Source organism: Triticum urartu, chromosome 4A (genome assembly GCF_056163025.1).
Source record: "Triticum urartu cultivar PI428250 chromosome 4A, HENAU_Tu73, whole genome shotgun sequence".
NCBI classification, from domain to species: domain Eukaryota; kingdom Viridiplantae; phylum Streptophyta; class Magnoliopsida; order Poales; family Poaceae; genus Triticum; species Triticum urartu.
The window spans coordinates 273,953,279-274,025,367 of NC_141876.1; the positions used below are offsets into that span (position 1 = coordinate 273,953,279).

General features: G+C 45.4%; 2 protein-coding genes across 3 annotated transcripts; one reads left to right on the plus strand and one right to left on the minus strand.

Annotated features, from left to right (window-relative positions):
* Positions 1 to 26,127: 26,127 nt before the first annotated feature.
* On the minus strand, positions 26,128 to 52,360 carry CRL (crumpled leaf). Of its 2 annotated transcripts, XM_048714782.2 has the most exons (9): positions 52,077 to 52,360; positions 51,894 to 51,943; positions 50,621 to 50,681; positions 50,483 to 50,518; positions 49,676 to 49,726; positions 39,302 to 39,394; positions 26,904 to 27,008; positions 26,645 to 26,737; positions 26,128 to 26,562 (listed from the first exon to the last, which is right to left on the minus strand). In XM_048714782.2, the coding sequence occupies exons 1-9, from the start codon at positions 52,254 to 52,256 to the stop codon at positions 26,422 to 26,424; spliced, it is 810 nt and encodes a 269-aa protein (XP_048570739.1). In that variant the 5' UTR covers positions 52,257 to 52,360; the 3' UTR covers positions 26,128 to 26,421. The 2 variants fall into 2 exon arrangements, with proteins under 2 accessions (XP_048570739.1, XP_048570740.1); XM_048714783.2 differs by lacking the exon at positions 39,302 to 39,394.
* On the plus strand, positions 34,509 to 39,295 carry LOC147975572 (uncharacterized). Its single transcript, XM_087518265.1, has 4 exons — positions 34,509 to 36,430; positions 37,312 to 37,731; positions 37,842 to 37,960; positions 38,064 to 39,295. Exons 1-4 carry the CDS (start codon positions 34,990 to 34,992, stop codon positions 38,622 to 38,624), a joined length of 2,541 nt encoding a protein of 846 aa, XP_087374391.1. The 5' UTR covers positions 34,509 to 34,989; the 3' UTR covers positions 38,625 to 39,295.
* Positions 52,361 to 72,089: the final 19,729 nt, after the last annotated feature.

Here is a 72,089-nt window from a genome sequence, read left to right on the forward strand (position 1 = left end):
GGCCAGGTGCAAGAGGGAGACGGCTCGCTCGGCGGAGGGCTGTTTCACGATGTGTAGGTAGTCGTCGTTGTTGTTGTTGTAGAGGTGCGTTAGGTGCAGCCGGTGGTGGTGGTGGAAGACGCGCGAGCAATTCATTAAACCTGTCATCGAGCTTTGTTTCGAACGTCTTCTCCATGTCATCTATCTTCTCCATGGCCTCTTCAAATCTGTTTAGCACATCCTGCACCTGTCCATTCATCATTTGCTGAAATTTATCATGCAACTCCTGATTCGTCATGTTCTCCCAGTCAGTCTCGTCGGCTTGTGATCCTGCCATGGTTAGCAACAATAGAAAACACACAAGAATATGATCCTACAGAATACTAACAAGAGGTGGTGGTGGCGGGTGTCACAAATCCGTCAAGCAGATCTCAAATTCTTACCAGTTCTTACCCAGCAGCAGGCGGTGATCGGCAACCGTTGTAGTCAAAACTCTCAAAAGCTTGGATAGAGCGATTGCCAGGGAGAGTCAAACGCACGACGTAGAGGTATGTGGAGCTGGGAAGGCTTATAGTATGGTAGCAAAAAGGGTCAGCAATAATCAATTCAGAGATGCAAAGTTGAATAAACGCTCAACGACGGTACTGTGCTGGTCCTAGGCTAGACCGTGCTAGAGACGCGAGCCTAGAACACTAACAAAATCACGGCGCTGCACGTAAATAAGGGAAAAGCACACTCTGGAACTTTTTTTTTTCGCTTTTTTTTTTGCGCTCCTTTTTTTTTGCGCTCCTCTTTTTTTTTTGCGCTCCTTTTTTTTTTGCGAAAAATTACTATAACGGCGAGTGTCTCAAAACTCTTCCCTCGTCAAACTGATAGTATGGGCACGAAAAAAAATTTTCCACTTTTTTTTTTGGAAATCAGGGCAGCGACGACGAAAAAGTGCGACAAAAAATCACTATGATGGCACGTGGCTCAAAAGACTCAGAAAAGCCTAAAAATAGGATAGGGAAAAAAAAATTTTGCCCGAGAAAATTTTGGCCTAAAAACTGCCCGGGGGTCTCCAGACTTTTTTTTTTTCCGAGACCTACGCAGGCAAGGAAACACGAATCGGAATTGAGATTGACCTCAAGAACAAACCTAATATGAGAAGAACTCGGATTGGTGGTGGATATATGGTTGTGGTATATGGCAGCGGTGGTGGTATATGGTAGCGGCGGTGGTATATGAATACAGATTGGTGGTGGTATATGGATACGGATTGGTGGTGGTATATGGATATGGATTCAAAGCGGTGGCGGATAAGCAAAAGTGGTAGATGGGCGATGATGATGGTGCGGCGGCGGCGTGACAACTTATGACCAGAACTCGAAACTCTAAAAGACTAGACTCTAAGACCAGCAACTTGACACGACGATGCAACCGCAAATTCAACAAAGCAAAAACCCTAAAAAGATTATGCAAAGGCTCAGATTGGTTCGGATATGATGAACTAACCCTAATTTTTTTTTGTGGCTTTTTCGTGGACTGTAGGTATGAAGAACAGACTCAATCTAATCTACGAAAAACTGTAAAATCTCACCGAGCAACCTGAAAATCTGATACCACTTGATAGAGGCAAAGGTGTCCCGATGTTTCGATGAGATGGTGGCTATCGTTTTCTGTGGGAGTCGACCTTGACGATCCGACTACGAACGTGCGAGACGTCGCGCCTTAGCAATCGCTAAACCAACTTCCGAGGGGTTATTGACCACGCCGGAGCACGATCAACCTGACCACGAGGGCCTGTTTCCTGCGAGCAAACGAAGAACAAGCAAGAAGCTGAGATTGCAATCTGGATATTGCGAATATAAGATGAAAGCTTTATTGATCAAGGTGGGGTTCTGTGACGTCTTGGTCTGGTCGTTGGACACAAACGAAGTACGCGAAGTTGCAGCTATGGCGAACTTTTAATCTAAACAAAACCCAAGTCTAAACGACGCCCTAAGGGCTGTATATATGGAGGAAGAGAGGGGAATTTCGTGGCCCTTGAGGGTGGGGTCCGAAACCAACCCTAACTCTTGTTTCCCCACACATACGGACTCTAAAAATAGCCTATACTTAAGTATTTCGAAATTACATGGGCCTGGCCCATTAATAAGGTGACGCAGCACCTAGAATAGCCTATGGACGAATATTATGAAGTGGCATCTTGTATATTTCGTCCATGGCTTCATGCACTCCTTATGGCGGCTTCAAAGTCCTGAAATCATCACTTGTAACTCCGTTCTTGATCCCCTTGCGCATGCCATCAACTTCATGCGTGTTCTTGCTCCAATGTTCATCCTTCTCCAAGCTAGGCCCTTCATTTGAAAGCAAAACAAATGTATCCAATTTAGGCAGCATCATAATCTCATGAACATTAGAATCATTACCAAGAAACGAAAGTACCTGGTAATTTAATTGGCGTGCGCGAGCTCTAGTAATTGGTCCAGTATATGTAACAGTAGGGGCTGTGGGTGTAACAATGGTATTGATGTCCTCATCAAAACTAAACTAATTGCATGATGTGCAGCCGGGAATGGCATGGTACAGTACCATGTTACACCTCCAGTCCCTCACGAGTCTTATTGTGGTGGTCTTTGTCTTGGATTACAAAGCTTGGCTTGGGATTCTGCTACTGCTCTAATTCGGTGAGGATTCTAATGGGAGACAATATTTGAAAATAGAACTTTCCCCAAGTAACTCCAACGGTTATATTAACAGACTATCAAAGTAACGCCATAGAGGCATACTTGATGTGTGGCAGAGGTAAGGTTCTATTAGTGTTGTTTTGATCTCTAGCCTCATAGTCTGCACCTCTCCAAGAATGAAATTAATTCATGTCGTCTTATATTCTTCAGAAAAGCACACTTGCATAAAAACAATGTAATTACCCTTTTAGATGAGAAAAATAATACAAAAAGGGTAATATCCCTTTTAGATGATTGTCAGGTTTATTTTACTTTGCTATGCTTCCACTCTTTCTGCAACTGCATCATGTGTGGTTTCTATAGCTCCACTTCTACAACCTATGATTGTTTTGACATATTGATAGGATCCTTAACAGAACACCTACACTTCTCATTAACATTGCAGCAGCCAGGGTCTTCGGGTCATTCTTCTCAGCGATCATTTCATCTACTTAAATTCCGTAGGTTCGTTCATAAGTGGATTTTACCCTAAGAAATAGTAAGTTGCGAAGTTCATTAATTAAGAAGTCTTGCGCAATAGTGCAGTGAACAAGAAGCTTGCATTTTATTTATTTGATGGTTATTAGGCTAAGTCGAAGCACTAGCGGGATTTATGAACATCAGGTCACCTTTTAAAGGGTCTCTAAAAGAAGTGGTTAAGGATCTACAATTGTGTCGTGGTAAAATTTGCTGATGTTGGTGTTTCTTTTCAAGATAATATGGTTGTTTACCTATTTGGTCCATGTTTTTCCTACTAAAATTAGTTTTCTATTCCACATGGATAATTTGAATTAGTGAGAAGTGCACATGATTGCAGGTTGCAATTTGCTAATTATGATGGAGCAAATGAGGTCTCATGCCCACAACTGTACGTACTAAGTCGAAGGTGGAGCGCTGTGTGCAGCCGATCACACTGGACACTGGTACTCATGACCACGTTAACCAACAGGGTCAATGACAAGGATGCCTCCGATGCAGTAGGTCATGACGCATTTCACAGTGTTTCTTCTACACATGGTAACATGAATCTTCACTTTATTGGTGCATGGGTCCAGTAGTAGTGAGGAATTGGGGTTGGAAACCAATAGACAAACATACGGCAACAATGGTTGATGAAAACAACGACCTTGTAACTTCAGGTATGAGACTAAGATGGTTCATAATTTTTTGCCTAATTGTAGTTTATGGCACTGTTTTCTTTCTTATGTTCACGTGTACAAGCAACTTCACAACAATATTTATATGAGTGGTTTGTTTTATATTCTTTGATTTGCAAAATGCTAAGGAGCGAATGGGCGGGGCATTGAACCAAAAAAAAACATAGTGATCAAATAATTCTTTTGGTCATACTCACTGGTCTCTTGCTATCTTAAAAACATAGTGATCAAATAATTCTTAAGATTATCTTGTCTCTTGTCAAATAATTAAACCTTGTTGAATGATAGCATGGTATGAAGAACAAAACGAAGAACATATTTTGTAATTGAACTTTAATTTTTTTTATTCGTACCATGTCAATTTCCTGTTCAAAAATATCAAATATGCAAGTGGTGCTAGGGTTTGAATGCTGGATGGAACAATGCCAAGATCCTAGGTTATTACTACAACCCACATGCAAGCAAGTAGACATGGCACTGGCCACATGGCCTGATTAGCGGTTAACCACATGTATTATCCCTACTGATACACATAATATACTTATCGATCATATTTGTGTAAATAGATTCTTGATTAGTTGGTTAATATATAAATAGATTCTTAATTGGTCAATCAATTCCTATGATATGACAGATGCAAAGAAAATTACTTGCATGGAATTTATATTGTCGCAGTGGTCTTGCAATCAAAAATATATATTTCTTTTACCAAGTATTGAATCGCCTTCTCTATGAACAAATGTTAGCAACTTGTAGTTTTGTTCACACTATTTTCTTTTTTGTTTTTTGGCATGGAAGCTTGGGACACAAGATTGCGATCACAAGCATGCGGTTTGCCCTTGTGTGAGTTGTCAACTGTGATGACCTTGTGGTGTCTAGAGGTTATCCTTGCTCGATTTGGACATCAGTGGTTTTCGCAGCATCACATTGAAAACATCGGCGATGATGATCCAGTGAACTAAGCTACATCGGGTTGGGTTGGGTGTGTGGTATGTTCACCCTGATCTCATGCTATTTTAATATATTTTATCTTGACAAAAAATTGGCCAACTCCTTGGCGATTATCTTCCCATATTATACATGAGCTTTAGAAATTTAATTCTTAGGATATTTGCTCTTGATCTCTTCTCTACTCCTAATTGAGCAGTTCGCATGTTGTTCGTTCATTTGCTCGCACCCCCTTGAACAACCTCCCCGCTCCCACTGATTTTTATCGATCGAACCCCACCTCTTGTTTCCCTCACCGGTTTTCTTTTCCAATCAAAACCGGTTGAAACGAACCAGCGCCCTTACCTCTCTCCAGAACCCTCTCTCCCTATCTTGGCTATTTAGGGTTTTTGTTCTTTCTCCCTGTCCGATCCCTAGCCGCTCCGGTTCGATGGCCCCTTCCCAACATCCTCGACCTGATCCGGGAGGCCGACAAGAAGGACGACGCGGAGGACGCGCAGGGGCGCACGCAATGCACTTTGTGGCCCAAGAACCCTCATGTGAATGGCATTGGCTCGATTCCACACCGCCGCCAAGAAGCCTCACGCGACGACTGGCGGGGAAGAACAAGGATTCGTATAAGGAGGGGAGGATGCGGTGAAGAAGGTGTGCTAGACCTGGGCGCCATCCACACCTCCCTCATCGGTGGCATCTACAAGATCCTTAGTAAGGATGACGGCATCTCCTTCCACCTCATCACCACAACCATCCCCGAGGCCCAGATCCCAGCAGTAGGCACCCCCTCACCGCCCCTTCTTTTCTTCCTGCACCCAACGCCACATCTTGGTGGCCACGACACCATGTTGGCTGCTCTGCCTCAGCCCGGACCTATGGTCATTGCGGTGGTGATGCACAACTTGGCGAATTATGGGAAGGGCCGACGGTTGAGGTTTTTAGGGAGGGTGCTCCATCATGGAAGGCGAGGGATGATGTGCATCAGCCAACAAGGAGGCGCAGCTGTGTGACGGAGTGGAGAAGACGACATGCTCTGGTCCTCCTCCAAGCCTGCTGGCGTGTTGTCGATTTGTTGCTTTTCCATGATCTTATTTCCCTCGTGTGTCCTCCTGGGCACATGCAGTTCATGATTTGGTCGACGGAAGTAGTCTAGGGTTTGACAAATTCTCTTCAAAAATGGTTCCCTCGTAAGATCAGATTAGTCCCCCACCCTGTGGTTTTGGTTGGATTTCTTGAATTTAGTCAACTCGCCTTTGCTTGTGACCCTCTTCTCCATCGCTCTTTTTGTAACGACAAGATGAGAAGTTGGAATTCCTTTGGGTATAGTATCCCAGCATCTTAAGGAGCAACTAATAATCTCAATGAAGATGACATTGGAGAGATTGGTTCTAATTCTTTATCACTTATGATGAGATCATTTGGGCATGTCTAAGTGTCGAGGACCAGATGGTGGCATCAGCAGCGGTGTCTTCCTGGCTCGTGCCCCTGCCCACATCATTGTCTTTGAGACTTGGTATTCAGTCACATGACAGAGTTTTTCATAACTGATTACATATTTAGAACTTGGTCACTTGATACATGTCTGATTGATGAACTTGGTATTGGCGACCTTTCACATCTTCAGGTTCTGGAAGTTAGATTGGCCTGGACTGGATGTGCATACTCTCCATCACCAGAGATCCTTGAGGTCACTCGTGCAGGACTCTTGATCTATGATTTTCTGATTTGATCATATGTTGTGTGTTGCAGGTCCTTGAGTTTGGGTATGGCAACTCGCGACACGAAGTGGAGCTTCTGCGGTAGGGTGTCGCCATCACCTGCATCGACCTCTCGTTGGTTGCCTTCAAGAGTGTGTGTGACCAGCCATTAAGCTTGTTTTGATGCCTTTTGATATTCTAAGCAAGTCTTAGCCTTTCCAGGTTCATCAACACAGCTCACATTAGTAGTCAATATGATTCAGATGCATAATAATACGTCTTTGTTTCCCTTTTGTTGTGGATACCACATCTTAACAAAAAGAGTTCTTTATACCTTGTAACTAGGTACAATTAATATTTATCTAGCTACAATTAATCATGCAGAAAATTGTAAAAAAAACTATTAATCATGTAGTCAATCCTTAAATATTCCTCTTGCTATATCTCTATCTTGTCGTCTTTAAGATAGAAATAGATGCACACTGGTTGATACAGTATCCTACTCTGAATTTGACAGATATGGAGCAGGAAAAGGTGTATGTCTGATACAGATAACCAAGGATGCCAAGGTCTATAGTATCCGACTCTGCTATGGAGAAATTTTTTTTGAGGGTCTGCTATGGAGAATAATTAACAGGTATACTGTTATGACCGGTTTAGCTTATAACCGGAGGAGGTCCACCGGGCAGTAGTTAGGGGCATGGCCCACAAGTTATATTAGGTTAATTATTATGCAAGCTATCTAGGTTATAAATATAGGCTGTAAGACTCTTTTCGGAATCAAGCAATAAATATATTTCTTATCCCTATTGCCCGGCTCCCAGAAGAGCCGGAACCCTAGCCGCGCCAGCCCTAGCCGCCGCCGCCCTTCTCCTTCCTCGCGACGGCGCCAACTCGCCGGCGCACGCGCCCTCACCCCCAACCTCCGCTGTTCTGCCTTTATAACCTAAGGAGTAGAGCCGGTAGGAACCCTAGTCCTACCAATTAGGAAATCAGAGACCAAGTTACGACCATGTCGCGGCCACCACCACCGCCGGCGCAATCCAGCGGCTCCACCGCGTGATAGAGGCAAAGGTGTCCCGATGTTTCGATGAGAAGGTGGCTATCATTTTCTGTGGGAGTCGACCTTGACGATCCGACTACGAACGTGCGAGACGTCGCGCCTAAGCAATCGCTAAACCAACTTCCGAGGGTTATTGACCACGCCGGAGCACGATCAACCTGACCACGAGGGCATATTTCCTGCGAGCAAACGAAGAACAAGCAAGAAACTAAGATTGCAATCTGGATATTGCGGATATAAGAGGAAACTTTATTAATGAAGGTGGGGTTCTATGACGTCTTGGTCTGGTCGTTGGACACAAACGAAGTACGCGAAGTTGCAGCTATGGCGAACTTTTAATCTAAACAAAACCCAAAGTCTAAACGACGCCCTAAGGGCTGTATATATGGAGGAGAGAGGGGGAATTTCGTGGCCCTTGGTGGAGGGGTCCAAAACCAACCCTAACTCTTGTTTCCCCACACATACGGACTCTAAAAACAGCCTATACTTAAGTACTTCAAAAATACATGGGCCTGGCCCAATAATAAGGTGACGCAGCACCTAAAATAGGCTCTGGACGAAATTTATGAAGTGGCATCTTGTATATTTCGTCCCATGCTTCATGCACTCATTATGGTGGCTTCAGAGTCCTGGAATCATCACTTGTAACTCCGTTCTTGTTCCCCTTGCGCATGCCATCATCTCCATGCTTGAACTTGCTCCAAGGTTCATCTTTCTTGTCCAAGCTAGGCCCTTCATTTGTAAGCAAAACAAATGTATCCAATTTAGGCAGCATCATATTCTCATGAACATTAGAATCGTTACCAAGAAACGAAAGTACCTGATAATTCAATAGGTGTGCGCGAGCTCTAGTAATTGGTCCAGTATGTATAGCAGCAGGGGCTGTGGGTGTAACAATGGTATTGATGTCCTCATCATCCTCCCCTTCTTGAAATGAAGTTGTCCTCGACGAAAGTTCATCGTCCTCACCCAAATAAGGCTTCAAATCTGCAATGTTAAAAGGGGACTAACCCCAAAATCTGCAGGCAGCTCAAGTTTATATGCATTATCATTTATTTTCTCTAACACCTTAAAAGGACCATCAGCACGTGGCATTAGCTTTGATTTGCGCAAATTAGGAAATCTATCCTTACGCAAATGTAACCAAACAAGATCTCCAGGTGCAAACACAACATGTTTTCTACCCTTATCTCCAGCAAGTTTATATTTAGCATTCATATGCTCAATGTTTTCCTTAGTTAACTCATGCATTTTTAAAATCAATTCAGCACGTTCTTTAGCATCAAAATTAACCTTCTCCGAAGATGGAAGAGGCAACAAATCAATAGGTGCACGAGGTAGGAAACCATACACAATTTCAAAAGGGCACATCTTAGTAGTAGAATGCAATGAACGATTATAAGCAAATTCAATATGAGGCAAGCATTCTTCCCACATTTTCTTGTTATTATTCAAAACAGCCCTAAGCATAGTAGACAATGTTCTATTGACTACTTGAGTTTGTCCATCAGTTTGGGGGTGACATGTAGTACTAAAAAGCAGTTTAGTCCCCAACTTAGCCCATAAACATCTCCAGAAGTGGCTAAGAAATTTAGTATCACGATCTGAAACAATAGTATTTGGCACACCATGCAAGCGAATAATTTCACGAAAGAACAAATCGGCAACATTAACAGCATCATCGCTTTTATGACATGGTATAAAGTGTGTCATTTTCGAGAACCTATCCACGACAACAAATATGCTATCCCTCCCCTTCTTTGTTCGAGGTAAACCAAAAACAAAGTCCATAGATATATCCTCCCAAGGAACACTAGGTACAGGCAAAGGCATATATAAACCATGAGGATTGAGTCGTGACTTAGCATTTTGACATGTAGTGCAGCGAGCAACAAAACGCTCAACATCCCGTCTCATCTTTGGCCAAAAGAAATGTGTAGCAAGTATATCCTCCGTCTTCTTGACGCCAAAGTGTCCCATTAATCCTCCTCCATGCGCCTCCTGCATTAACAAAAGACGAACGGAGCTAGCTGGAATGCATAGCTTGTTAGCACGAAACACAAATCCATCATTAAGAACGAACTTGTTCCAAGTTCTCCCTTCCTTACAATTCTGCAATACATCTTTAAATTCAGCATCATGAACATATTGATCTTTGATGGTCTCCAAACCAAATATTTTAAAGTCAAGTTGTGAAAGCATAGTATAACGACGAGACAAGGCATCAACAATAACATTTTCTTTACCCTTCTTGTGTCTAATGACATAAGGGAAAGTCTCAATGAATTCAACCCATTTAGCATGTCTATAGTTCAGTTTTGCTTGACTTTTAATGTGTTTCAAAGATTCATGATCAGAATGTATAACAAATTCCTTGGGCCATAAATAATGTTGCCATGTTTCTAAGGTCCGAACAAGAGCATATAATTCTTTATCATAAGTAGAATAGTTCAGACTAGGTCCACTCAATTTTTCAGAAAATTATGCAACAGGTTTTCCATCTTGTAATAACACACCTCCTAATCCAATTCCACTAGCATCACATTCAAGCTCAAAAGTCTTATTGAAATTAGGAAGTTGGAGTAAAGGAGCATGTGTCAACTTATCTTTCAATACCGTGAAGGCTTCTTCCTGTGTGATACCCCAAACAAAAGGCACATCCTTCTTTGTAAGCTCGTTGAGAGGTGCAGCAATGGTGCTGAAATCTCTCACAAAACGCATATATAAACCAGCGAGGCCAAGGAAACTCCTCACTTGTGTGACCGTTTTGGGCTGCGGCCAACTCTCAATAGCTTCAATCTTGGCTTTATCAACTTCAATTCCCTATGGAGTAACAACATAGCCAAGAAAAGATACTCGGTCGGTGCAAAAGGTGCACTTTCCAGGGTTACCAAACAAACATGCATCACGTAGAGCAATAAAAACAGCACGTAAATGTTCCAAATGTTCCTCCAAAGATTTGTTATAAATCAGTATATCATCAAAATAGACTACCACAAATCGTCCAATGAAAGCACGTAAAACTTCGTTCATTGGTCTCATGAAAGTACTAGGTGCATTAGTTAACCCAAAAGGCATTACTAACCACTCATATAAACCAAACTTAGTTTTAAATGCCGTTTTCCATTCATCTCCCAATTTCATACGAATTTGATGGTATCCACTACGCAAATCAACTTTGGAGAATATTGTAGAGCCACTCAATTCATCAAGCATGTCATCTAGCCTAGGAATAGGATGACGATAACGAATAGTAATATTATTAATGCCTCTACAATCAACACACATACGCGACGTACCATCCTTTTTCGGCACTAAAATGATAGGAACAGCACAAGGACTAAGGGATTCACGTATATAACCTTTGTCAAGCAGCTCCTGTACTTGACACATAATCTCCTTCATCTCCTCTGGATTGGTACAGTATGGTGCACGGTTGGGTAATGATGCACCGGGAATTTAGTCAATTTGATACTCAATCCCTCGAATAGGTGGTAATCCCGGTGGCACGTCTTGTGGAAAGACGTCAGCGAACTCCTGCAAAATGTTAGTGACAGCAGGAGGCAAAGAGGAAGGCACGTCCTCGAATGAAAATAATGCCTCTTTGCACACAAAAGCATAGCAAACAGATTTGCTAAAATCTAGATCATCAATATCAGATTTGGTGGCAAGTAAACATGCACTTTTCAATTTAATTTCAGAAGCAACACTAGATGGTTTATTATTAGGCTTCATTTGTTGCTCAAATTCTTCTGCCACAATCTGATTTTCACTCTTATTGTTCTCCTGTTTTGCTTTATTAGCTCTATTAATATCATCTTTCAAAATAGAATCAGGAGTCATAGGAAGCAAAGTAATATTTTTATCCTTATGAACAAGAGTATACTGATTGTTTCTACCATGGTGTACAGAATTTTTATCAAATTGCCATGGTCTACCAAGTAATAAGGAACATGCTTGCATAGGTACCACATCACAATCAACATAATCAGCATATGTAGCGATACTAAAATGCACACGAACAGTACGTGTTACCTTAACCTTGTCACTGTTCTTGAACCATTGGGTGTAGTAAGGATGTGGATGTGGTCTTGTGGTGAGAGATATCTTCTCCACCATCTCCATGCTAGCCAAGTTGTTGCAGCTCCCTCCATCTATGATGACGCGAACAAAACGTTCCTTCACAACTCCCTTTGTATGGAACAAATTATGCCTCTGATTTTGCTCAGCTTGTGTGACCTGCACACTCAAAACACGTTGAGCAACTAAACATTCATACCTGTCAGCATCTTCAGCAACCATGTATTGCGTCTCATGATCAGAATCCTCTCCACCGTGTTCTTCACGTGTAATAAGAGCCAAAGTCTCCTCATCATAGTCACTAGCGAACTCATACCCACCATCCTCAGTAGCAGTCATCACACGTTGAGATTGGCATTCTCTCGCAAAATGTCCTCTTCCCTTACAACGACGACAAATAATATCACTTGTAAGCCCTGTTGATGCCATGGAAGAAGAAGAGCTCTGCGCAGGTCCAGTAGGTGTGCTCTTGGCAGATAGTGGTGGTTGTGCCTGCTTTCTTGTATCACGGCTGGAGGTGGCACCTGATGGAGGTGCTGGTGGATTGGAAGTAGAGGATGCACGTGGTGTCCATGATGAAGATCGACCTGCTGAAAAGTTAGTTCGCGCCAATGCCTATCGGTCCTGCACTTCACGTTCAGCTTTACAAGAAAGATGGAATAAACGAGTGATATCAGTATAATCCTTATACTCTAGAATGGTCTGAATCTCTCTATTTAATCCACCCATAAAACATGCAAGCATAGCTTCATTCTCCTCAATAATACCACATCTAATCATGCCAGTTTGTAATTCCTGATAATATTCTTCTACAGAATTTTTTCCTTGTCTTAAACGCTGCAATTTTTTAAGTAATTCACGTTGATAATATGGTGGAACCCAACGAGTACGCATAGCAATTTTCAAAGCAGCCCAAGTAGCTGGAATAGGATATAATCTACAATGTTCAGACCACCAAACACATGCAAAACTAGTGAAAGCACAAACAGCAGCAGGAACACGTCTCTCCTCAGGATAGTGTAAACATGTAAATCGTTGTTCAGTTTCTAACTCCCAAGTAAGATATATATCAGGAACATATCTACCCTCAAATGGTGGAATATTCAATTTTAGTTTAGGAAGATGGTCATGTACCTCAGGTGGTGGTGCAGCCCTACCGTTGCGATGATATGCATGAGGATGACCTGGTGGTGGTGGTGCTGGTGGTGGCACGTAGTTCTGATTTTGGTCAACCTCATCCTCGTAATGGTCCTCCACCTCTGCAGTAGCAGCAGGAGCGGCAGAAGCATCAACAGCGGCACCAGAAGTTTGCCCAGGGTCAATGGGAATGCGTTGTGCTCGTCCCACTTGATTTGGAAAGCGGCGTTGTTGTTGTTGTTGTTGTTGTTGTTGTTGTTGTTGTTGTTGTTGTTGTTGTTGTTGTTGGAGAGGTGCGTTAGGGGCAGTCGGTGGTGGTGGTGTAAGACGCGCGAGCAATTCATTAAACTCGTTATCGAGCTTTGTTTCGAACATCTTCTCCATGCCATCTATCTTCTCCATGGCCTCGTCAAATCTGTTTAGCACATCTTGCACCTGTCCACTCATCATTTGCTGAAATTTATCATGCAACTCCTTATTCGTCAGGTTCTCCCAGTCAGTCTCGTCGGCTTGTGATCCTGCCATGGTTACCAGCAATAGAAACACACAAAAATATGATCCTACAGACTACTAACAAGAGGTGGTGGTGGATGTCACAAATCCGTCAAGCAAATCTCAGATTCTTACTAGTTCTTACCCAGCAGCAGGCGGTGATCAACAACCGTCGTAGTCAAAACTCTCAAAGCTTGGATAGAGCGATTACCAGGGAGAGTCAAACGCACGACGTAGATGTATGTGGAGCTAGGAAGGCTTATAATATGGTAGCAAAAAGGGTCAGCAATAATCAATTCAGAGATGCAATGTTGAATAAGCGCTCAACGACGGGACTGTGCTGGTCCTAGGCTAGACCGTGCTAGAGACACGAGCCTAGAACACTAACAAAATCATGGCGCTACACGTAAACAAGGGAGGAGCACTCTCTGAATTTGTTTTCTTTTTTTCACTTTTTTTGCACTTTTTTCCTCTCTTTTTTTGCTCCGCAACAATTTTTTTTGAAAAAGTCTACAAATGGTCTAAAAACTGTCTAGCCAGAATTTTCCAGACTTAGTTTTTTTTAGTTTGGAACTATTTTTCTTTTGCGGGTAGCTCGGAATCTCAGGAGTCCTATTCTGTCACGACTCGAAGTATCGCGTGATCCGGAAATAGAAAACAATGCAACAATTACTGGACTCAGACTAGGACTGGTGGCGGAGATGAATCTGGTGGAATCTCGGACTAGCGGCGGCGATGAATCTGGTGGAAATCGGACCGGTGGTGGATATATGTTGCGGGTGGACTCGGATTGGCGTGATGACGGCGGATATGTGGTGGCGAATATGGCAGCGACGATGAAGTTGGTGTGGTGGTGGTATATGGCAGCAGCGATGATGATGATGCGGTGGTGATATATGGCAGTGGCGACGTGACAACCTGTGAATAGAACTCGAAACTCTAAAGGACTAGACGCTAAGACCAGCAACTTGACATGACGATGCAACCGCAAATTCAACAAAGCAAATACAGAAAAGATTATGCAAAGGCTCAGATTAGTTCGGATAGGGTGAACTAACCCTAATTTTTTTGGCTTTTTTGTGGACTATAGGTACGAAGAATAGACTCGATCTAAACTACGAAAAACTGTAAAATCTCACCAAGCAACCTGGAAATCTAATACCACTTGATAGAGGCAAAGGTGTCCCGATGTTTCGTTGAGAAGGTGGCTATCGTTTTCTGTGGGAGTCGACCTTGACGATCCGACTACGAACGTGCGAGACGTCGCGCCTTAGCAATCGCTAAACCAACTTCCGAGGGTTATTAACCACGCCGGAGCACGATCAACCTGACCACGAGGGCCTGTTTCCTGCGAGCAAACGAAGAACAAGCAAGAAACTAAGATTGCAATCTGGATATTGCGAATATAAGAGGAAAGCTTTATTAATGAAGGTGGGGTTCTGTGACGTCTTGGTCTGGTCGTTGGACACAAACGAAGTACGCGAAGTTGCAGCTATGGCGAACTTTTAATCTAAACAAAACCCAAAGTCTAAACGACGCCCTAAGGGCTGTATATATGGAGGAGAGAGGGGGAATTTCGTGGCCCTTGGTGGAGAGGTCTGAAACCAACCTAACTCTTGTTTCCCCACACATACGGACTCTAAAAACAGCCTATACTTAAGTACTTCGAAAATACATGGGCCTGGCCCAATAATAAGGTGAGGCAGCACCTAAAATAGGCTCTGGACGAAATTTATGAAGTGGCATCTTGTATATTTCGTCTCATGCTTCATGCACTCATTATGGTGGCTTCAGAGTCCTGGAATCATCACTTGTAACTCCGTTCTTGTTCCCCTTGCTCATGCCATCATCTCCATGATTGAACTTGCTCCAAGGTTCATGTTTCTTGTCCAAGCTAGGCCCTTCATTTGTAAGCAAAACAAATGTATCCAATTTAGGCAGCATCATATTCTCATGAACATTAGAATCGTTACCAAGAAACGAAAGTACCTGATAATTCAATTGGCGTGCGCGAGCTCTTGTAATTGGTCAATTATGTATAGCAGCAGGGGCTGTGGGTGTAACAATGGTATTGATGTCCTCATCACCGCGCCGATGATGACGGCGCCTTCCCTCACCTTGCCGATGATTACGGCGCCTTCCCTCACCGCGCCGACAATATCCGCCGTCGGGACAACCGCGCTGGCGGGCCCCGTCTCCACCACCACCCCGCCCGCGCCGCCATCCCCGGGTCTTCCTGCGCCACCGCCGTCCGCCGTCTTCACACCGGAGCAGGTCACGGCCACCCTGCAGGACCTCGTCACCGCTGTCCAGAGCCTCCACCTACAGCAGCAGCAACAGTACGCGGCCGGGGCCGGGCCCTACATGCCCCTGCCGACGGTGCCCGCTGCCGCCTACGGCCACACGCCGTGGCCGCCCCAGGGCGTCTCTCCGTACGGCGCGCCCCTCTGGCCCTTGGCGCCGACGCCGTCCTCGGGCCCCTAGCCGCTACAGCAGATGCCGCAGGCGGCGACCACCGGACCGCTGCAGCCGTTCTCCGCGCCGACATGCACCAGGCAGCCCCTGCTGCCGTTTCCGGTGAGACTACGCCGGCTGCGGCCCCTCTGTGGTACTTGCAGCCACCCCCTCCCGCGGCCACCGACGCCCCCGCCCACCCCCCGCCACCGGCGCTACAACCACCGGCACCGCCCCTGCCTAGCTCGGGGGCAGCCTCGCCGACCGGCCTCCCGATTCATCAGGTCCGGTTCCCGCCCTCCCCGTCGCCACTTCCAGCGTGGGCGGCTGGGCCTTCGCCGTCGCCAGTCTACACCACGGCCCCCGAGCAGCCGACTTCGTTTCCGCAGTTCGGGGGGCCATCGGGTTCTGCTCGTCCCTACCCAGAGTACTCCGACCAGGCGCCACCCGCCTCGCTGCTCCGCACCTCCGAGCCAGCACGACACGGCGTTTCCGCCCAGGCACCGCCTCGGTTCGCCAAGATCGACTTCGCCACTTATGACGGCACGGAGGACCCCCTCAACTGGCTCAACCAGTGCGACCAGTTCTTTCATGGGCAGCGCACACTCGCTTCGGAGCGGACCTGGCTTGCCTTGTATCACCTCCGCGGCACGGCACAGACGTGGTACTACGCTCTCGAGCAGGACAAGGGTGCCATGCCTACTTGGGAGCGCTTCCGCAAGCTCTGCCTCCTCCGTTTGGGCCCCCGGTTCGCAGGAGCCGCCTGTCGGAGCTCGGTCGCCTTCCCTTCACCTCTACGGTGCAGGACTTTGCCGACCGCTTCCAGGCCTTGGCGTGCCATGCGTCGGGCGTGACGGCGTAGCAGAACGCCGGCCTCTTTGTTGGTGGCCTCCCGGATCACATTCGCGTCGACGTGGAGCTTCGCGGCCCTCAGGATCTCCAGACGACCATGTATTACGCCCGGGCCTTCGAGGCTCGCGCCCAGGCCATGCTGCTGGCTGCCCCGGCCCGAGGAGGCCGGCAGACCAGCCGCCCGCCGCCTGCACCAGGCCGGCCATCCCCGGCCACACTAGCGCCCACTACCTCGGCCACGACGTGCTCCTTTCGGCGCCTCTCTCCGACGGAGCAGATGGAGCGGCGGCGCCAGGGCCTCTGCTTTAACTGTGACGAGCCCTATACGACGACCCATGTGTGCCCTCGCCTCTTCTACTTGGAGACGGTCGACTTCATCGAGGAGGACGTTTTGGCCGATGAGGCCGCGGCCCTACCACCCCCAGCGGCGGTTGAGGGCGCACCCGCGGCTGGCCCGACGACGGCCCTCGTGATCTCTCTCCATGCGCTCGCCGGGATCTGTGACGAGCGGACCATGCTCTTGCCGGTGACGATCCACGACGAGCTCTTGGTGGCCTTGGTGGATACAGGCTCCACCCATAACTTCCTGCCCGAGGCTACCATGCATCGCTTAGCGCTTCAGCCGATGGGCGAGGAGCAACTTCGGGTCACGATGGCCAACGGCGATCGCCTCTGGTGTCATGGCCTCGCACGGGACATGCCCATCACCATCGGCGGGGAACACTTCTCCATCACCTGTTCGGGCATCGACTTGGGCTGCTTCGACTTCATCCTTGGCGTCGACTTCCTACGGACCCTCGGCCCCATTCTTTGGGACTTCGACGCACTGACGATGACCTTTTGGCGCCTGGGCCGTCGCATTCGGTGGGACGGCGTTGGGGGCACCATGCCCGCACCACCTCAGCTTCAGCTGGTTGCGGCTACCTCCGAGGACGAGCATCCGCTCTTGGAGAACCTTCTGCAGCAGCACGGCGACCTCTTCACCGAGCCACAGGGTCTTCCGCCCGCCCGGGCATATGATCACCGTATACATCTCTTGCCGGGATCCGCACCGGTGGCGGTATGTCCCTACCGCTACCCGTAGCTACAGAAGGACGAGTTGGAGAGGCAGTGTGCGCTTATGCTCGCGGCAGGCATCATCCGAATCTCCACCTCACCGTTTACCACGCCAGTGCTTCTTGTCCGCAAGTCGGACAGCACGTGGCGTTTCTGCATTGACTACCGTGCCCTTAATGCTGTTACGCTTAAGGACAAGTTCCCTATTCCGGTGGTTGATGAGCTCCTGGATGAGCTACACGGGATGCGCTTCTTCACCAAGCTCGATCTCCGGTCGGGATACCACCAGGTGCGCATGCACCCAGATGACATCGCCAAGACGGCGTTTCGGACTCACCATGGCCGCTTCGAGTTCTTGGTTATGCCCTTTGGCCTCACCAACGCCCCGGCGACCTTCCAGGCCCTGATGAACGATGTCCTCCGGCCCTACTTACGTCGGTTTGTGCTCGTTTTCTTTGATGATATTCTGATCTACAGCGCCTCTTGGGCAGAGCACCTCCAGCACGTCGCCATCGTCTTCAACGAGCTTCGGGCGCACCATCTTCATCTTAAGCGCTTGAAGTGCTCGTTCGGGACGCCTTCTGTCGCCTACCTCGGCCATGTCATCTCGGCCGACGGGGTGGCTATGGACGCCGACAAGGTGGCGGCCGTCGCAGCCTGGACGACGCCACACTCGCCGCGGGCTCTTCGCGGTTTTCTCGGCCTCGCCAGATACTACTGGAAGTTCATCTGGGAGTTCGGTCTCATTGCGTCGCCACTCACGCGGTTTCTGCGCCGCGACGCCTTCGCCTGGGACGAGGAGGCGACAGTGGCATTCCAGGCCCTCAAAGGGGCCCTCACGACAGGGCCCGTTCTTCAGATGCCTGATTTTGACCGCCCCTTCGTGGTGGACTGTGACGCCTCGGGTGCGGGGTTCGGCGCCATGCTTCATCAGGGCGATGGTCCTCTCGCCTTCTTCAGCCGGCCCATTCGCTCTGCGCCATCTTAAGCTCGCGGCGTACGAGCGGGAGCTCATTGGCTTGGTGCAGGCCGTGCGCCATTGGTGTCCCTATCTGTGGGGCCGGTCTTTCCAGATTCGCACGGACCACTACAGTCTCAAGTTCTTGCTGGACCAGAGGCTCTCGACCGTGCCGCAGCACCAGTGGATTAGCAAGCTATTTGGCTTCGACTTCTCCGTCGAGTATCGCCCGGGTCGTCTTAATACCATGGCCGACGCCTTGTCGCGCCGCGATGCCGACCTCGACTCCACCGGCGGCGCCTCCGAGGGGATGGCGTTGTGCATCCACTCTGGGGCCACCTTCGGCCTCTTCACCGAGATTCACCGGGCGACGGCGACCGCTGACGACGCGGTCCTCCTTCGGCAGCAGCTGGCTGCCGGCGACCTGGAGGAGCCTTGGTGCTTCACTGACGGCCTGATCCTCCATGGGCGCCGCGTCTTTGTTCCAGCACATGATGATCTCCGTCACCAGGTCCTGTTGCTGGCCGACTCGGTGGGTCATGAGGGTGTGCAGAAGACCCTCCATCGTCTACGCGCCGACTTCTACATTCCAGGTGACCGCGCATTGGTCCGTGACTGGGTGCACTCTTGCATGACATGCCAGCGCAACAAGACGGAGACATTATGGTCGGCTGGTCTGCTTCAGCCTTTGGACATGTCGTCTCAGGTCTGGGCAGATATCTCCATGGACTTCATCGAGGGCCTTCCCAAGGTGGGCGATAAATCAGTCATTCTCATTGTGGTTGACCGCTTCTCCAAGTATGCTCACTTCATCGCGCTGGGACATTCGTATACCACCGCGTTCGTGGCCCGTGCCTTCTTCGAGGGGATCATTCGTCTTCACGGGTTCCCCTCTTCGGTCGTCAGTGATCGGGACCTGGTGTTCACAGGCCATGTTTGGCGTGACCTCTTCAGGATGGCGGGCGTCAAGCTTCGCCTGAGCACAGCCTTCCACCCTCAGACGGACGGCCAATCAGAGGTGGTTAATAAGGTGATTGCCATGTATTTGCGTTGTGTTACAGGTGATCGCCTCGGGCTTGGGTGGACTGGCTCGCGTGGGCGGAGTACTGCTACAACACCTCCTATCACTCCGCCTGCGTGCTACACCATTTGAGGTGGTCTACGGTGGGCCGCCCCCGCCTATCTTGCCGGTGGACCCGGCGACGGCGCGGACGGAGGCCGCGGGCGAGCTTATTCGCACCCATGACGAGATGCTTGCTGAGGTCCGTCAGCGTCTCCTCCAGGCCCAGCAGCTGGCCAGGCAATACTACGACGGCCACCATCGCGAGGCAGAGTTCGCAGTGGGTGATTGGGTGTGGATGTGTCTTCTCCACCGCTCTACGCAGTCACTAGACCCACGCGCGAAGCGCAAGCTTGGCCCTCGCTACGCTGGGCCCTTTACCGTCTTGGAGCGCATTGGGCAGGTGGCCTATCGCCTTCAGCTTCCGGCCGGTGCTCGCATCCACGATGTTTTCCATGTGGGGCTGCTCAAGCCTTTTCATGGAGAGCCCCCGGCCGCTCCACCCGCGCTTCCTCTGATTGTCGACGGACGTCTTCTTCCGGAGCCGGAGAAGGTGTTGCGGGCGCAGCTCCGTCGCGGGGTGTGGTTCATTCTGATCCAGTGGGCAGGCCTTCCGGAGGAGGAGGCTACTTGGGAGCAGCGTGATGACTTCCGCCAGCACTATCCAAACTTTCAGCTCGAGGATGAGCTGTTTGCGCAGGCGGGGAGAGATGTTATGACCGGTTTAGCTTATAACCGAAGGAGGCCCACCAGGCAGTAGTTAGGGGCTTGGCCCACAAGTAATCTTAGATTAATGATTATGCAATTTATCTAGGTTATAAATATAGGTTGTAAGACTCTTTTCGGAATCAAGCAATAAAGATATTTCTTATCCCTATTGCCCGGCTCCCAGAGGAGCCGGAACCCTAGCCGCGCCAGCCCTAGCCGCCACCGCCCTTCTCCTCCTCGCGGCGGCGCCAACTCGCCGGCGCATGCGCACGCGCCCTCGCCCCCAACCTCCGCTGTTCTGCCCTTATAACCTAAGGAGTAGAGCCGGTAGGAACCCTAGTCCTACCATATACAGTATGCAGTCTGCACACGTTTTTTGTTATTTCTTTTGTATGCACATCAAAGTGCTGAAAAACTGAGCATAAATTTTTGGTTCCCGGGCTCCTTGGAGCCAGGTATTTTAGAAAAAAATCAAAAGGGATGTTTCAAAGTTTCAAACAAATTCAATTTTGTATGAAATATGGAAGTGGCCTTGTTTCTCTCACCTGCTCGTGGATGAAATATGCTCTATTTCAGGTATGTTGGCCTTGCTAAGTTCCAAGGACTCTTTTTACTTTGTTATTTTTCTGGATGGTTACGAAATACCGATATTATCAATAAGCCTTATTCTGAAACTTCCTTCAAACTGAATAGACCTTGTTACAGATAGTTTTATTTCCCTTTGTGAAGTAAAAAATGTTTACAATATTTGGATTGCAGATCAACGATGCGGAATCTAACCATTGATTTTGGAGAAAACAAGACCAGAAAATCTTGTCTATTTTGTGAGTTTTAATTTGTTTCAACATTTCCTCTTTAAAAAGAATACACAACATAACACATTTGTTAATTTTCTCTAGCAGTCATTCATGCATTCTTATAGGTTTTCTACCTTGTAGATCTTCACTATATGCTACTCCTTAATGTCGTTTATCCTCTTTGTAGTTCCCTTTACTTTCCAAACGTGTTCTTCTTGAACAATTGACCGAGGAGAGTTCAGACCAAGAATGCATGATCAAACTAAGTGATATCCCTAGCTGCAGCCTCTTTCAGATCCGACATGGTATCACCTGCTCCTTGCCACAATACGCATCCGGTATGTTCAATGTACGAGGAAGTACACATGCCAACACCATGGCAGGGCACACTTATGTCCTGCTCCAAGGATGGATGCACCACTGCTTAGTGTCATGGTGTGGCTATCTCGTTATTCTGTTCCACCTCAAGCCTTGATGAAGTGTCAACATGAGTGCTCCAGATTTTGCAGTAATCGGCGACTGAGAAATTTGATAGCAGATTGTTATGTCGGCTAACTCACATAATGTAGCAGCAATTGGCACTAATTTGGTCACATAATCAAATTATTCATTGGAATCATTCAATAATTTGGTATTTACAGTCTTGTTGACAAGTTAGAGATCAACTGACATAAAAAAGTTGTTGACCGTAATGATTATTTAACATTTCTTGAAATTATGTGAACTCCATAGCGTAAGGAGCATCCGTGTCGTTGAAAAATATTAGTTTACCTTTCAGTGAAGAGGTGAAGATGCAACCTGCAAAAGGAGTCAAACTTCATTTGACCTCACAAGTAATTAATATGCAAACATCTGTTTCCTTCAATGCAATCCTTTAACTAACTCATTTGTGGAGTTGATTATATTAACACGCCTTATGTTTACGTACATGAAATTATAAACAGGGTCATCCTCTCTGAAATAAACATAGATTTAGGATTTCTATGTCTTGATCACAGGTGATTAATATGACTGCCCGTTTGTTGTGGTGCTATTATATACATTGCTCAATTGGCACAAGGGGCATATTGGTAGGATAGTAGGGGTGGCGAAGAGGAGCGGGTCATAGCTATGTGGTGAAAATCTAAATATATGTTGAGCTTGATGCATTTAATAGCGTAAACTAATTTATTTGTTGTCTCCTCCCATGAAGCCCCCCTCCCAAAATACGGAGGGACTATAAATTTTGTACACCTCTACACATTTTTTTCCTAATATATGTTTCCTTGTAACCTATACTTTTTGGAAAAATGATGGTTTATATACATGCTTGAATATGCAGTTGGAGCTAGAAAGTATTTATTATTATTATTATTATTATTATTATTATTATTATTATTATTATTATTATTATTATTATTATTATTATTTTGCAACAGATTCCAATTAAAATTTTGAAATTGCAATCTTTTTATGCCTGGCATACCCGTGTCTCGGTCCTTGTAACTCGTGTGGTTAATCTCGATAGGGCTGACACAATATATAAATTTATTTACCTTTTCTTCATTCAAGAATTAAACTAATATTAAACTAAAACTACACAGGTTGCTTGTGTGAGATGGTTATGATTTGATTTTTTTATTATAGTTGCTCCAGTGTCGCGCGAATGAAGGTAATTAAAGACAACATTCTTGATATTATACGAGAATATCCTAAGCGCATGATCTTAACAAATTATTAGTTGAATATTGTTCACTATGTATACATCATCAACTTACATTTTCTTAACCAACTTATACATTGCAAGTGTATTGCATTTCAATTATTTATGTTTTTTGCTGACTATACATTTTCCCTATACATGCGAAATTGAACACCCAATATGTTTATATATAATACTAGCAACAACAACAACCACCACAAAGCACGGACAAATAACAAAAGTATTTTTTTTCCCAAACAAGTTGGGGTAGGCTAGAGTTGAAACCCATAAGACATCAAACCAAGTCATTATTCTGGCAGCACACACCTCTATCCATGGCTAAATCTTTGGTAATATTCCGGTCTTTCAAGTCCCTCTTCACGGACTCCTCTATGTCAATTTTGGTCTACCCCACCTATATAAACATATCCATCACAATATGCGCATCTCTGTTAGACTTAGGTGTTGGACATGTCGCTTTTTAGTTGACCAACATCCAACGCCATAACAAAAATAAACTAAAATATCCGTGGCAATGCACCGGCAATCTACTAGAGTTGGAGAAGGGTTTGACGGGAAATGAAAAGGGTGCGTAGTGAGGTGAGGTTTTTTTGTTCTGACAGTGTGTTGGAGATAACATGATGGATAGTCCAGACAACCACATTCTTACCCCAAATATGGGTTAAGATTTGGGAGAGCCCAGACTGTAAGATAGTGGGATTTTGGGAAGCTCGTTGAACGCCCAAGTTTATGTCCGAACACGATCAAACATATGAGGGAGAAATGAGCTTCAACCTTGAAAATGACCTTAATCATTTTTTGATTCATTTATACATGCTGTAGCCCGTAGTAATGCACGGGCATTCTACTAGTTCCCTTTAATAGTTGGACTAAATCAAACCAAGAATATCTATTCTCTTTAATACTCCCTCCGTCCAAAAAACTTGTCATCGAAATGGACAAAAAAGGGTGTATCTAGAACTAAAATACATCTAGATACATTCCTTTTTATTCATTTTGATGACAAGTATTTTCGGACGAAGGGAGTAGTAGGTATAGATATAGATAAAGATTCGGTTGGAATATTTGGAGTACTACTCCGGTACAGTTAGCTTTTAACCGGCCAACGTATTATATATGCTCTAGGGGTCGTAGCATTGAGGAGGAGTTTTTTTTGGTTGTTTTGGTTATGGAAGAGGAAAACCAAGTCGGGGTATCTCCCCGTAGCGAGTTTTTGTCAAGGAGTTTTAATTATTACTCTGTGTTTTTGGCAAGGGATTGGAGACACCGTCTCTAGTTTGCTGCTGATCCGTGGAGGATCGTCCACGTACTTCCTCTCTCGGGTGTGCGTGTTATTTCTGTGGTGATTGCATCTATAAGATCGCGAGCGCCACATCGTTTTTGGTGACATCGTATCGGGAATGATTAGACAAATTATCCGTGCCATCGTTTTTCTGTCGAAGCTCGCATCAGAGCTGAACACGATGACCACCACTAGTTTGAGCTGAAGCTTCAGCCTGATCACCGTCAGTGTTAGGGATGCGAAAGGCAAGTAGTTTTCTGAAGTTGGCTTGGATCTTCTCGAAGTTTGACTGAATGCAAGCAAAGTTTTTGTTGCACGTGGCTGTGAAGTCTTGGAATTCTTTGCGATCTTCCTCACAATTCTGCTGTAATGTTTTGATGTCTAGTTGCAATGTCTTCAGATCAAGATCTGCAGTGTCTTCTGAATTCATGGGCTTTGTCATCGAGGCAGTGTAAGACTGACAAACTACAGCAAGTAGTTCACCTTACCACTGCGAGCTAGCCGGGAGGGAGAAGGGAGGGATTTTACCATAGTGAACGGCAACCAGCCGATCTGCTTCAGGCTCTACCGCCGCCGAGAGATGAACCGAAGTGGTTGGGTGGGTGGGATTTGACACTGAAGGGGAAGTTCTTCAAGAAACCACACCCAGACCTCTTCTGCACCCGAGCAGTCTACCATCTCCAATTCGCCTCCGGTCACCGAGGAGCACTGGCTATTGATACCAATTGACAGGCTCCAAGCTATTCCCTCTGTTCGGAATTACTTGTCACAGAAATGGATGTATCTAGACATATTTTAGTTCTAGATACATCCATTTTCGAGACAAGTAATTCCGAACGGAGGGAATATGATCTAAGATATATTCAGAGTTGGAACTCAATTTCACATCGATTAGCTCACTTCCAGAGGAAGGATTTCTGGATCTAGGACTACAAAAGTTAGGGTTCTTCATCAGTCGGAACACGGCGGCCTTGGGGACAACCCCTTACACAAGAGATGGATCCACCGATCCCAAAATAGGGCTTTAATAGCCAAATAAAGTAGCTAAAGCAAGTAAAGTGAAATAAGGTAAAGTGTTTCTTTGCTGGAAAGGCAACAGCCACAGCGGAGGTCGCGATGACCTTGGATGGAAGATTCGCGGCCCTGGGGAGCTACCGTTGTGAATCGGTGCGAAGCCAGGACAACCACTTGATGCAGATCAAACGTCCACGGTTGCATCCGGCAATGACAATAGATGAGCTACAGGACAAGTGTTCATTTCTTCAGTTTCGCCGGTGTAGGGGCTCTTCAAATTTTGGATGTAACCATTGAAGTTATGTGTTTCCCGTTCATATCATGTTTACATGTTGCTTTCTATATCTAGATTGATTTTGATTCGAAGTGGCATGCCAGGATGTAGACATAGTTTTGCCTATCTGAAAATAGTTTGCATATGCTCCACTGAGAGTATCATCTTGTAGCTCTTACAACACAAAAGAAAAATATCAATTAACCGTTTTCCTGTTGCCATAATATCAACTAACCGCCTGATTCCATGATTATGTACAGCTTTGTTTTCCTTAATGTGTACAGTTATGGGATTTCAATCATTCTAGTCTACTCAATGGTAGATACCTTAAGTTACATGCAACGATACTCAAGAAAATCAAGCAATGGAAATCATCCTTGGTGGTGCTAGTAATGCAAAGATTCAACATTTATGTAACCTTGGGTAAATTTCGATCATTCGATGTTGCTGTGAACCTTTGTTGTATTGCAAAGATTGAACCTTTTACAAAGTCTCATGTTAAAGTTATCCTTTTGTTTTAATTAATGTGTACTGGGCATGGTTCAGTTTAATGCATGAACATTGCTGTAAGTATGAATAGTTGAGGTTCAATGTTATATTCTTGCTCATTTTGGTGTTGGTAAGGATTTCACCTCAAAATCCTAGTGCCAGTCAAACATGAAATTTGGATTTGGAATCTGGATTCAGCCAAATGAAATGTTGAAAGAGACAGAAATGAAATGAAATCAGGGGAGCCAAACGAGCTGTAAAAGATATTAATTACAGAAATTGTAGACACTATCTAACAAGCATCTCCATCTAACGAACATTAGAATTAATGCTCCGTCTGCTTACATAACTCATGTTAGCTGCAATATGACAATTGTTATATCTCACTATGTTGTCAGGCATTGCAAGTGTTCACCCACAGAATTACCATTTGTTGATGATCAGAGATACTGTCAAAATATATAAACACATGATATTCTTATGGTGTTCTCTAACAATAAAATGTATTAACAATGCTCATCTACTGGTCATCAATTGCATATGATCTTTCCATCTTCTCTAGTGACAAGGGGGCAGAGAAATTTAAAGGTGAGAACATGTCATCATAATTGGACTTGGGAGCAGGCTTAAACTCGTAAGGGCCAGCCTTGGTTCCCCAAACCTGAGCATAAGTGGGCAATGCATCAAAATAATATTCCTCTCTTTTTTCACAGGCATAGCAAGTCAAAACATAGGAAGCCTACCTGGCTCCCATAGTCGTCAAAACCCTTGTCCCAAATGTGTATTTCACCATTCTTATGAATGGACAGATCAGATGTACAATATGCTGCACCGCTCTGTCAAAAGATTAATCTTCAGATGGAATCAACATAGCTAAGCATTGCATAAGAGGACAATCCCTAGGTGTGAATTGATATAAAAATAAAAAGGGCAATTTCAAATTATTCTTGGTCAGGAAGAAGACTAGGCATGTAGATTCAGAATGGAGAATAAGTAGCTTACCCAACTGTTGGGAAAACCTCCCGGTGGGGTTGATCCTTCATATAAGCAGCGTTTTCCACGTTCACATCGTGATAAGTGTATGGTGGTCAAATGCTCTGCGATATCCTGAACACGAAATACTTGAGTGCAAGGACAGTTGTATATGCCACAAGCTAGGATCACCGTAAGAAAAAACCCCGTCAAAAGAAAAAACAAGCTGGGATGTGTGACCACATTGTCAGAACATGAGCCTGACAAACTGTCATGTTTCTTCAGTTAACTGTATCGCTTCCGAAAACGCTTCGTGGAATCGGACGGCTAGCTTCGCTCAGGTTAAACCTCACTTGACGGCGGGATCATTTAAGACAAGTTACTGTTTACTGTCATCTATGGTTAATTCTTAACCTATATAACAGCCGGGTTGTGGCTGAGCTGGGCATTGAGAATTATTCCCCTTTTATTCCGGCCATGTGGCCATGAACACATACTTCATATACGTTTCAATATAGATCTCATCCCTTGATTTGGCCAATTATCTTCCAATTTCTCCACAGAATTAGTTTAGAGTGTTCTAGCTACCCCTAGTTTGTAGGCAGACTATGTACCCCACTACCTATAGTAGAACTTGGCGTTATTATCTAAGATCTTGGACTAGATCTTGTGCTCTAGGAATTTTGGATTTAACTCTTGCTGCCATATCAGCCCTATCTCCGCCTCTAGAGCGATATCTAGCGCGGCACATCGAAATGGTTCCTTCAACACTTGTGTTGTACACATTGTAGCAGTAAGGTGTAGTTGCTCCTCCACAACCTTGTGCCGCTTCAGGTGGCTAGTTCTTGTTGTTCTCTTTGAGAATGGAGCTGCAGCAAGCAATGAAGCAATTGGAGAAGAGATGGATGCTGCCAACGAAGAAAATTCATCAAGGATGAAGAAGATGTTCGACAGGGAAGAAGAGGAGGTAATCTTGGAGCAAGACTATTGACTACCACAAAAATGTGCAGTTCAGTGTGCTTCAAGAAGGCCAATTTATGTTGAAGCTTTTGAAGGTGAAGAATATGATGATGCCCTTGAAGAACCTATTCTCTATGCATATCAGAGAGTACCCAACCCTATATATGCAAGGGATAAAGAAAAGGTGAAAGCTGAGATCCCAACTTTTAATGGAAATGTTGATATTGAAGGGTGCCTTGATTGGTTATATGAAGTGGAGACTTTCTTTGAGGTCGAGATTCCAGAAGATCGTAGAGTTTCTTTGGTCGCCTACAAGTTGAAAGGAGGAGCCAGTGCATGCTGGCATCGCCTTCAAGAAGAACACAGCCTGAGAGGAGAACGTCGTGTGAGAACTTGGCGGTGAATGAAGAGTCTTTTGAATGAGAGATTGCTGATTATGAGCAGATCATGTTTATTCAGTTTCAAAATTGCGCCCAAGCAAATAGGGCTGTTTCAGATTACATGGAGGAGTTTTTAAGGCTACAAGTGAGGCGCAACCTTGCCGAAACTAAAGATCAACAAGTTGCAAGGTATATCAATGGTCTCACTGATCCTATTCAAGATCGATTGATGATGCAGCAAATCTGATCCATTGTCAAGCACAAGCTCTAGCCTTAAAGGCCAAGAGGTTTGTGAGAAAGACAACTAAGGGCACATATCCTCCATATCCTCGTACCGAAGGCTCGTCTAGAAGTCACACTAATAGAGTGGAAGAAAAGACCGCTCCACCAAAGGCAAAACAACCCATCCCGGAGCAAACTAGACTATAAATGTGGTGAAGAGGGATACATATCCAGCGGTTGCCCACTAAGGAAATATGTTAACACAACTATCCATGATGGTGAAGACAATGAGGAATACAAATCTGAAGATGTAGAGGGATAAGAGGTTTATCAAGAAGAAGGTGAAGGGGTGGTATGTGTGATTCAGCGTCTCCTATGTTCCACACCACAACCTGACGACACAAAACGGAAGGAAATATTTGAGAGCAAATGCACTATGAATGGCAAGGTATGCAGATTAGTAACTGATAGTTGCAGCTGCGAGAATCTTATCTCACAGAATTTGGTGAACCATTTAAAGCTTGAAACTCATGATCATCTAAATCGCTACATTATTGGGTGGATCAAGGAGTGAATATAAGGATCACCAAACAATCCAACCTGCCACTTTCTTTGGGCAAGCATTTTTTTTCGAGAAAACGCAGGGGACCCACGTTTCATTCCATTGAAAAGAGAGAGTGGTTGTGATGTGGTTGACATGGGTGCCAGCCATGTTCTTCTTGGGAGACCTTGGCAATTTGATGTGGATACTTACTACACAAGTACACATAAAGGGAAGGGAAATTCATAGTGGCCTATTAGCAGAATTTCAACGGAGGTACGTGGCCTATTAGCAGAATTTCAGAGGTACGTGGCCTATTGTAAAAGGAGAAGAGCATCAGGTTGTCGAAATTCCAACGGAGGTATGTGGCCTATTAGCAGAATTTCAGAAAATACTTGGAGAGCCACAAGGCCTGCCACCAATGAGAGGATTTCAACATAGAATTGACTTAATTCCGGGAGCAAGTCTTCCTAATCTTCCACACTACCGAATGATCCCAAAAGAGCATGACATATTGAAGGAGAAAGTGGAGGAATTGCTGCAAAAAGGACACATTCAAGAAAGTATTAGCCCATGTGATGTACGAGCCCTACTCACGCCAAAGAAAGATGGATCTTGCTGCATGCGTGTGGACAGTAAAGACATCAACAAGATCACTGTAAGGTACAGGTTCCCTATTCCCTGTCCGGATGATATGTTGAATCAGCTTAGTGGAGCAAGAGTGTTCACAAAGCTAGATTTTAGAAGCGGATATCATCAAATTCGCATCAGATCCGGAGATGAATGGAAAGGTTTTTTGAATGGCTAGTCATGGCATTCAAACTCTCAAATCCACCAAGTACATTCATGCATTTGATGAACCAAGTCCTTTGGCCCTTCTTATCCCACTTTGTTGCGGTTTATTTTGATGACATCTTGATCTATAGCAAGGATGAGGATAAACACTTAGATCACATTCGGAAGGTGCCAAGAGTACTAAAGGAAAATGAGCTCTACGTCAACTTGAAGAAATGTGTTTTCCTGCAAACACAACTTCTTTCCCTAGGATTTGACATAACATGTGACGGTAATCGTGTTGATAATTTTAAGGTTGAAGCAATCTGAGAATGACCAACTCCGAAGACCATTTATGAGGTAAGCAATTTTCATGGCCTTGCAACTTTCTATAGGCGATCTGTGAAGAATTTCAGCACACTATCATGGCACCAATTACCGAGACCGAGAATGGATAACTCCAAAGACCATTTCTGAGGTAAGAAGTTTTCATGGCCTTATAACTTTCTATAGGCGATTTAAGAGGAATTTCAGCACTATCATGGCACCAATTACCAGGTGTTTGAAGAAAGGAAAGTTCCAATAGACGAAAGCGGCCGAAACTAGTTTCAATGAGATCAAGCAAAAACTCTCACAAGCTCCTGTCGTGGTGTTATCGCATTTTAATAAGACTTTTGAGTTGGAGTGTGATGCAAGTGGAGTATGCATTGGTGTTGTTCTCTCTCAAGAAGGAAGCCTATTGCTTTCTTCGGTGAGAAATTAAGCGAACCAAGGCAGAAGAGTACTTATCAGCAAGAATTGTATGTCATTTTCAGAGCTTTGAAAACTTGGGAAGTCTATTTGCCGCCTAAAGAGTTCATTGTTTACAGTGACCATCAATCCTTGAAACATTTCAGAAATCAAAAGCATGTTGAGCGCATGCTAGCAAGATGGGCAACATATTTGGAGAGGTTTAACTACCTCATCGTGCATAAATCTGGAACAACTAACCGAATGGTCGATGCGTTGAGTCGTCATGCATGCCTCTTGACTTTTTTTGAGGTTAAACATCCAGGCATGGATCAAATAAAGGAATTGTATGAGGATGGTGAAGACTTTGGCCATGTTTGGGTAAAGCACAGCACGGGCCAACCATTATGTGATGACTATTTGGTGCAAGATGGCTATCTCTTAAAAAATGATCGTTTGTGCATCCCAAGGAGTTCTCTATATGACAAACTAATTAGAGAGCTCCGTTCAAGTGTTCAAGTGATCTTAGTGGCCATGTTGGACGCGACAAGACTATCACTAACCTGAAGGCTTGTTACTTTTGGCCACAACACAAAAGAGATGCTCAAAAGTTTGTTCAACGGTGCCCCATATGTCAAAACTGCAAAGACCAAGTTCCAAGTAAAGAATATAGGGTTATACATGCTTTTGCCTGTTCCTGTTGCTCCGTGGGAGGATACCTCTATGGACTTCGTCTTGGGTTTGCCAACAATAAGACGAGGGAGTGATGTGGTGTCTGTTGTTCTGGACAGATTCTCTAAGATGGATCATCATGTGGCAAACCAATTCTTTTGAGAAGCTGTCGGACTTCATGGAGTTGCAAGATTCATCGTCTTAGACCATGATAGCAAGTTTCTTGCTGCATTTTGGCTCACTTTGTGGAAGCAATTCAACACTGAATTAAAAAATTCTAGCACTGCCCATTCACAAGCAGATGGACAAACGGAAGTGGTGAACAAGTTTTTGGGTAATCTGATCCTTTGCATTTGTGGAGACATGAAGGGACAATGGGATTTAGCTTTTTGCCGAGTTCTCCTACAACAGCTCTAAGCATAGGTCCACAGGAAGGAGTCTTTTTTCTATTGTTTACACTAAAGTTCCAACAAATACGGTGGACGTGGTGAAGCTACCATCAAGGGAAAACTCAAAATCAGCATTGCCCTTTATTGGTAATTACACTGAGTTATTTTTAAGAAATTTGTGGTGTTTTGGATGCACAAAATCAGAAATATAAACAACTTGCTGACTGCAAAAGGAGGCCGAAAACATTCCAAGTTGATGATAAGGTGATGGTCTACCTCCGAAAAGAGAGGCTGCCTTTAGGTGTTAAAGGGAAGCTTAGGCAGCGAGGGTATGGGCCCTTCTCTATTATGAGGAAGATAAATAATAATGCCTGCGTGACAGATCTTCCAAGCGACATGGGTATATCCAACACTTTCATTGTTGCGGACTTGACTCCACCCAGAAGAAGGGCTCTGAAGATAACTCAAGGTCGAGTTACAAACAATCAATGGAGAATGATGAGGAACAATAGATGAGGAAAGGAAAAATGAAGTCAGATGTCAAATCTGTTTGGCTACTTCTATATACTTCTACTCTAGTGTCTAGTCTAGTATTTCTTTTCTTTTCTTAACCCTGGCTACTGTTTTCTAGAGTCTTCTAGCTACGAGTAGCTATGAGTACAATGATGAATCTTAAGTAATGTTTTCTAGGGTGTTCTAGCTATAAGTAGAAGTGAGATGTGAAGGCTTCCCAAAGCCCTATAAATAGAGGTCCTCACCTCTAGTTTGTAAGCATACTATGTACCCCCACTACCTATAGTAGAACTTGATGTTCTTATCTAAGATCTTGGAGTAGATCTTGTGCTCTAGGAAATTTGGATTGAACTCCTGCTGCCACATTAGCCTGTTTCCGCCTCTAGAACGATATCTAGCGCAGCACATAGAAGTAGTTCCATCAACACTCGCGTTGTATACTTTGTAAGTTGTTCCTCCACAACCTTGTGCTGCTTTAGTACACCACTTTGTCGGCAGCGCAGTTCGACAACGAGATCTGGTGTGGGAGATCCAGTTGCTGGACTAGTTCTGATGTGAAATTCTCTCTCCTGAAGGCCAGATCCAGATGGGGAGGAGCAAGGTGGGAAATGATGACGGGGAACTACAAGATCTCCTGGGCATGCGATCCGAGGTCTTTGAGAACCACAAGGAAACACAGTCTGTCAGATCAGACATAACAACACTGCAAGCAGAGGTACGAGCTATAGGTGCTAAGCAAACCATAAGCTCGTGATGAAGTTGCTAGAATTTGGTTTCAGAATACAATACAAGAAAGGCGCCCTTAACAGAGTAGCTGGTGCCTTATCAAGGAAATGTTGTTCATTAATGGCAATTTCTCAAATCATTCCTGTGACGGTCACAGGAAGTGGCAGCAAGCTATACTTCAGATACAACCTTCAGACAAATATTGGAGAAACTGTTACTAAAGGACTCCAACCTTTCCTCCGAAATTCGCCAGCGATGCGAGTGCGACAACCATTGGACTGCCTTGGTCCTCCTCTTATATAGGGCCTGGGGGGACCACAATATCCTGTTACAAACCAAGCCACTATCGATCTTGGGCGACCTAGCCTGTGCAGCCCACGCGGGTCCGTTAGAGGATAGGGCAGTGGGAGTAGGTCGTGTTGACGAGTCAAACCTCTCCAACCGTACACAGCTCGCCAGGTCCAACTTGCCAGCGGGAGACAGCCGAAGAGACAAGCTACATCCAGCATGTTGATAGTAAAAAAAAATGACCTGCGCTCATGATACGCGGCAGGCTATATCACCTCGGTTCGAAGCGAACCGACTTACTGTTCAGAATCATCATAACTTATGAACCGTAGGTTGCATAGACATGCAGGCATAGCTATTAATGTGCTTGTGGCCTCGGGTCTCACGGAAAGCCCGAAGAGAAGTGACCAAGCATGTGCTTGATCTTTTGCCAACTTGTGGGCCCCTTAAACGATCGGCAGGCGAGGATCAGTTGCTCGGGGGAGGGTAGTTGATCGGGAGGATCCCGACCAACTCTACAGATTCCCTGTGATTGTCAGTGTCTTCATGCTTGGGAGGCCCCGAGTATGGTTTTCTCTCTTTCTTTAAGTATTAGACATAAAGCTAGGCCCATCTCCAGTAGGCACGGGGAACCCCGTTTCCCATGTTGCTGACAAATTCGCAATCCAATGAAATAGTTTGTCTAAGCTCAACAACAAAGAACGCTAATATGACATAATGAAACTACAAACTAGGTTGATGAACACAAATGGGAAGAGAATCTAGCAGTCCCAATTCCCATCTTGGGAAACACTACAGATTCCCTGTGATTGCCAGTCTCTTCATGCTTGGGAGGCCCCGAGTATGGTTTTCTCTCTTTCTTTAAGTATTAGACATAAAGCTAGGCCCATCTCCAGTAGGCACGGGGGACCCCGTTTCCCATGTTGCTGACAAATTCGCAATCCAATGAAATAGTTTGTCTAAGCTCAACAACAAAGAACGCTAATATGACATAATGACTCTACAACTAGGTTGATGAACACAAATTGGAAGAGAGGGTAAAGTGGGTAAAGTAGTCTCAAGAGTGCCAATGAGTATTGCAGACTATGTTTTCAAGGCGTCGCCTAGGCGTCAGAGCGCTCGGGGACGTCAAGGCGTCATCGTCGCCTTAGTTTTCTATCTAAGGCGTCCGCCTTGTGCTGTTGAGGCGTCCAAGGCATCGCCTAGGCGGATAAGGCGCCGCTTTAGTTGATTTTGGACGCCCTGGACATGCGTGGGCAGGTTGAGCGGGAACCAGCAGCTGGCGCGCGCCAGAAAGAGGAATTGGCGGGAGGGAAGAGAAATTGGGCGGGAGAGAGGGGGTAAACAGAGGCAGGAGAGAGAGGGGAACACACCCGTGACTCCAAATCAAGGGGAAAAGAGAGAGGAGCTCTCTCCTCTCACGCCGCCGGCCCAGATCCGCTCCTCCGCCGGCCTCCCCCTCTCCGGCCAAGCTCCTCCTCCGCAGGCCCTTCCCCTCTCCGGCCAAGATCCATCTCCGCCGGCCCTCCCCCTCTCCGGCCAATCTCCTCCGCCGACGGTGGCCCTCTCCCAAGGTACGGCTCCTCTCTGCCTCTCTTTTCCCCTCACCTGCCCATGTTTTCTGATGGTGCTGCTGCTGCTTGTGCCTCACTGCCTTGCCTCTAAACCCTCTGTTTAGTATATGCATGTGTAGATGTGCTGCTTGTGCCTCTGCCCTCTGCCCACTGCCCTCTATTATAGTAGTGTAAGCTGCAAGTTGTGATTAAAATAGTTGCTGATTGTCCTTGTTAGCTGATTAGAATAGTAGGTTAGTGGATCTTCTTTATACTAGCTTATTATTAGAATAGTAGCTGTTTGTCCTCTGCGGCTGTGCCCTCTATTATATTGTTAATTGTTTGCACTTTGCACTTTGCAGTCCCACAATGGCAGATGCAGGAGCTAATGGGGGTGGTGATGCTTATGATCCAATGGAAGATCCAGAACGCAGGCCACGGAGGTCAAATGATCCAGGCTGGAATTATGGGTATTGGTTGAAACCTGGCAACATCAATAATGTTGTGTGCAATCTTTGTGGCAAGATAACTAAAGGAGGGATCAAGAGACACAAAGAGCATCTTGCTGGCACTGGTGGGGATGCAACAGGTTGTCCAAAGGCTACCACACAGCTTAGGAGGGAGATGTTAGAATATTTGGAAAAGAATAGGAGAAACATAGGACAGCCAGATGATGATGATGATGTAGTAGTGGAGGTAGATGCAGCAGGGACAGTTCAAAGCTCCACTAATGCAGCAGCAGTTCAAGGCTTCGCTACAAGACCAAGTTCAGGGACAGCAGCCAAGAAGAACAAGAAAGCCTTTGCAGTAAAAATGTCAGGCAAAAAGTTTCAATCTGTTGCAACCAAGTCAATTGTTTCCATGCTTAGGAAAAAACCTGAGGATGTTGTCGATGAAAGACGCTCCGGTTGCTCTCAAAGCACCATGGAGTCCAGCACAAAAACACCGGAAGAGAGGCACTATGTGAGTATGCAGTGGGCATTGTTTTTCTATGAGTGTGGCATTCTTTTCAATGTTGCAAGCTCTAGGCAATTCCAGATTGCAATAGAAGCCTCTTGTCAATATGGCTCGGGTTACAAGCCTCCTTCTCCTCATGAGCTGCGGGAGCCATTGCTTAGGGATTGTGTCAAGGAAACAAAAAAGTTGAGGGTGACGCACGAGGTAGCATGGAAGCAATATGGCTGCACACTAATGTCAGATGGCTGGTCTGATAAAAGGGGACGCCACTTGATCAACTTCCTTGTAAACAGCCCGGCGGGCACTTACTTCTTGGAGTCGGTTGATGCATCAAGTGAATGCCAAGATGCTCGGATGATAGCAGATTTGCTAGAGAAGAGAATCGAGGATGTCGGTAAAGAGTATGTTGTCCAAGTTGTCACCGACAATGGTGCGAACTACAAGGCAGCGGGCAAGATACTAATGGAAAGGATTCCTACACTATATTGGAGTCCATGTGCATGCCATTGCTTGGACCTAATGTTGGAAGATATAGGGAAGCTAAAGGCATTTAAGAAGCCTATTGCACGGGGTAGACGAGTCACCACTTTCATCTATAGGCATGGCAGAATTCTTAGTCTAATGAGGAAGGCAACGGGTGGGCTGGATCTTGTGAGACCCGCAGCCACTCGCTTTGCCACATCCATTCTTGCTCTTAAGAGTTTGGTCAAGCACAAGCAAGCATTGAGGAGTCTATTTACATGTCAAGCATGGGTCGGAAACAAATTGGCGAAAACTGCAGCCGGTTTGAATGTGCAAGACATTGTGCTTTCAGCAGATTGGTGGCATGCAATTGAGGACTGCCTTAGAGCCAGTGATTACGAGTCGAACGACTAGTCTAGACTAGTCGCTCGACTAGTCTACGAGTCGCAGAGTGGATGTCGACTCATTTTCTCGTGTAGACTACAAATACGAGTCGAGCCGTGGATGGACTAGTCGACGACTAGTCTGGACTAGTCGACATATATGAGTCGAGCGACTCAAAAAAGAGAGCTGCCTCAGCTGGGACGAGGCGCCGCCAGCACCCACTGCCCTGCCGCCGCCGCCGCCACCCACCGCACCACCCACCGCAGGGACGGCGGATGGCGCAGCCAGGTGCGGCGGCCGGCCGGAGCTCGTGCTCAGGCGGCGGCCATGGCCGTGACCCGTAGGGGCACGCGGCCTTGAGACGGGAGAGAAGGAAGGGAGAGAGAGAGGAGAGGAAAGGAGGAGGCATGGCGGTGGTCGGCGGGCTCGCCGGCGGCAGCGGCCGGGACCGGCGGAAGGCGGCAGGAGGCGCGGGTCGCGTGCGCGCGTGCTCTCGTGCGTGATGGCGCTGGCGGCGGCGATTGGAGAGGTCGGGAGCTAGGGTTCCAGTGGCTGGGGGCTAAGTAGGCTGGCCATTTGGGCCCAAATGGGCCAGCTGGGGGGTGATGCGTGGTGCTGGGCTAGTATTTAGACAGTGGCTGGTCCCATTCCATACCCACTTGGGCCCAGAACACTGCATAGCTCAATGATTTAGACAGTGGCTGGTTTTATTGCATACTGTACTGTTAGTATATACTACATACTACCACTAGGTATTAGTAGCTGAGTACTACAGTACCATGTCGACTAGTCTAGCACTAGTCTAGACTAGTCTCGATTAGTCTATGAGTCTCTACCTCAGAACGACTCGTCGACTTGTCGACTCGTAAACCTTGCTTAGAGCTTCAGGTCCACTACTTCGAGTGCTTAGGGTAGCGGATGGTGATGAGATTCCTGCCATGCCAGAAATGACAGCATTGATGAGGTTTGCAAAGGAGAAGATCAATCAAGGTTTTCCCCACCAAAACAAGCAAGCTTTGCTCAAGAAGATCATTGACATTGTTGACAAACGTTGGGAGAATCAAATGGACCATCCATTATATGGGGCTGCTTTGTTTTTGAACCCTGGAAAATACTTCTCTATTGTTGAGAGTGGTGATGATGCCCTAATTGGTGAGCTAAGAAGTTGTTTTAATGATGTCCTTGCACGAACAGTACTTGATGTCAATACTCGCAACAAGATTGATGCACAAGCCGTTGACTATGAGGACAAGAGAGGACCCTTTGCTAATCAGATGGCAATCGATAACATGGTCGGAAAAAACCCTCGTAAGTGAACTAAAGTTAATTTCAGCAACAAGCAAGTTAATTTCAGCATGTTATTTTCTGTACAAAGTACAAACTCCTAATGCATGTGTGTGTTTATTTTACCATTTTAGTTGATTGGTGGCGTTCATATGCTGGTCGGGCAGTTGAGCTACAAAGGTTTGCAAAGCGTACTGTTAGTCTTTGTGCTTCATCATCCGGTTGTGAGAGGAATTGGAGCGCATTTGAACATGTGAGTAACTTCTTTGTCTTTATTTCATCAAGAGGAAGTTAGTTTCAGGCTTTCAGCAAGTAATCTCAGCAACTTATTTATTCACTCTATTTGCTATTTGTAGATCCATACCAAGAAAAGGAACCGGTTACAACACCGACTCTTGAATGACAATGTCTTTGTATCATACAACCGGAAGAACTTGGATAGGTTTCAAAAGAGGCGTGAGAAGATGGGTGGCAATAACTATGACCCTCTAGTCATTGAGGATTTTGATTGGGGCAATGAGTGGGTTGACCCAACAATATCTCCACCCCAAGGTGCTCGAGGGTGTCCCGATGACATTTCATGGGAGCTTGTTGATGAGGCTGTTGGTGCAAGTTCGTCGCTGCAAGGTCGCAACTTTCCTAGAGCTAGCACCATGGCAAGGGGGGCCTCAAATGTTAATGTCCAGTACCAAAGGCAGCGCAAAAGGGCTGCTCCGTCACCAACATTTCTTCATGAAGATGACGAAGAGGATGACCAAGAACAACAATCAAGTATCCCCAATGGAGAGGATGATGATTCAGACTTTCTTCAAGATGATGTTGATGTGACCGATGATGATGAAGATCCAACTAGTGCTGACCAAGATGGCGAAGACAACACAAATGCTATCATGGATGAGTTCGATGATGGCTATTGAGAATTGAGTGTGGCCAGCCTTGCTTATGATCATGTGTTTGCCTGTTTGGAACCTAATTTATGTTGTGAACTTCTGAACCTAATTTATTGTGTTGTGGACCTAGTTTATGTAATATGTAATGCACTCATGTTTGTCATCTTGTTTTGCACTTTTTCTGTCATTTACTCTCTGTTTTTTACCAATGGTGATCTATTAATTAAGTCTAGTTTTAACCATATACTATGATATATGTTCATCTTTATGCAGATTTCTATTGTGGAAGGCAGAAATGGGAAACAAGACGGGAGGAATGGATGCTATGTGGGCTCAACAACCAGGAAATTCAAGGTATGAATCAGTTACATGTCCACTCATGGCTGCCATATTAGTACCCCTAGCGCCTAATAATAAGTGTCTAAGGCGTCGCCTCGCCTCGCGCTTTGAGCGCCTAGGCGTTGAGGCGCCCCCCCAGCGCCTTAAAGCGCCTGGACGCCTTGAAAACATAGATTGCAGATTATAAAATATTTTAACTTACAAACACCAAGCTAGTTCATCCATTATATCACTACATTAGAACCCACCATGACATGGATTCATGGGCAAGATGAATTAAAATTCCACATCAGAAATTAAAGTAAAGGGGATGTCCCATAAGTGGGTGTCCTGGAAAGTATGGTTTCATCGGAAACAAGACATACCGCAATTACTTCTTCTGGCTGCGGCCTCTGATCTTTTGGTCGGTCACAGAAATTCTTGTACTCTTCAACATCTCTAATTGCATAAGAACTCAACTGTCCAATGAGGATAATTCAAAATGTTATCTCAACAAAGCATGGTTGAATTAAAGGTACTTCAAATGCCATTGTACTGCTTTTATTGAAACCAAACATTCAAATTTGTTGGGCAAATGTCATCCAAGATTCAAATTACAGTTATTAAATGGCCAAAAGCAAGTCTTGTTGGCTCGTATCAAATCAGAGTACTACTATGTTTTAAATTATTTTACCACCATTTAATAAAAAAAGAAAAACGGGTTGGCTAATTTGGTAGGGCGAAGTTGTGCGCAGCCGGTGATTACCAGAACGATTGATTATATTACGATCACCAATGAGCAGGGTTAGGAGTTTTGCAGCAGCCAGTAACTAGATTACCAGAATCATTAATTATATTACGAGCAGCAGCGAGGCAAGGAGTTGGGCAGAAGGCAGACTAATTATATTACAAGCAGAAGCAGGGCAAGGAGTCGGGCAGCAGGTAGCAACTAGATTACCAAAATGATTAATTATATTACGAGCAGCAACTGGGCGAGGAGTTGTACAGGGCTGTAACTAGATTACCAGGACACTTAGTTATCTTAAGGTGAGGCAGGATTAGTCGAGCGGCTCGCGCAGCGGGCAGAGCCCACGATTAGACAGCATTGATAGACACGATTTTACCATGTGTATGTTACATCCTACAACCAGGTGTAGTTACACCCACGTCTCATATATTACCATGTAGTAGTATTTATCATTTTTACTATGTTCATATACTATATCTAAAATAAGATGCTCCAAAGTGAGCTACATGGAAAATTGCAAGCGAGCCCATTGTTTTTACTATATTTGTGAAATACATAAACAATTGCATTGTTGTACGTAAAACTTGTATACTGCATAAATCAAGGGCTTCGACGATATTTTTTCATGAAACTTGTATTTAGGCAACCTATATACATAAAAGAGTGATCCCCACTAATTTATTTACCTCAACATGCAAGCATGCCACCTCACCATACAATTATGAATGGAATGAGGCTCACCTCAACATGCAATCATGCATAGAGAAAGACTCACCACAACATTCAACCATGCATGAAAAAACATTTTCCATTCAATTATTCTACTTATGTTCAATATATATTTTGCAACTCTACATAATCAGATATAATAAGTCATATGTTAGCAACCCAAATTTTCATAAATCGATTCCTGCAGCAACAAGCGAGGTATCCTCTAGTGTTAGAATAATTAATAAGGCATATTGAGAATGATAAAGAGGTAATATAATATGTTTGTTCAAGAGGTGTATTTGAATGTGGGAGTACATACTCACACGAGTATAGGAAATTAGTCCTCAATTTTTTTCCTACAACCGGTGGTAGTGCACTCGCGTGAGTTTTGTATGTTGTATGTAGAAGGTATTTTCAAAATATACAAAAAAAACTATGGACTCACATGCAATTTTTTCATATAGCTCGATTAGGAAAATCTTAGATATAATATATGAAGATACTTAAAATGATAAAGTAGTATATATACTACCACATGATAATATGAGACGTGGATGTAACTACCACCGGTTGTAGGATGTATTTTTCCTATGTGTGTGTGTGTAGACTCTAGTAACCAATGATCGTTCTGCTACGTTCCTCCCAACCCACGTGCACCTTCCCCATTTCTTGTTACTAATATATGCATGCGTGCAAAAAAGACAACTGATGATGTCATCCTATATTCTCTCCAATTCTAAAATTCAAAATGTTTTATAGTTCAAACTGTCGGTCCGATTCAAAATCTGCTTTCACTATTAAATCAATCATGGCGAGATCTTCAAGGGTGTGTTTGATTTGTGCCCCAACTAGCCCAGCCAAAAAAATTGGCATGACCAAAGTGAGGGCATGACCAAAATTTTGATAAGTTATCATTGTTTGGATTGTAGCCAATGTACTTGCCCAAATTTTGGTAAATCACTAAGACTTCATTTGGTTTGTCAGTAGCTGAGTTGCCAAATGTTTTATACAAGTAACTTGGGTTGATTAGTGCTTGATCTGATTGTGATTTGGAGCAGGCTGCCAATTATTTGGCTAGCGTTTTCCACGCCCTCGCTGTGCCCACAAATTGGCGAGAATAACACACGGGCATCGCAGGCCGGCTGGGTGAGCCAATTTTTTGGTGCCAGTCCAAACGGTGGCCAAATCCCGTGGGCGAGCCGGGTTTTTTGGTAAGGCTGGTATGGTCCGACGACTTTTTTTTCGAGTACAAAGGTACCACGCTTGGGCTACATAAGTTATCACGGTTGCGGTGCGTAAGTTATCATGTTGTTTACACTGAAACTACCAGGGCTATAAAAAATGGCTCCCCCAACCTTTTCCCTACATATGCATGCACTCGAGAACAAAAGCTGATGTCAGCCTAGATTCACTCCTTTTTCAAAAATTCAAATGTTTTGTAGCTCAAATCATCGATCCGATTCAAAATTCGTTTTCACCATTAAAACTGTCGCGACAGGACCTTCGAAACAAGATCCCATATTGGTATGTTTCAACCACTTTTTTGGGGGCCAAGAATTACCATGCGAGGGCTACGTAAATTGCCTATGGTACATTAAGTTACCACACCTTTTATACAGAAGTTACCCGAGGGATGTTTCAACAAAAAAATTCCTGGGTCAAAATTACCACGGTGTTTCTACATAAGTTATCAGCTTTGTGGTATTACCATGCTATTTACACAAAAGTTTATGGGAGTATGTTTTCAACAACTTTTTCCCAAGTGTCAAAATGACCATGGTGTTTGTACGTAAGTTATCAGCTCTCAGCTCTGCGGCGCATAAAAACCCATCATATTTACACGGAAGTTACCAGGGTATGTTTCAACAACTTTTTTTCTTGGGTCAAAATTACCGCGGTGTTTTGTACGTAGTTATCAGATCTGCGGTGCGTAAAAAACCTGCTATTTACACACAAGTTACCTGATGCAGAGCATCCTACGGTCATCCCCATGGACCTTCCTCCGTCTCCCCAAGTGCCAAGTGGACCAATGACACGAGCACGTGCAAGAGCTATCAGGACCGAGGTGACATCTCTCCTTAACGAGCTTCCATACGAACCGTGCGAGACATGGCTACTGCCCCAATCGGAAATCCTATGTGTGCCTAGGTATGAGGAAGCGCCTGAGCGGGCAAAGTAGGTTGACCCGTCCCGAGGGGGAGGGAACAAACGCAGGGACTCCATCTCGCATTCGATCTCCCTCCTTTCCCTGAAAGAGTCGAGGTCTCTCTAACGGCCCATAACGTTAGCTCATAGCCGCTGACCGTGGAGTACTTGCCGATCCATCAGCGAGGACTGTATCTCCATCTCGGAGACGCTCGGAATGAAGACCAAGTCCCCAAGTACACGGGCGATGAAGCACGACGAAGGAGAACACTGAAATCCTACGACGACCGGACATCCGGCCCTGGCCTGGATTTCCGGCGCCCCTAGTCTAGCAACAGCAGCATCAGTGCAACGTTGAAGAATCTCCAGGAGCCGGACATCCGGCCCGACCAGCCCGGACATCCGGCCCGAGGCCACCGAGAGCAACAGAAGTTTGGCCAACTCATCCGGCCCCAGCCCCGGACATCCGGCCCCCAGCCCGGATGTTCGGCACCTGCGAGTGCCTAACCGGGCCAGAGGCCCATGTATCCCCTCTTCCCCCCTCTCATCTCATGGAACACTATATATAGACCCTCTCCTCCTCCTAGCTAGGGTTAGCAAAGGTTTAGCTCATTTGAGATTGAGTTTTGCTCATCCACTTACCTCTCCCATGGAGATCAAGGCCTCCATGCGAGAAGATCCCCCAAGTGGATTCAAGACCCCTTCTTAGGGAAGATCCTGTTGGATTCAAGACCTCTCTCCTTCAAGGATTGGGATGAACTAGTACTCCTTTTACCCTCTTGTGTTGGATTTGGACCCTTGTATCCCCATATATGTATGTGGATTTAGCATATGTGTGATTGGATCTTTGTCTGTTGAGTGTTCTTCTTGTGTTCCTCTCTTGATTTGCTCCCTTTCCCCCCTCCAAGTGAAAAGATCATGAACTAGGGTTTCACCCTACATCATTACCGTGGTTTCACCAACTTTTTTCATGGGTCGAAGTTACCACTGTATTTGTACTTAAGTTATCAGGTCTACGGTTCGTATATTACCATGCTATTTACACGTATGTTTTTAAACAACATTTGTAAGTTATGAGGTCACCGTGCTATTTGCACAGAAGTTACCACGGTGTTCTAGCTGGTTGTAGGGTCTAATCTTTGATGTTTAAGTCAACTCACACCTCTAGCGTATTTTGGTAGTATTTTTCTAGGTAAAAAATATACAAAGAAATGACACCAGAAGAACACTGCAATCAGATCTACAATATGTAGCCTACCTCAACATGAAGGTATAAAAATTATCTAACATGTATATAATCACAACAAAGAGCCTTCCTAGGTGATTGATGGGTGGACTTCTAATAGTACTTGAGCCACCAGGTCTCAGGTTCGACACTCTACTTCGCACCTTTTTTATCGAGATTAAAAAAGAAGGCAACCCAAGCGAAAGAGGCAGCCCAAGCGGGGATCGCGGGAGGTGCGGCGATCGCTCGAAAAACAGGAGCTGCTGGGTCAGGACGTGCTCCGTCGTTCGATTCGAATCCAGCGGTATTCAAAGCATTCGTATTGTAGCTAAAATTCAATGGTTCGCTGGTTAACTTCTTTGTGTGTGTGTGTGTGTGTGTGTGTAATGCTAAAGTAAATGTGCATGTAGAATAACTTATTCTACGTAGACCCTTAGTAAAAAGTGTGTAAGATATAGTAACATAGCATGCAAAATATAGTAACTTTTGGAAGAATGTAGTAAATGGCGGACTTGGATAGTAAAAAATTGTTTTGGAATTACTACATTTTGTACACTGTGTTACTAGATTTTGTATGAAGTGCTACTAGGGGTGTAGAATAAGCATTTTGCGCTCATGCTTAAGATAATGCTACCGTAGTATGATTATTATGTCTTTGCCATCAGGCCTCCCGCTTTTGTCTAATCTGGCTTTGAGATCCATGTAGCATCTTTTAGGCTTGTCATCAATTAATCTTTCATTTATCTAATGGACCTTGCTAACTTCCGAACGATCGAAATATTGCAACAGATCCGAACGATGCATTCTTTCTTCTTTAGTTACTAATCATGCTAGCTAATCCTGCACTAGACACTAAACATTCAGATTACTTCCTTTTATTTGCTAATCTTGTACTATTTTATTGGAAAAAATACCGTGAAGCACGGGCGATTGGATCATTTGCCACACTTTATTTGGGGAGTTGATGATTTGCCCTGCTTTAGTTCGAGTTAGATCATTTGCCCCATTTTTCTTTAATCTTTTGATCATTTGCCCTAATTTCTGTTTTAATGAATTCTTGATTTGTTTAATTCAGAAAATTGATGCGGAATGACCTTTATGCCCCTCTACCTGGTCGAACTATGACAACTGTTCGTCATGTTTTCTCTTCTCCTCGTACGCTGGGAGCAGACGAGGGGGCCGGGGGGCAAGCTGCAACCAGGGGCGCTGTTCCCGACACAGCGACTCGTCGTGTACTCTCCGGCAAAGCCGCAAAGGGCAAACACTACATGCAAAGCTGACTCCACCGATGCTTTTCATAGGCAGGGCAAGTCATGTAGAAGCTGGCTTTGAAGCAGCTAGGCAGGTGGATGGATTTTCTTGGAGGCTACTCACGTAGCTCACGTACGTATGCGACCCGCCGGCGGAGGAACGGACAGGACACTCACGCGAAAACACAGAACACCGATCCAGTTATCTTATTTGTCTGATCTGATACTCCGTATTTGGTTACAAGGGGATACATAGGATGTACGTAGTAGCTAGCTTCATGTCCAAGCCGGACATGGACGCGTGGTTAATTCCAACAGAGTTGCTGCTGGAGTGTACGGGAGCAGCGGCGGCGCTGACCACGAGCTGGAGCTGGAGACGGGCGCAGCGTAATCTTGAGCTGGAGCAAGAGGCAGATCAGTGATGGCCTGAACGACGATTCCGGTGACCAAGGTGACTACAGCGACTCCGGCGAGCAGGGCATAGCACGGCAACTTCAACTCCAACTAACACAGGAACACAAGGACGGGATACAAGTTGTGAATGGATCGATTGATCTGCTGGGGTCGTACCAAGTAGAGAAGATTACGCAGAGAAATTGCAAAACTGTCATAGGGGCATAAAGGCCATTCCACATCCATTTTCTGACTTAAACTAATTAAGAATTCATTAAAACAGAAACTGGGGCAAATGACCAAAAGATTGAAGAAAAATGGGGCAAATGATCTAACTCTAACCAAAGCAGGGCAAATCATCAACTCCCTAAATAAAGTGTGGCAAATAATCCAATCTCACCCAATCTCTTCAAAAGATGCATGCATGCACATAAGACAGAAATGGTGATGTCTGCAAAGATTTCATTAGAAGTTAAAATTCAAAATGTTTTGTAGCTCAAACCGTTGCTTCGATTGGAAAACCGTTTTCACATAAAAGATTCGTCACGACAAGACCTTCGAAACTAGATCCCATATTGATATGTTCCGACAACTTTTTTTTGGGTCAAAAGTTACCACGCCCAAGCTAAGTAAGTTATCACGTTTGTGGTACATAAGTTACCATCTTATTTTAAATAGATATTATCGGGCATAAAAATGGTCAACCAACCTTCTCTCCACATGCAAATGAACTAGAGGACAGAATAGCTGATGTCATCCTAGATTCCCCCCTATTTTAGAACTTTAAAATGTTTTGCAGCTCAAACCGCCAGTCCGTTTGAAAAAATATTTTCACATAAAAGTTTTGTCGTGACGAGACCTTCGAAACTAGATCCATGTTGATATGTTCCGCCGACTTTTTTTGGGTCAAAACTTACCAGGACCAGGCTAAGTAAGTTATCACGTCTGTGATAACTAAGTTACCATCTTGTTTATATAGAAATTACCAGGGCATAAGAATGGTCCTCCAACTTTCTCCCCGCGTGCAAATGAATTAGAGGACAAAATAGCTGATGTTATCCTAGATTTCCCCTATTTCAAAACTTTAAAATGTTTTGTAGTTCAAACCGCTGGTCCCATCGAAAAACCATTTTCACAAAAAAAAATCATCACGACGAGAGCTTTGAAACTAGATCTCATGTTGATATGTTCCGACGACTTCTTTCATATCAAAAGTTACAGCTTCTGGGCTAAGGAAGTTATCACGCATGTGCTACATCCGTTGCCATGTTGTTTACACAGATATTACCAGGGCATAAAACCGGTTTCTCTAACCTTCTTATCAGCTCAGGTTAAAGTTACCACAGTATTTGTGCGTGAGTTATCATGTATACAATGTGTATAGTACCAAACTATTTACACGTACGTTATAGGGGGTATGTTTTTAAACAACCCCTTCACCGAAGTTATCAGGATCGAGGCACATAAGTTATCAGGTCTGCGATGTGTGAGTCACCATGCTATTCACACAAAAGTTATCAAGGGGATATTTCATCAACCCCTTCCCACTCTGTGATGTGTGAGTTACCATGCTATTCACATAAAAGTTACCAGGGGGATATTATCAACCACCCACCCCCCCACCCCCCGCGCGCTAAAGTTACCAGGACTGGGGGACTGGGGTACATAAGTTATCAGGTCCGCGATGTGTGAGTTACCGTGCTATTAACATTAAAGTTACCGTGGGTATATTTTATCACCCCCCTCGCCGAAGTTATCAGGACCGAGGCACATAAGTTATCAGGTCTGCGATGTGTGAGTTATCATGGTATTCACACAAAAGTTACATTTCATCAACCCTTCCCACCCATGCCAAAGTTATCAGGACCGAGGTACATGATTCATCTAGTCTGTAATGTGTGAGTTATCATGCTATTCACATAAAAGTTATCAGGGGATATTTTATCAACCACCCCTACGCCCACTTCCCACACTAAAGTTACTAGGACCGAGGCACATAAGTTATCAGGTCTGCGATGCGTAAGTTATCATGCTATTCGCACAAAAGTTATCGGGGTGTATTTCATCAACCCACCTACCCACCACCACCACCACCACCCCGCGCGCGCCTCCTTTGAGGTAGTGGAGGAGGCAGCCCCGCACCTTCTTGATCGCAGGCGGCAACTCCTTGGCGGTGAAGCGATGGCGAGGATGGCGCGTCCATGTGTCCGTACCAGCTGCGTGGCGAGGACGCCGGCTCCTTGACCCGGCGTCCCAATCTGGACGCCAAGGTGGTGCGGGGGCGAGACCGGCTCCTCCTTCACGCGGCGTCCAATCTGGACGCCGCGGTTGTGCCGGGGCGAGGCCGCCTCCTCCTTCACGGGACGGAGCGGGACGCCGGCTCGTGCTTCACAGGATGGAGTTACCGCAAAATTTACACCGAATTTAACAGGATATATTTTTCCACAAAAAAATTCTGTCACAAAAGTTATCTCAGCCTTTTGCGTAAGTCATCGAGTTGGTGGTGCGCATATTACCATTGTATTTACACAAATGTAACTGGGTGTATGTTACAACAACTTTTTTTACATGTTAAAAAGTTAGCATGGTGTTTGTGCGTAAGTTATCATCTCTCTTTAGCGTAAATTATGATGCTATTTACGCATAAGTTACCGATGAAAATCTTACGTGAGCCAGAAAAATGCATTGGGTGTTCGTCAAATCAAAATAAAAGTCACCTAACACATGATTTGACAAAAACAAGAGATAGGTTATTGGGCCATGCAACAAACCAGCTGACTTGAGTTCAAAAATACAAAAGGCTCGGAATTACGATCCACGATTTGTTTGTATGGAGAAGCACGTTGACCATTAAGCTTGCCTAATTAAAATAGCGGAAGGTCATTTCATTAGTCAACTACGAAGGAAAGGACAGTTGGTTAGTTGGGCTGAAGCATTGGCCTCTTCACTAGACGGCCAGGGATCGAGTCCCAACCAACGCAATTATTATTTTTCTGATGCAAAAACGGTTGGAGGCCACAAACCGGTACGAGGGTTTCATCCCACGAAAACAAAAACGGTTCAGCGACGCGGAAGGGAAAGAAAATCGGAGGGACCTGGAGTCGAGGGAACTCGATCGAACATAGTCGTTCGGATCTATCCCTAAATTCCTATCAGTCGGAAAATAGCTTTATCATTATCTAATTGCATTTAGACTAGTTCATTCTATGTTTTTAAGGCGACGCCTTACCACCTTAGGGAGGGGGGGGGCACCTAGGCGACGCCTAGGCGGGCGCTTTGGACGCCTAGGCGTCCAAAGCGGTCGATTTTCCAAAGCGGAGGGGGAGCGCTTCGACGCCTAGGCATCGCCTAGGCGTCGCCTTAGGGACGCTTTAAAAACATAGAGTTCATTACCACCTGACACCTTTGTACTGCACACTACACTTAAAGTTGACTCGTCATGAGTAGTAACAAAATTAGATGTTGATAGTATGTATACACGCATCCATTTTAGGGGATCTTTTTTGAGTTCATGGGGCATTTTTTAGGGAATCTTCATCTTACTCACCAACCAGCATCTTTAGTATTATAGAAAGTTAGGAAGCTATAGCATTTTCATACATATGGGATTGAATTAGAAGGTTTACTATTCATGATCTGACATTTTGATACCCCTGGTCTGACACATGCTCTGCTGGCAATCGTATTAGTGCGATCAATAGCATGCATCATTAACTGAATCCCGATATACGGAAGACTATAGGATAGTGTGCACACAGATCACAAGGCATGCATAGCAACCGGGATAGCACGGGGTGGTCTAGCCACCAGGGGGTAGCATTAGCATAGCAACCGGGAGGCAAAAAATCCGCCTTAATACATCCTATTATCAGGTGTAGTTACACCCAACCCATGTCTCATATGCTACCATGTGATAGTATACATACTACTTTATCATTTTTATTATGTTCATAAACTATATCTAAGATACTCCAAAGTGAGTTATATGAAAAAAAATGCAAGCGGGCCATAGGTTTTATTATATTTGTACATAAAAAGGAGTATGCTCACTATATGGTACATACTGCCAAAAAAGTAGTATATATACTACCTCAACATTCTTATATACTACATACTATGCTTATATATACTCCGGTATGATAGATACTACCTAGAACATACGGAACAAAAGTGGGAGTAACTACACCTGGTCGTAGGAAACATTTGTCCTATATATTATATATACAGACACACACATAATAAAAGGTCTAAGACGTGTTTATTAACGGTAAATAAGTATGCAGCTTACCTCAACGTCACATTTCATCTCCTTTGGACATGGCTTTACCATGTAGAATCTCTGCAAGCACCAGCAACTTACAATTGTTACATATATGCAAGAACAACAGACTAAAGAACTGAAGTCGAACTTCATTGTTAAATCATCCGAATAACACGCTACAAATGGGTATATGAAGTTCTACTGTCTGACACTAACACCCATGTTTCTGTTTTCAAAATGTATTATTCAGTTTGCGTTGCATCATATTATGTCAAATGAATTAAACATATCAGTTATAAAAGTATTCAGGTGGCAGAGTATGCAAAATCTTCTGCACTGCCTACAAACTGACAAGCAACATCTACAACGCGAAACAAAATAGACAGGTATACCAAGAGCAAAGTACGCACAAAAACCTTATGTTGCCATAAAGATGTGTATTAGCAGAAACATGAAATGGACAAATATTTTATGGGTGTGCTTTGGATGCTCATCGAAAGAGTGGAACATGAAAAATATTTCCCTTGATCAGATATCACAGAATACAAAAGAAGAGGATAATAATGAACTGACATGATATGGTACATAGAATATGTTTATACACGTATGGTTGCAGATGATAGCCTAAGCTTATTTAACATATATTTGATATGAGGAATTTAAGTTGGTACAGGAACACTTCAAGAATTGATGGCCAGGTACAACATATATTTGCATATGAAGTACAATCTTTGATTTGAAAGAGTGAGACTGTTTAGGTTTTCTTTAGATGGGACTTTTTTTAGACCGTGGCCAAAGAAGATCTTTAGATGCGCAGTTTAGAAGTTACCATACTTGTCGGAAAGGTTTTTCTGGAGCTCTCCAAAATGCCTGCAAAAGGAAGTATGACACTGAAGTTCCTGGAAGAGACTCGCAAAAAAAATCCTGGAAGAGGCTACAAATTTGAAGGATTTATAAGACCAATGGGCATACTTGCTCAAAGTAGAGCACTCCAGAACCATCCACCATCTCAGTTGCAGGGCAAGTGAGCATTCTAGAAGAATGGAAGGCCAAGTTATACACAAGATGTTTAGGTGACAGAAGGTAGATTAGCATAGTAAGTATTTAAACTTATGCCAAAGGAAGTAAGTGCAGAATAGTTACATTAATTCAACCATGTGACATCTAATGGGATACTAATTTATTTTTATTTGCAAAACTTATTTTGGTATCACGTTTAGAAAACTATATTTTCATCCAAGGCATCTGGTAGAACTTTGAGTAAACAAAGTACCATAAGAGAAGAAGTGCCCTGATATCCTCTTATGGTTTAACAGTGGTTATTTGGACCACACATAGATTGAGAATCACTTTTGAGAAAACTGTTTTTCAAGACTTCTAGGAGACCAGCCTTTAACTTGCTACTCTATTAAGATGACTCAATAAATATGTTGTTTGCATCGAGTACAACAGAACTATTTTCTCTGGGGTTTTGCTAACGTTGTGGTTCGTTAAGATCAGAACAGAACATGTTTTATCATTAGTATTGCAGCCTAGGGGTGTTATTCGACTCTTGCTCTCGGCCAAGAAAAACACGATGCTATGACAATGCTCTACAGCTGCCACTTCAAGTTATGTTAGAAATTTATCGTCGTAATGTAATTTTACACAACATTTATGTGTAGTTGTGGACAGCAGCCAGAACCCGGCAACATTTCTGGATTCCCCAATCAGTTTGGCACTACCCAAGAAAAAATAAAACTAAGGCAACCACCACCATAAGGTGATGAATCAAAAATCTACAACAATGCTCAAAACACATGTATTCATAAATCAACGTGAATTGTACCAATACAATAGGAATGAATAACCGGTTATGCATATCCCCATTATTAGGAAAGCACAAGTTTAGCAAATTCATAACAAAGTAGCAATGAGTAACAACCCAGGAACACCTCAAGCCGCTTCCACAACTACCCAAAAGAAAGTCGCACTCCTGGGAAGTCCTCGTGAAAGGGTTTCATATCTACGGGTTGTGATAGGCTTGGCGAGCCAACGTAAAAACTAGCCAGTCTTTTGGGTATGAAACCCATTTGGGCGAGAGTAGTACTAGGATAGGTGACCTCCCGGGAAGTCCTCGTGAAAGGGTTTCATATCTAGCCTACCCCAACTTGTTTGGGATAAAAAGCTTCATAAGTAAGTAAGTAAACGAACATCCCAACAACTAATGTGCAAACGGAATGCTTATGGGAAGCGTAATTTTCACCTAAGGTTGAAATAGTTTCCAGGATCCTGCCTCGCCTGCTCCCTCGAGAACTGCACATGGAACCAATCATGGCAATATAAACCAAGAAATGTATCAAGGCACATTATTGTTATTTTCCTTAGCTCAAAAGTACAAAAATTTAGCCACTCTAAACGGAGGCTACAATTCTAGCGGGGGGCTCACCTTTTCACCAGAGAGGGCGTCGGCGACGGCGCGGGCGTGGTCCCACCGGGTGGTGGAGCGGCGCAGCCGCCGGATCAGAATAACGCCGCCGAAGACGACGAGCGCCTTCAGCACCGCACCCCGGACTATCCCGCCGACTCCTCCACCGGTTCCTCCGGGGGTGTCCTCGCCGGAGCCCATGGGGTGTTCCACGGCGAACTCGCGAGGACCGACACGCGGTACAGAGGCGAAAGAGGATCAATCAAGAAAGAAAGAGAAAGGGAAAGTATTTCTGTGGACGGCGATACTGCGTTCATTTTTATTTTTATTTTTGAGGGAGCGATACTGCGTTCATTATTTCCAGTCAAAAAAGATACTGCGTTCGTTATCTTGCTCAAAAAATTTAAATAATACATTTTTTATTAATTTGCAGAAATTTTACGCCGAAATTATTTATTTTTTAAATAATACATCATCGGCTAACTGGTAAACGATTGGATCCCGTCGTCCAATAGAAAGCCGATTGGGCACCTATCATCTATATGGATGCCGATTAAATATAGACACCGATTAAGCGTTAAATTCCTATCGGGGTGGTGGAACTAATTATCTTCCACTATGACGATAGGTTCCAATTGTCTTTCTGTAGGATAGACTCTAATTATCTTGCCGTAGAATGATTAGTCCTAATTAGCTTACGTAAGCCGATAGATGCATGGCCCGATTCCCGCTTATATCTCGGGCCATCGTTTCCCGCCAGTATCCCCGCCATTTTCCCGCTTTATAATTCCCGCCATATTTTCCACTTTCTAATTCCCGCTACATTCTCCCACATTCTAGGTCCCGCCAGTATGTCTCATCATATTTTCCCACTTTCTAGTTCCCGCCATATTTTCCCGCTATGTACTTTCCGTCAGATTTTCCCGCTTCCGAGTTCCCGCCATATTTTCCCGCTACAGAGTTCCCGCCTTTCTTTGTGTTCTCAACCTATGAAACACTGTCGGCACTAACGTGGGTAAGCATTCTAGTGTAGTCTCGTAGTCTCGCCTATATGTCCGGATGTCCTTTTGATCATAATTTTCACCCTAGTATGTCCCAATGTCTTCTGCGTTTAGCTGCCAATTTCAAAAGAGACAATAGAATAGTTTCGTGGGACGAACTCATTAGTCCCGACACCCTACTGAATGAGTTGGCTCGCGCATTAAGTAGGTGTGGTAGCCTTCGAGGACCTTTGAGGAGATACGGAAGGAACTTCTCATGTTGCATGGAAGATGGATGAAGCAACAATCAAAGGGTGAAAGATACCTAAAGGTTGCAGCATAATATACTTTTTTATGGACTGCCGACAGCGAGGATGAAGACGATATCTTCATGCCGAGCACCAAGGCGAATAGTAACCGATTGTCGAAAGGCAAGAGTTCTACATCGTCAAAGGGCAAGAGTTCTTCATCGTCAAAGGGCAAGAGGTTTGCATTGTCAAAGGGCAAGAGTGCTGCATCGAAGGAGGATGATGGTGATGGTTTCATGTAGTTTTTAAGTTGTATGTTGTAAGTGTAGTCTTACCTACCATTTCATTCAGATGTAGTTGTATCCAGTTATTTGTATTGTCTTATTGTAGGAGCATTATGTTCTATCTAAATATGATGTTGTAGTTTGTACTAAAATAGAGTAGGCATATGTCTCATACATAAGTATATAGTCATTTGTCTCATATATAGAATAGACATAAGTATCATACATAAGTAGATAGTCATGTCTCTACTGATAGATAGAATCGTCACTAACGACGTCTGTCCTGGCGCTCAGGCGGTGCTTGAGGCGTCGACCATCCTAACATGTGGGGTGGCCTAATGTTACGAGGAGGAAGCTCAAACTCGTCATGATCATACTGTGTATCCTGTGTGGGGCCTGGTGGAGGAGTTGAAACATGTTCATCCAATGGGTGTGCTGCAACATGTGATATTGTATGTTCTCCTCGGGATGTTGATCACTCCCCCACGTGGATCCGGACATAGACGCCTAATATCCGTAGGCTCCCGCGGGAGGGAATGTTAAGTTGTGAAGAATTAGATCGCCTCGATTGATATTGAAAACAATAAATATGAAGAGACATACCAGCTGGTTGTGGCTATGGGTGTGGCTGAAAGTCGAAGCTCGACGTGTATCTCTATTATTGTGGTTGTGGGTGTGGTTCAAAGTTGAAGCTCGATGTGTATCCCTGCTGATGTGGTTGTGGTTGAAACACGAAACCGACGTGGGACCATGGTGCTGTGGGTGCTGCCATGTCGAACTGCTAGGTTGGTCAGGAGGGGGTGGCCTGGTCGTTGGCTGATGTGCTAGACGTGGGCATGGCTGATGTCGATGCGTGAGGGTGTGGCTGCTGGTGGTGGTGGTGGTGATCAACGTCGCTTCTCCGGGTGCACGTGATAGCCCTGTAGATAGCTCGTATCTTGTTCTGCATGCGTGTCACGAAGGGCTGGAGTGTAGATTGGTGCTGAAGAAGAGGTCCATACGATAGTGAACGTCCAAAGGTGGACATATCTTCATAGAGTTCGAGTGTCAAGTCAGCCTAAAAATTGACAGGACGATTATGAAGTATGCACGGCAAAGTACGTGGCAACTAGATGCATTACAGAAAGAGTATATACCTTACCGTGTGCTGCCTAGAGCCCGAAGTATCATAGCTCAGGTACATAGCCGATGGACTAGGGTCAGGTATCTCATCTGGGTGAGAGTGCTTAATGATGTGTAACTATGTTCCGGTCATGTACCACTCCAAGTAGCGATTGAATTCATCGAGATTAAACCCGACATTCTCGTGCCATAGATGTGTGTTTGCAGTCTCCCATTGTGTAACGTACGGCTCAAGCCTAACTAGCCAGTCAGCAGTTGTCCTGTTAATCCCCTTCCTCGTGGTCCTAAAATTATGGTGTGTGTGTTCAAAAATTAACTAATGCTTGAAATGGAGAATTGTGAAAGACAATGCAACATTGAATAACTAGACATACTTGTGGATGCGATGTAACACCCACAATGCGGCTATATCTCCCACGTGTCGGAGTATGACTTAGAGGCATAGCCGCATGGTAGGTTTGTCGCAAGAGAGGTAATCTTCACACAATCCCATGTACTGAATAAGAAAGGGATAAAGAGTTGGCTTACAATCGCCACTTCATACAAATACAAGTTAAACATACATCATCCAGAATACAATCAAGGTCCGACTACGGAACCAAAATAAAAGAAGACAACCCCAAATGATAGATCCCCGATCGCCCCAACTGGGCTCCACTACTGATCAACAGGAAAGGAAACATAATAGCAAGCACGATCTTCATCGAGCTCCCACTTGAGCTGGGTTGCGTCGCCTTCACTGGTATCATCGGCACCTGCAACTATTTGGAAGTATCTGTGAGTCACGAGGACTCAGCAATCTCACACCCGCGAGATCAAAGACTATTTAAGCTTATGGGTAGGAAAGGGGTAGTGAGGTGGAGCTGTAGCAAGCACTAAGCATGTATGGTGGCTAACTTACGCAAATAAGAGCGAGAAGAGAAGCAACGCAGCGGTCGTGAAGCTAGCAATGATCAAGAAGTGATCCTGAAACTACTTACGTTCAAGCAGAACACAAGAACCATGTTCACTTCCCGGACTCCGCCGAGAAGAGACCATCACGGCTACACACATAGTTGATGCATTTTAATTAAGTTAAGTGTCAAATTCTCTACAACCGGACATTAACAAATTCCCATCTGCCCACAACCGCGGGCATGGCTTTCGAAATTTCAAACCCTGTAGGGGTGTCCCAACTTAGCCATCACAAGCTCTCACGGTCAACGAAGGATATTCCTTCTCCCGGGAAGACCCGGTCAGACTCGGAATCCCGGTTACAAGACATTTCGACAATGGTAAAACAAGACCAGCAAAGCCGCCCCATGTGCCGACAATCCCGATAGGAGCTTCACATATCTCGTTCTCAGGGCAACACCGGATAGGTCAAGCTACGAGTAAAACCAGCCCTCGAGTTGCCACGAGGTGGCCCCGCAGGCTGCCCGGTTCGGACCAACACTTAGACAAGCACTGGCCCGGGGGGTTAAAATAAAGATGACCCTCGGGTTGGCCGACCCAAGGGAAGGGTAATAGGTTGTTAGGCAAATGTAAAACCAAGGTTGGACCTTGCTGGAGGAGTTTTATTCAAAGCAAACTGTCAAGGGGTTCCCATAACACCCAACCGCGTAAGGAACGCAGAATCAAGGAACATAACACCGGTATAACGGAAACCAGGGCGACAAGAGTGGAACAAAACACCAGGCATAAGGCCGAGCCTTCCACACTTTACCAAGTATATAGATGCATTAATTAAATAAGATATATTGTGATATCCCAACATATCTATGTTCCGACATGGAACAAACTTCAACTTCACCTGCAACTAGCAACCCTATAAGACGGGCTGAGCAAAGCGGTAACATAGCCAAACAACGGTTTGCTAGGAAAGGTGGGTTAGGGGCTTGACATGGCAATATGGGAGGCACGATAAAGCAAGTGGTAGGTATCGCAGCATAGCAATAGAGCGAGCAACTAGCAAGCAAAGATAGAAGTGATTTCGAGGGTATGGTCATCTTGCCTGAGATCCCGCAAGGAAGAAGAACGAGTCCATGAAGAAGACAAACAGACGTAGTCGAACGGATCCTCACAAACGCGACGTTATCGGAACTAACCCGAAGAAGAAACACCGGAAAGAAACAAACAACATAGTAAACAACCATCACATCAACATGGCATGATGCACAACCAAGTATGATGCATGCCCGGTTTAATGAGGCATGGCATGGCAAAGTGCATAAGCAAAACTACAAGTTAAGTGGAGCTCAATATGCAACGAGTTGCATATTGACGAAACACCACAACAATTATTTAGTTCTCTCCCGTTTAAGTACTCAACAATATTAAATGTTGGTTAGCATGGCAAGGGTGAAGCATATGAAAACTAACTATCTAGGCAAGTTTAAATGAGGCCAGAACAACAAGCAACAAGTCCGAAAAATCCTCATATGCATATATTAGGTTTGGTACTGATCTGCCCTAAGCATAATTTTAGAGTTCTTAAACATGCAGGATGAGTGCACCATGTTAAACTATGCATTTTTCTACCCCATTTACATATACAGTTTATTTAAATCCGACCTACGGTTATTAAGTTATGAATTAAATCATCTTAACATGGCATTTGAACAAAATTAAACAAACAGCAATTTAAACATTTTAAACATGCATGAAAGTTGGATATTATGAAACTAGACAAGATTCTAAGCAACTTTCATATATAAATTATTTAGATCCGATGCACGGTTGTGGAGTTATAATATGCATGAAGTCTAGGGGGCTTCCTGTAAAACTGGTTTCTCTGGAAAATTGCTAAAATCGCAGATCTAGAAAAAAAACCATTACGGGCCGAAACTGGTTGGCTGGCCCAACATGAGAAAAAAAAGGTGGGGCGCTGGGGGTGGGCTCACCAAGTGGGCCTTGGCCCAGCTCGGCAGAGGAGGTAGAGGCAAGAGGTAGGTCTGCTAGAGCACTGGGCCGGGGAAGCGGGCAAAGGACAGGCGCTGCTGGGCCTCAGCGCTCTCGTGGCCCAGGCGCGGGGACGATGCAGGGGCGTGGTCAACGCGCAGGGGATCGACTGGAACGTTGGGTCGTGCTTGTTCGTTTGACAGGGGAAACAGCGGCAACAACAGGTGAGGCCGGTGACGCCGGAGGAAGGCGACGACAGTAGGCATCGCAGGAGGTCCGAGGCGAGGCATTGGGTTACAGATCCGGCTGGACCTCAGCACAGGTGGCCGCAGTCGGGCGGTTCCATGGCTGGTCCAAGAAGAAGCAAGCGACGAGGGACTTGGCGGGGCGACGGCTCCCTGGTGGCGAAGAACGGCTGCAGAGGTGGCTGGAACTGGATGAGAGGGCGGCGGGGAGGCGGGTCTCCAGGGCGACGGATCCGACCGGCGTCGAGGAGCTCCGGGCGGCGCAGAAGCTTGCGGGCGAACGAGGCGAGGCAGAGGAAATCCCCTGGTGTCTCCGGTGACCCGGGGTCGGGGCGAGCAGGGGCTTGGCGTAGGGAGGCCCGACGGAGGCGAGGCGACGCGGAGGACGCAACGTGACGACGACCAGGCAGGGGACCGGTGGAGATGGCTGGATCCGGTCTGGCTCGACCGATCCGAGGCGGCGTGGGTCGAGGGAGCGCCGGGGAAGGTCCCTGGAGGAGGGGCTTGGTCTGCTCCGGCGGGTCTGCTCGCGGACGAGCTCCGCTGGGGATTTCCTACTCGGGCACGAGCGTGGAGGGAGACATGGGGCTACAGCTGCTAGATCCTGAGGGCGTGGACGATGACGCCTGCGGGCGGTCGGACGCGTCCAAGAGGCAAGGGAGGAGGAGGCTGGGCGCTGGAAGACGGCCGCGGTCGAGGTGGAGGCGTGGGAGGGCTGGTCAGATGCAGAAACAGAGGAGGAGGTAGGTGGATCGGGAGGGATCCCGAGGTGGGTGGCGTCGGCTCGACGGGACAAGTCCCTATATTTTAGGGTTTGTCCAAAATAGACTAGGAGTGGACTATATATATGGAAAAGAGGGGAGTTGGATCTTCCGATCAAAATCCGACGGACGAGAATAAATATGCTAGGGAGTCCAAAAAATAAAACGATGATATTTTGGGGATGTTTGGGGATGATCCGGACCCAACAGTGAAGACTGCCCGGGTCCGGGACAGCTTTCGGACGCGCGCGCGAGGAGGGCCGCGGGCTGACGAGAGTGGTTAGGTTGGACTTGGTGGTAGGTAGTGGACTGTGTAGACGGTCTAGGGAGGAAAGAGAGGGAAAGCCCGGCAACAGTTTTCGGAGACCGAAAACGTCCGACGTTTGACCGGCTATATTGCCGCTATAGTTAATCGTTGGGGCGTCAAATAAACTCCGAATGCGATGAAACTTGGCAGGCGACCTACTAACAACATAACAACACCTCATGCCAACTGTAACGCCCACGATGCGGCTATATCTCCCACGTGCCGAAGCACGACTTAGAGGCATAACCGCATTGTAAGCAATGTTGCAAGTGAGGTAATCTTCACACAACCCATGTAATACATAAGGGAAAGAGATACATAGTTGGCTTACAATCGCCACTTCACACAATTACATGAATAAAGCATTACATCAACCAGATACAATCAAGGTCCGACTATGGAACCAAAATAAAAGAAGACTACCCCAAATACTACACAGATCCCCGATCGTCCCAACTGGGCTCCACTACTGATCAACTGAAAAAAATGGAACAACATAACGAACACGGTCTTCATCGAGCTCCTCCTTGAGCTCGATAGCGTCACCTGCACGGTTTCATCAGCACCTGCAAACTGGTTTTGGAAGTATCTGTGAGTCACGGGGACTCAGCAATCTCACACCCTCGTGATCAAGACTATTTAAGCTTATAGGTAGGGAAAAGGTATGTGAGGTGGAGCTGCAGCAAGCACAAGCATATATGGTGGCTAACACACGCGAATGAGAGCGAGAAGAGAAGGTAGAGCATGGTCGAGAAACTATGATCAAGAAGTGATCCTAGAACAACCTACGTTCAAGCATAACTCCAACACCGTGTTCACTTCCCGGACTCCGCCGGAAAGAGACCATCATGGCTAAACACGCGGTTGATGCATTTTAATTAAGTTTAGCTGTCAAGTTTTCTACAACCGGACATTAACAATTCCCATCTGCCCATAACCGCGGGCACGACTTTCGAAAGTTCAAATCCCTGCAGGGGTGTCCCAACTTAGCCCATCACAAGCTCTCACGGTCAACGAAGGATATTCCTTCTCCCAAGACAACCCGATCAGACTCGGAATCCCGGTTACAAGACATTTCAACAATGGTAAAACAAGACCAGCAAAGCCACCCAGATGTGCCGACAAATCCCGATAGGAGCTGCACATATCTCGTTCTCAGGGCACACCGGATAGGTCAAGCTACGAGTAAAACCAGCCATCGAGTTACCCCGAGGTGGCCCCGCAGGCTGCCCATTTCGGACCAACACTCAGAGGAGCACTGGCCCGGGGGGGTAAAATAAAGATGACCCTTGAGCCGGCCGACCCAAGGGAAAGAAAAGGCTAGGTGGCAACTGGTAAAACCAATCTTGGGCCTTGCTGGAGGAGTTTTATTCAAGGCGAACTGTCAAGGGGTTCCCATTATAACCCAACCGCGTAAGGAACGCAAAATCAAGGAACATAACACCGGTATGACGGAAACTAGGGCGGCAAGAGTGGAACAAAACACCAGGCATAAGGCCGAGCCTTCCACCCTTTACCAAGTATATAGATGCATTAATTAAATAAGAGATATTGTGATATCCCAACAAAATATCCATGTTCCAACAAGGAACAAACTCCAATCTTCACCTGCAACTAACAACGCTATAAGAGGGGCTGAGCAAGTGGTAACATAGCCAAACAACGGTTTGCTAGGACAAGGTGGTTAGAGGCTTGGCTTAACAATATGGGAGGCATGATAAGCAAGTGGTAGGTATCGCAACATAGGCATAGCAAAAGACCGAGCACCTAGCAAGCAAAGATAGAAGTGATTTCGAGGGTATGGTCATCTTGCCTGAGATCCCGCAAGGAAGAAGAACGAGTCCATGAAGAAGACAAATGGATGTAGATGAACGGATCCTCACAAACGCAACATTATCGGAACCAACCCGAAGAAGCAACACCGGAAAGAAGCAAACAACATAGTAAACAACCAATACATGAACATGGCATGATGCACAATCAAGTATGATGCATGTCCAGTTTAATGATACATGGCATGGCAAAATGCACAAACAAACCTACAAATTAAGTGGATCTCAATATGCAACGAGTTGCATATTGACGAAAACACCACATGACTTATTTAGTTCTCTCCCGTTTATGTACCCAACAATAATAAATGTTGATTAACATGGCAAGGGGTGAAGTAAATGAAAACTACCTATCTAGACAAGTTTAAATGAGGCCAGAACAACAAACAACAAGTCCGAAAACTCCTCATGTGCATGTTTTAAGGTTTGGCACTATTCTGCCCTAAACACAATTTTATTGTTGTTAAACATGCAAATCAATGTCACCGTGTTAAACTAGGCATTTTTCCACCCCATTTACACATAAAGATTATTTAAAACCGAGCTACGGTTATTAAGTTATGAATTAAAGCATTTTAACATGGCATTAGAACAAATTTAATCAAACAACATTTTAAACATTTCAAACATAGATGAAAATGACATATAATGAAACTAGATGAAAAACTAAGCATATTTCATATATAAATTGTTTTAATATGATGCACCGTTTGTGAGTTATTAAATGAATGATATATGAGGGCTTTTCTGTAAAACTGCAATCATGCGGATAATAGCTAAAATCACACAGACTAAAAAACACTACTGGGTTGAATCTATAGGAGAGGCCCAGTAAGGCAATAGGCACAACATAACTATCAGACGCACAGGCACAAAATAGTGGAGGGGCTGGGCTATGCTCACATCGGGCCATGGGCCGAAAGTGGAGAAGCGGCTAGGCCGGATATGACTGGAGAGGCCTGGGCCTCAGCGCTTGGCGGGATCTGGGCCTGGCGCGGCTTCGGTCAACGCAGGCGAAGGAAGGGCGCGTTCGCTCGTGGTTGGGACCGGTTCGGTCAAACAGGCCATGGCTGTCTTGTTCATATGCTCGAAACAGAGGAAGCAGGGCGCGATGGCGGGGCTTGGCAAAGGCGCAGCGTCGGACTTGACGCGCAGAGGAGGTCAGCGGGAGGAAGAGCAGCTCGGCGCGGGACTTGGCAAGGGGCGACCTGCGGGGCTTCGCCGGCGTCTGCACTCGCGGTAACAGGGCGACGCAGGCGCGACAACAGGGAGGCCGGTGGGACTTGCCGTAGCAGGACCAGCCGGAGGAGGAGCTTGGCGCACAGGGCTTCACGGGAGGGCGAAGGAGGACCGGACTTGTCCAGGCGGCAGGGGAGGCAGAGGCTGAAGGATCTGGAGCTCGGCGCCGGGCGCGAACTCGGCCATGGAGGTTGCGGCTGTATGGGTCGCCGGGCAGAGGATGGCAGAGCACAGCGAGGAGGCCGGGAACAAGTTGGATGGTTGCGAGGGAGGTCGTGAATGTCGGAACTCGTGGCGATGGAGCAGTTCTTGGTGGTGGCTTGAGCATCAGGCGGGCACGGTCATGGAGCTTCTGCTCCGGCGAAGATCCAGCGGGGCTGCTGTTCCACAAGAGCAAGAGAGGTCAGGGAGGGGGAGAGAGAAAGGTGGTGAAGCAAGGAGGCAGCGGACGGGCGGCGGGGCTCATTTGTTCTGCTCGTGGACGAGCTCCTGCTCGGGCACGAGCACAAGGCTGTGGGCTAGAGGTGGCTTGGGGTGAGGTGCCGCTGGATCGGATGGATGGATGGCTGCAGGTGGAATTTGGCGGCGACGAGGGGTTGGAGGAGGTGGCCGAGGGGATCAGGGAGGATCCCGATGTGGGATTTGGAAAGTGGCGGCACGAGGGGGAAGGATGGGACAGACTCCCCAGATATTAGGGTTGGCCTAAATATATATAGCAATGAGATAAAGGGCTATTTGGACCCTCCGATTTAGATCGGACGGTCGAGATAAAAGGTTGGGGAGTCCAAATAAAGAAACGGAGACGTTTTGCAGATATTCGGGGATGATTCGGACACAATGGTAGCGACAGTCCGAGTCGGGTCCGGGATAGCTTTCGGGCGCGCGCGCGAGGAGGGTCGCGGGCTGACGAGAGAGGTAAGGTAGGGCCTGGCGGTGAGTAGTGGACTGTATAGACGGTCTCGAGCTGAGAGAAGAGAAGAGAGAGAGAGAGCCCCGGCTACTGTTTCCGGAGACCGAAAACGTCCGACGTTAGACCGGCTATAATGCCGCTATAGTTTAACGGTTGGGCTATCAAACGAACTCCGAATGCGATGAAACTTGACAGACGGTCTATCTACACTATAATAAGACCGCATGCCAACTTTCAACCCAATCCGAGAACATTTTCTGGCCACTTATAAAATACTATTTCGGACATGCCGCGGGCGCGTGCGAGTGTGACTGGGCTCAGAACGGACAATAGACGGAACTGGGGAACCCGGACGGATGCAAGTTTCTGAAAACATGATGATGCAATGCACATGATGACATGATGAAATGCAACACGCAAGCAAATGATAAGGCAACAACAGCGAATAACTGGAGGACACCTGGCACATCGGTCTCGGGGCGTCACAACACTCCACCACTACGAGAGGATCTCGTCCTGAGATCTAGAATGGCACCGGAGGGAAAAGGAAGAGGAAGATAAGCGGTAAAACTAAATTGCTTCTTTGACAAACGAGTGAAACCAAAGAACCTTGAAAAGTTTGAACAAATTTGAAAGAAAGAGTACAATGGAGGTGAACAAAGTTGAAAACACTCTGTTAGAAAAGAGGAACAAGGAACATTACTAGAACCTTGTAGGTTGAAAGACATAAGAAAAGGGGTACAATGGACAAGAAGTAGATGCAAGCACCTTGGTTGACACGAGATGTACAAGGAATGATAAAGATCAATTACGGCAACACTCCGGTTGGACATGGAAGGTAAAGGATATGAGCTTTGCAATATGAAAGCACTGGGATGAGACTCCGGTTAGAAGAGGAATGATAGACACAACACTCTGGTTAAAACAAGATAGAGAAGGAATAATACTGATATAATTTGGACAACACTCCGACTGTAAATGGAAAGAATCGAACATGATCTTGACAAGATGAGGATACTTGATGAAATCAACAACACATTTCCTCCGGAACTATTGAAAGAATGGCACAATGGGTAAGAAAGATTTTAGACAGCACTCCGGTAGAAAAGAGGCACAACTTGACAGAATGAGAGAACTTGAAAAGAGGGCACGACACTCCGATTGAATAGATAAGCACGAAAAGAACATGATCCTCACAACCCGAGATGAAGAGTGAAAAGGGCAACATCACAATGCCTCCGGAAGAAAAGAGAGAATGGAATGGAATGAACGGAGGAGAAAAAAATATTCTATCTCGAATGAGCTTGAAAAAGCCTAATTAGGAGAAGGGTCGAAAGTAGTTGTTGGAAATCCAACAAGAAAAAGGATAAGCTTGATATGGACTTATAGAAGACATCTCAAAATTATGAGGTGACAACTTGCCACTCACGGAAAAGATTTGATTGGATTGATATAAACAAGGAGACGAGAAACTATTTCACCAGGAGGATAAATGAAGAACTTGGGTCATTTATGAACACCATAACTAGCAACAATCCTTAGGGAAAGCTTTAGATGAAATATAACCCAAGATAACTCCAATGACGAGATTGATGGATTTAAAATATTTCATTCTTAACAACATGTGAATCATGAAACATGAACTCAAATTATCAAGAATGCCATAATACCACCTCCGATGATATGGTAGAAAGAATTGCACTCCGGATTGCAAGATGAAGAATACTTGAACTCCTTTGAAAAGAAACTTGTTGAACACTTCGAAAAGGAATTAAATCCTTTATGAACCATCATGTAAAACATCCATGAAGAACTCTGGTAACAAAAAGGATGATGAAGACGGAAGGAAAAAGAAGTTGAGAACACAAGGTGAAGCCTTGAAATGATTTAGATGGATCTCCGCGATGAAATAATTGAGAGAGCTTGGAACTCTGGAAAAGGAAAGATGTGCACTTGAAACCAAGAATTTAATCATCGTGAACAAACTCAGGAAGAAAGGAATTAACCACTTGGATAAAACAAGAATAAGAATTAAGTTATGCCTATCCTTCATCAATTAAATTGATGACAAACAATGGATTTGGCACAGTACTTATTCTCGTAGAAAGGATTAAGAGAGATATAGCGTAAACTTGAGAAAGTCTTCAATGATCCACCGGTAGGATTTGAAAGAACGAAAGAATTGATATGATAACGAAGGAAGAGAAATCTTGAATGAATCACCGTAAGAATTGAAAATGGACGTAGCCAAGGCACAATTCACCGGGAAGAATTGGAAAACGAATGAAGATACTTGAAGGAATTTAGATACATGAGACGACGAGATCACGAGCTGATTAGAGATCACTTGAACGATGCACCGGTAAGATTTGGATAACGAGAGCTGAAAGTTGGAATGAATAATATTTGAAAAGATGACCTTCGGAGGAAAGAAATGGAAACAACTCATGAAATGCTCCGGATGGGTGAAAAGAATTGTCACAATCGAAAACAATTATGAGAGGATGGCATGAAGCTAGAACCACGAGTCTCTGAGAGAACGGAGCAAGATTTAGAAGAAACACTTGTTCTTTGGTCTTCAAAAGTTGGAAAAGGCGATGAGAAACACCACCATGAATTATTTAGACACTCCGGAAGAATCAAAAGCGAAGAGGTTGAGCCAATGATTAGAAGAAATTATAAGATCTTGGAGAAACCATCTGACTGATGATAATTCATTCTTACGTCAAACTTCAAAAGAATTTAGGGTGGCTCCGGGAAAATTAGAAGAGTCAGGTAAGAACCCGGGAAAAGACCTGTGGGTTAGGGCCCACTCAAAAGAAACACCGTTGAACAATTTAAAAGAGAGATTGCGCCGGTTGAAATAAATAGCTTGAATGAGGTAACTGTTGGGGAACGTAGCAGAAATTTAAAATTTTCTACGCATCACCAAGATCAATCTATGGAGTCATCTGGCAACGAGGGGAGAGGAGTGCATCTACATACCCTTGTAGATCGCGAGCGGAAGCGTTCAAGAGAATGGGGTTGATGGAGTCGTACTCGTCGTGATCCAAATCACCGAAGATCCTAGCGCGGAACGGACGGCACCTCCGTGTTCAACACACGTACGGAGCGAGGATGTCTCCCGCGCCTTGATCCAGCAAGGAGGAGGGAGAGGTTGAGGAAGAGGGCTCCAACAGCAGCACGACGGCGTGGTGGTGGTGGAGCTACAGTACTCCGAGAGGGCTTCGCCAAGCTCTTGCGGAGGAGGCGAGGTGTTGGGGAGGGGAGGGGCTGCGCCTTGGATGGTGTATGCAGCCCTCCCCTTGCCCCTCTATATATAGGGGAAGGAGGAAGGGGGCCGACCCCCTCTAGATGAGATCTAGAGGGGGCGACGGCCAAGGGGAGGGGGCTTGCCCCCCAAGCAAGGGGGGCACCCCCCTTAGGGTTTCCCCCAACCCTAGGCGCATGGGCCCAAGGGGGGGTGCGCCCAGCCCATGTAGGGCTGGTTCCCTTTCCTATACAACCCATTAGGCCCTCCGAGAGAGGTGGCCCCTCCCGGTGGACCCCCGGAACCCCTCTGATGGCCCCGGTACAATACCGATATGCCCCCGAACCTTTCCGGTGACCGTATGACAACTTCCTACATATAAATCTTCACCTCCGGACCATTTCGGAACTCCTCGTGACGTCCGGGGTCTCATCCGGGACTCCGGACAACATTCGGTAATCACATACAAGTCTTCCTAATAACCCTAGCGTCATCGAACCTTAAGTGTGTAGACCCTACGGGTTCGGGAACCATGCAGACATGACCGAGACAACTCTCCGGCCAATAACCAACAGCAGGATCTGGATACCCATGTTGACTCCCACATGTTCCACGATGATCTCATCAGATGAACCACGATGTCGAGGATTCAAGCAATCTCGTACACAATTCCCTTTGTCAATCGGTACGTTACTTGCCCGAGATTCGATCGTCGGTATCCCAATACCTCATTCAATCTCGTTACCGGCAAGTCACTTTACTCGTGTCGTAATGCATGATCCCGTGACCAACTACTTAGTCACACTGAGCTCATTATGATGATGCATTACCGAGTGGGCCCAGAGATACCTCTCCGTCATATGGAGTGACAAATCCCAGTCTCGATTCATGCCAACCCAACAGACACTTTCGGAGATACCTGTAGTGCACCTTTATAGTCACCCAGTTACGTTGTGACGTTTGGTACACCCAAAGCACTCCTACGGTATCCGGGAGTTGCACAATCTCATGGTCTAAGGAAATGATACTTGACATTCAGAAAATCTCTAGCAGACGAACTACACAATCTTGTGCTATGCTTAGGATTGGGTCTTGTCCATCACATCATTCTCCTAATGATGTGATCTCGTTATCAATGACATCCAATGTCCATGGTCAGGAAACCATAACCATCTATTGATCAACGAGCTAGTCAACTAGAGGCTCACTAGGGACATGTTGTGGTCTATGTATTGATGAGGACATCAATACCATTGTTACACCCACAGCCCCTACTGTTACATATACTGGACCAATTACTAGAGCTCGCGCACGCCAATTAAATTACCAGGTACTTTCGTTTCTTGGTAATGATTCTAATGTTCATGAGATTATGATGCTGCCTAAATTGGATACATTTGTTTTGCTTACAAATGAAGGGCCTAGCTTGGAGAAGGATGAACATTGGAGCAAGAACACGAATGGAGTTGATGGCATGCGCAAGGGGATCAAGAACGGAGTTACAAGTGATGATTTCAGGACTTTGAAGCCACCATAAGGAGTGCATGAAGCCTTGGACGAAATATACAAGATGCCACTTCATAATATTCGTCCATAGGCTATTCTAGGTGCTGCGTCACCTTATTAATGGGCCAGGCCCATGTAATTTCGAAATACTTAAATATAGGCTATTTTTAGAGTCCGTATGTGTGGGGAAACAAGAGTTAGGGTTGGTTTCGGACCCCACCCTCAAGGGCCACGAAATTCCCCTCTCTTCCTCCATATATACAGCCCTTAGGGCGTCGTTTAGACTTGGGTTTTGTTTAGATTAAAAGTTCGCCATAGCTGCAACTTCGCGTACTTCGTTTGTGTCCAACGACCAGACCAAGACGTCACAGAACCCCACCTTGATCAATAAAGCTTTCATCTTATATTCGCAATATCCAGATTGCAATCTCAGTTTCTTGCTTGTTCTTCGTTTGCTCGCAGGAAACAGGCCCTCGTGGTCAGGTTGATCGTGCTCCGGCGTGGTCAATAACCCCTCGGAAGTTGGTTTAGCGATTGCTAAGGCGCGACGTCTCGCACGTTCGTAGTCGGATCGTCAAGGTCGACTCCCACAGAAAACGATAGCCACCATCTCATCGAAACATCGGGACACCTTAGCCTCTATCAAGTGGTATCAGATTTCCAGGTTGCTCGGTGAGATTTTACAGTTTTTCGTAGATTAGATCGAGTCTGTTCTTCATACCTACAGTCCACGAAAAAGCCACACAAAAAAAATTAGGGTTAGTTCATCATATCCGAACCAATCTGAGCCTTTGCATAATCTTTTTAGGGTTTTTGCTTTGTTGAATTTGCGGTTGCATCGTCGTGTCAAGTTGCTGGTCTTAGAGTCTAGTCTTTTAGAGTTTCGAGTTCTGGTCATAAGTTGTCACGCCGCCGCCGCACCATCATCATCGCCCATCTACCACTTTTGCTTATCCGCCACCGCTCTGAATCCTTATCCATATACCACATACCACCACCGCTACCATATACCACCACCGCTGCCATATACCACAACCATATATCCACCACCAATCCGAGTTCTTCTCATATTAGGTTTGTTCTTGAGATCAATCTCAATTCCGATTCGTGTTTCCTTGCCTGCGTAGGTCTCGAAAAAAAAAAGAGTCTGGAGACCCCCGGGCAGTTTTTAGGCCAAAATTTTCTCGGGCAAATTTTTTTTCCCTATCCTATTTTTAGGCTTTTCTGAGTCTTTTGAGCCACGTGCCATCATAGTGATTTTTTGTCGCACTTTTTCGTCGTCGCTGCCCTGATTTCCAAAAAAAAAAGTGGAATTTTTTTTTTCGTGCCCATACTATCAGTTTGACGAGGGAAGAGTTTTGAGACACTCGCCATTATAGTAATTTTTCGCAAAAAAAAAGAGGAGCGCAAAAAAAAGAGGAGCGCAAAAAAAAAGAGGAGCGCAAAAAAAAAGAAAGCGAAAAAAAAAAGTTCCAGTGTGCTTTTCCCTTATTTACGTGCAGCGCTGTGATTTTGTTAGTGTTCTAGGCTCGCGTCTCTAGCACGGTCTAGCCTAGGACCAGCACAGTACCGTCGTTGAGCGTTTATTCAACTTTGCATCTCTGAATTGATTATTGCTGACCCTTTTTGCTACCATACTATAAGCCTTCCCAGCTCCACATACCTCTACGTCGTGCGTTTGACTCTCCCTGGCAATCGCTCTATCCAAGCTTTTGAGAGTTTTGACTACAACGGTTGCCGATCACCGCCTGCTGCTGGGTAAGAACTGGTAAGAATTTGAGATTTGCTTGACGGATTTGTGACACCCGCCACCACCACCTCTTGTTAGTATTCTGTAGGATCATATTCTTGTGTGTTTTCTATTGTTGCTAACCATGGCAGGATCACAAGCCGACGAGACTGACTGGGAGAACATGACGAATCAGGAGTTGCATGATAAATTTCAGCAAATGATGAATGGACAGGTGCAGGATGTGCTAAACAGATTTGAAGAGGCCATGGAGAAGATAGATGACATGGAGAAGACGTTCGAAACAAAGCTCGATGACAGGTTTAATGAATTGCTCGCGCGTCTTCCACCACCACCACCGGCTGCACCTAACGCACCTCTACAACAACAACAACAACGACGACTACCTACACATCGTGAAACAGCCCTCCGCCGAGCGAGCCGTCTCCCTCTTGCACCTGGCCAAACTGTTGGTGCTGCTGTTGCTACTTCTGTGGCTCCTGCTGCTGATGCGGAGGAGGATGATTTTGCTGGCGATTACGAGGATGAGGTTGATCAAAATCAGAACTACGTGCCACCACCAGCACAGCAACCATCAGGTCGTCCACATGCAAATAATGGCAATGGTAGGGCTCACCCTCAGGTACGAGATCATGACCATCTCCCTAAACTAAAATTGAATATTCCACCATTTGAGGGTAGATATGTTCCTGATATATACCTTACTTGGGAGTTAGAAACTGAACAACGATTTACATGTTTACAATATCCCGAGGAGAGACGTGTTCCTGCTGCTGTTTGTGCATTCACTAGTTTTGCATGTGTTTGGTGGTCTGAGCATTGTAGATTATATCCCATTCCTGCTACTTGGGCTGCTTTGAAAACTGCTATGCGTACTCGTTGGGTTCCACCATATTATCAACGTGAATTACTTCAAAAATTGCAGCGCTTAAGACAGGGAAAAAATTCTGTAGAAGAATATTATCAGGAATTACAAACTGGCATGATTAGATGTGGTATTGTTGAGGAGAATGAAGCTATGCTTGCACGTTTTATGGGTGGATTAAATAGAGAGATTCAGACGATTCTAGAGTATAAGGAGTATACTAATATCACTCGTTTATTCCATCTTGCTTGTAAAGCTGAACGTGAAGTGCAGGATCGACAGGCATTGGCGCGGACTAACTTTTCTGCAGGTCAACCTTCTTCATGGACACCACGTGCATCATCTACTTCCACACGTTCTGCTTCACCGGCGCCTCCGTCGGCTGCCACCTCCAACCGTGATACAATAAAGCAGGCACAATCACCACTATCTGCCAAGAGCACACCTTCTGGGCCTGCAAAGAGCTCTTCTTCATCCATGGCATCAACAGGGCAGACACATGATATTATTTGTCGACGTTGCAAGGGTGGAGGTCATTATGCGAGAGATTGCCCATCTAAGCGTGTGATGATTGTTACTGAGGATGGTGGGTATGAGTCCGCTAGTGACTATGATGAGGAGACTTTGGCTCTTATTACACGTGACGAACACGGTGGAGACGATTCTGATCATGAGACGCAATACATGGCTCCTGAAGATGCTGACAGGTATGAATGTTTAGTTGCTCAACGTGTTTTGAGTGTGCAGGTTACACAAGCTGAGCAAAATCAGAGGCATAATTTGTTCCATACAAAGGGAGTTGTGAAGGAACGTTCTGTTCGCGTGATCATAGATGGAGGGAGTTGCAACAACTTGGCTAGCATCGAGATGGTGGAGAAGCTATCTCTCACCACAAGACCACATCCACATCCTTACTACATCCAATGGTTCAACAACAGCGGCAAGGTTAAGGTAACACGTACTGTTCGTGTGCATTTTAGTATCTCTACATATGCTGATTATGTTGATTGTGATGTGGTACCTATGCAAGCATGTTCCTTATTACTTGGTAGACCATGGCAATTTGATAAAAATTCTATTCACCATGGTAGAAACAATCAGTATACTCTTGTTCATAAGGATAAAAATATTACTTTGCTTCCTATGACTCCTGATTCCATTTTGAAAGATGATATTAATAGAGCTAATAAAGCAAAACAGGAGAAAACTAAGAGTGAAAATCAGATTGTGGCAAAAGAATTTGAGCAACAAATGCAGCCTAATAATAATAAACAATCTAGTGTTGCTTCTGAAATTAAATTGAAAAGTGCATGTTTACTTGCCACCAAATCTGATATTGATGATCTAGATTTTAGCAAATCTGTTTGCTATGCTTTTGTGTGCAAAGAGGCATTATTTTCATTCGAGGACGCGCCTTCCTCTTTGCCTCCTGCTGTCACTAACATTTTGCAGGAGTTCGCCGACGTCTTTCCACAAGACGTGCCACCGGGATTACCACCTATTCGCGGGATTGAGCATCAAATTGACTTAATTCTCGGTGCATCATTACCCAACCGTGCACCATACCGTACCAATCCAGAGGAGACGAAGGAGATTATGCGTCAAGTACAAGAACTGCTCGACAAAGGTTATATACGCGAATCCCTTAGTCCTTGTGCTGTTCCTATCATTTTAGTGCCGAAAAAGGATGGTACGTCGCGTATGTGCGTTGATTGTAGAGGCATTAATAATATTACTATTCGTTATCGTCATCCTATTCCTAGGCTAGATGATATGCTTGATGAATTGAGTGGCTCTACAATATTCTCCAAAGTTGATTTGCGTAGTGGTTACCATCAAATTCGTATGAAATTGG

Coding starts and splice junctions, on each gene's coding strand:
- LOC147975572 (XM_087518265.1), top strand. CDS start 34,990: ATGGCAGATGCAGGAGCTAATGGGGGTGGTGATGCTTATGATCCAATG. Junction 36,431..37,311: donor TGAGGACTGCCTTAGAGCCA/GTGATTACGAGT, acceptor TTAGAGCTTCAG/GTCCACTACTTCGAGTGCTT. Junction 37,961..38,063: donor ATTGGAGCGCATTTGAACAT/GTGAGTAACTTC, acceptor TGCTATTTGTAG/ATCCATACCAAGAAAAGGAA.
- CRL (XM_048714782.2), bottom strand. CDS start 52,256: ATGGGCTCCGGCGAGGACACCCCCGGAGGAACCGGTGGAGGAGTCGGC. Junction 51,944..52,076: donor ACGCCCTCTCTGGTGAAAAG/GTGAGCCCCCCG, acceptor TTCCATGTGCAG/TTCTCGAGGGAGCAGGCGAG. Junction 49,727..50,482: donor CAGAAAAACCTTTCCGACAA/GTATGGTAACTT, acceptor TGGTGCTTGCAG/AGATTCTACATGGTAAAGCC.